Genomic DNA, 60,948 nt, shown 5'->3' on the forward strand with positions numbered 1-60,948 from the left:
TTTCATCCGGTACTTAAACACCTGGACTAAAAACGCTCACTCATTTGAAATGAATTGCTGCGTTAAATTACATCTCACGAGCTCACGCACACATGGCCCTCGACCCATAAAACGTGGCTGCTCGCCATGTGACATCAGCCCCAATGACAGCGAGACCATCGAGAGAGCGGCGGTTTTGGACAGGAAACCGTGACGATGACCCCGTTGGCATCCCCGCTCTCTGCTTGTGTCTCTGCCCAACGACGTGGAGGGTATCTCCCGAGCGTATTAAAGCTAATGGTCAGGCGGTAACGCGCGGCACACCGGCCCTCCGCTGCAATGCCGAATGCAGCTCCTGGGCGGGTAGTTGCCATGGCAATGGAGACCCAGTGTGTGATAGGAAGGTAATTGACTCGAGCGGCAACCTGCGGATAAGATAGACAGCGGTCAACAGAAGGACGCTTGGGGAATGAGCGTCGCCGATGTGCGGCTGTTAATTTATTTCCCCTCCGACAATGGAGCTGGAGAGAGTCTGCACTCGCTTCCAGATAATCAGGCTGTCGAGGTACAATGTGAACAGTGTTCAGCATCTGGAGAGAGAGAGAGAGAGAGAGAGAGAGAGAGAGAGAGAGAGTCTACGGGGCCGGGCAGGAGCGAAGGATGGACGGGTCAAACAAACACAGGACTTTCACCCAGGAGGCCGATGTCGGGGTCCTTGTGAAACCAAGTCTACGATGATTTATTTGACCTTAGTTTTGTTAAGTAAACCTACGCTGGAAGGTTCATTTATAAAGACACTTACAACCCTGACGTGTCCAAAACTGACGCTCGAGGGACGCTTGGCTGGTTTTAGGAGTTGAATTTGTGCCGACTGCGGCAACTTTGACTCCTCGGCCTGTTCCTGGAAGCTCAACAATAACACACGTCCATTGGGGAACCGTAAATGAACCGACGCCGTGCTTAATCGGGTTCGAATGTGCCGCGTTCGCAATCCCCTGGATGTTTGGCGCACGCCGGCCGTACAGCATTAATGACCGGCTTCCTTTCCGAGGAGAGAAAGCTCCCCGCGCGGGCTAACGAGCATCCGACTGCCCCAGATCCAGGAAGTGACTCAGCGGCGGCAGCAGCTGTTGCCACGGGTTACCATGACTCCACCGCATCTGCCTGCTCCAGCTCAAATCCCTCCGTCACTTTCTTCGCGGTGCGCAGCCTGCAGAGGGCCGCGCTAATCCCATCGGAGGCTTCAGCTCCCTGCACCAACCCTCTAACCTCCCGGCTGCTGCTCCTCCGCCACGCACATTAGTGCCTTATTAAGAGCAACCGACTGAGCAACAATCCACTTACGCTCACATTCGGTGAGGCGCTCGACTACTTTGTGGCCTGACATCAATCTGGCCATCGGCCCAAGAAACTCCCGATGATCACGAAACCACGCCCGCAAGACAGAAGTTGAACGCTGACGTGCTTAAAAGTGCCGATTCATGCCGAGCGTGGTTATAGCGGGGGGGGGTGGGGGCGAGTCGCATCTCAATTGAATACAAATACCATGACATCAAGGTGTACATGTCCGCTGATGACTTTCAGGCTTTGCAGGCAGCGGCTAATTTAAGACAAATGGTTGTGTGAATCTCCCCCTGAGGCTGAACTCTGGCTCCAGGCCCCATGAGCCACTTCCCTTCTCACCAGCGCATCACACCACGTAATAAATGTGCGATGTGACCGATGAACTTTTTGAGTCTTAGTTCCTGGTTTCTCTGCAACAACCAGTGGCTTTACAGTGAGCTCTGTGGTCTCAAGCGGCCGTCATTTCTCCGCCTCGCAGGGCGTGAGACGTTTAAGCCTTTTAATAGCCCCCTGAGTAACGCTAAAGGAGTGTTTTGGCATGTGAAGAGTACGTTGGTGGAGCTTAAGACGAGCAGTTTGGCTGGACTACATTTACAACGGGGCTGTGAATGTGCTTGGATACGTGTGCGAGGACGCCAGAAGAAGCACTCTGCGGTACAAGTCTTTAGTAACAAATTCTTTTTATTACAACATTTCACGGTTTTCCATGTTCTGGTAATGGTTTGTGGCGGAGTAACATGAAAGCGAACAAATGGAATCAATTGCCTGGAATAATTTTTGCTTTCCCAGTTCCTCCTTTGAGACAATTCAGAGACGGATTGCAACACGGAAGCCATCGTGAAACTGACCGGAAGGCCGTTAAAATGAAACCGTTAACGAGGTCCCATTTGAGCGCCTCCCACATCTAGATGGAATCCATTTTTATCCTCGTGAACGTACAAACAAAAAAAAACACACCGTGAAAGACAACAGTATCAATTCTTTTTTTGGGGGGGGGGGGGGGGGGCATTTACATTTTGGCCAGCGTACAAACAAAAGTTGTGCATTTCCGAAAATTAGAAGACGAAAGAAACAATACCAACAACTTTTTAAAAAAAGAAGAAGCTTGACACCTCAGCTCGGGGCGCAGAAGCAGCCGCGCAGGAAGTTGGGTGTTGGTGGTGGCGTGAGTGTGAGGCGCCGGCGAGCTTCCCGGGACGCGGGCCCCGCCCCCTTGCTGAGACCGTTTTGACGCACACACCTTCCGCGGGTCCCCCCCCCCCCCCCCCTCCTCGGCCTCGCACAAATCCGCCCCATCCTTTAGGAAGACCCGCGTGAAGGCGGTTCACGGTTGGAATCCATTGAGGGGTTGGGGGGACGAGGCCCGGCCGCCACACGGCGAAAGCTGCAGCTCGGTTATTGTCGTCGTTTCATACTTTCGGTTACAAAGTTATACATCTAGGAGAAGTTTCTGAAAACAAGGCAATGCGGGACGAGGAAGAGGGGGTGTACAGTGCATGACGGGAGGGAGGGGCTTCACGCATTGTCGGCCTTCTCCTGTTCGATGGCTGTGGAAGGGGCGAGAGGGAAGGAGGTATGAGATTCCTGAGTCACGCTCTGCTTTTATACACAAGTAAAAAACACAGAAACAGTCAAGAGGAATGTGATGTAGCCCCTCCCCCTCCCCTCACACACACCACCCATGAAGGAATTTGAACATACCTTCTTGTGTAGGTAGGGGATTCTTCTCTTGGGTCTCTGTCTTCTTCAACTTGGACTTGTCGAAGGTGCTCACTTCTGAAATGTCGGGCTTGTCACTCATTGTTGCAGGTAGTCTGAAACAGCAGAGAGAGAGACGGCACTTTAACAGAAGGCACACGATATATATCCACCTAGTGGGTATTTATTAGGCTGTTAAAATAGTGATGGAGAAGCAGAGCCCAGCGGAGCATGAGGTTCACCCCGACTTCTTTTCGTATCAGTCTAAGGGCGTTGCCTGAATTTCAGTGGTCGAAAAAAAGAAAAAAAAACGCTTATTCACTCCAACTGCATGCGCACTCACACCGCGGACTACTTTCTCCCCCCCCCCAGCTAGTGTGCGTCCGCCCCTCCTTTTGTTCGCCCGCGGCTGGACGGACGCGTGATCTGCCTCCCGTTAGCCGACAGGAGGCGGGGGGGTCCAGACAATGAAGCCAGTCCAAAAAGGGTTCAGACCGCCACATTTACATAACAGGAGTCCTGCGATGGCAAAGAACAAAAAATAGGGGGGGGGGGCGTGGTTTGTGTGCAAATCTTCTTCTTAAAAAAGGTAACTATAGAGATAATAAATGACGTAATCTAGCTGTGAAGTATTGATTGAGAAGCGTCCACATGGAGGCTGCGTCTCCCCTGTGGGTTTCTGCTATCAGAGGGAACCAACGCCCAGATTGGCATGTTGCACGTTCACGTCATAGTCTTAAAATCCAAGTTAAAAAATATACCTGGGGGGAAAAAAAATACAAAACAACAAGCAGGCGCGTTGATGGCCGACTAAAAAAAAAGGGCATCCCTTGAATAACGGAACCGTTCAGCACGCGCACAGACGGCAACAAAGGGAATCGGCCGATATGCGTGAACGTGTCCTGACAAAGATACAGCTGATAATTAGCTTTATTAAAAGAGAGAAAACGAGCTGCATGCCCTCAGAACTAAAGGAACTCGTTCCTGGTTATGAATGCACGCGAGCGGCATCTCTGCATCACGTGTGTCACACAAAAGAAACGCTTTGTTGGAGGAGGCTTACCGAAGTGTTGGCTGATGGCTGGGTGGTGTCTTGGTCAGTGCGCTGCAGCAGTAGTGGCGCGTCTTTGCGCAAGCTTCTGATATAGTCAGAAATATGCTAATGACATCTGACATCACCAGCTCGCATCCTCCCGTGTCCCCCTGCTGGAGAGACGCGAGCCCTCCATCCTCCTGCGTGCTGCAAGCCAAACACTGAAGTAGACGACGAAGAAACCTAAAAGGAGCCTCGTGTCCTCAGGAGTGAAATGTAAATAAAATGACACTTTAGTTTTTCATCACTGTGTGGACGTTTTACTTGAAGCGGACGGTTATTTCAACTGCATTTGATGTGGAAAGGACTCTTTGATATATGTGGCACATTCCTTCATCAGCCTGCAGCTGCTCTGGCTGCAGTGGAGAAGCAGCGCCCCCTGGTGGCGGGGCGAGGTTCGTCCCCCAAAGCCTCAAGACTGAGGATGACGTTTCTATCGTCTTTCAATTCGGAGATTAGGTCATCTTGCATCAATATTGAGCAACTGATTGTTAGACGGTTCATTAGTGGAAGAAGCATTCAGATGAGTTACCAGTCAAATACAATTATGTAAATACCATCAAGTAAAAGCCCTGCATTCAAACACGTTTCACCTGTGTTTTATTTAAATTAAACTAATGTTTATGTAAAAGGTAACGTGTAATATAAGTATTAGAAAATGAAAAAAATCAAGGACAAGTATCTGAAAATAAGCTTTCAGTGCAGAAACTGCCAGAATTACGTGACATGTCCAAAGGATCCAGTTTTAAAGTGATTACAGCCACACCACTTAGTTTACACTGAAGATAAAACAAAACTATAATTTAATTCAACTTATACCAGAGGGGCATTATTTAGTTGCATATGGGGAAGTTTGGGATACTTGTCACAAGGTAATCCCAGCCATTGCTTTTACAAAAAAAGTACAACTTTTTGAAGACAATATTAAATTAATTTAATGTTGCTTTAGATTAAATGAGGAAAACAAAGATAATACATTGTCAAAAGCTTTATTGTCAAAGAAATGGCTCAAAGTGTTGCATATAAAACAAAATGGAATCACGCTTTTTCCACCAACCTTTTTTTTTTATCCACCTGCAGGCAAACAGTTAAACCTGCCTCATTGGAATTAAGTGACCCATTACAGCCACAATGACAATATATATCATGACACTTTAAGAAGCTTCGGGCTCAATTTGTTTTCATGACCTTTTGGAACAATGGGTGAAACACCCACCTACAACTCGAATCAGACACCCATCAACAGACCTGTCAGGAGTTTATAAAGATGCCTCTAAATCTATTAGTATTATAGCACAATGAACATAAAAAGGGCCGTCATGCAGACGAGCCGCCACTGGGGGCAGCAGAAGTTACACGGCCGAGGTCAGACGCCTCAGCGTCTCACAAAATTAAAAGTTATAATTTTACTCTCGTTTGGTCAGATCAACACACTAGTGGTGCAGCTTTAAACTGACAAATCATGAACTATTACAATCAATATAGCTAGTAAAGGGTTAGGCTATATTATGTTAATACTTGTAGCAGCTGTTACAGCAACACTGAGGGAGGGAAAGGTGCCATTTCATTACCCGTTTATATAATTGTGTAGCAGGCCAACATAATGCTTGTCGAATGACATCATGGAATGCTTCATTTCAAGTGAGTTCATTGTTATGAGGTACAAAAACATGTTTACAAAGTGGAGCCTTTGGTTAAAGTGAAGGCCAAGCCTCGGGGGACCAAGGCCGGCCGGACCGAAACATAGGAAGAAAAAGATACTCATAAATAGAAACTTGGTCTTCTGAGAATGAAATATTTCACGTCGTCTCCTGGGTGACAATGTCAAAGATAATGTGAGGGCGTGACCTTTAAGTAGTCACACGGGGTTGGTAAAAAACCATCAGGCCTTTATTCTGGAGGATATGTGGCAAAGAGGGCCAGCCGAGTGGCCCAACAGGGAGGGGGAGGGACGGAGGATACCCTCGTTCTTTACAAGGGTACGTGGCTGAAGAGGTAGGACACAGACTCGCCGTTGTGGGTTCTCCTGATCGCCTCCGCCAGGATGATGGCGATGTCGATGACCTGGAGGAAACCAGACAAACATGAGTGACATTAAACCGATTGCATGTCTGAGGTTAAAACATCTAAAAAAGGAAAGCACACAAGCCTGAGGTCCTCAAGTGACCTGGCATCTAGCTGTGTTGTAAGACACAACACAAAGGGCCTTGAAAACAAACAGCTATGTTAGAAACTCTGTGTGTGTGTGTGTGCATACCTGTATTTTTGGGCACGCCTTCATCTTCTCTTCCTGTGGGATGGTGTTGGTCACCACCACGGCCTCGAATGGGGCGCTGTTGATGCGCGAGATGGCCGGACCGGAGAAGATGCCGTGTGTGAGGATGGCGTAGACCTTCACCGCGCCAGCGTCGATCAGCCTAGAACAGGCATGAAAACGGGTCAGGGGTGAAAAAGGTGAGAAGGAAAGGCGCGCGGGGGGGGGGGGGGGCTGGTGACTTCCACAAACATCGATGTTGGACGTTGTATGATAATCTATAGGTCCTCCATTCTGACACCTAGTCAGTGATCGGGCCCTATAATAATAGTAATATTGTGTATAATATGGTCATTCATGAACCAACTTCCTTTTTTTTGGCGTGAACAAGTCTTCAAGTCTTGAGCTCTGCTGAGTCACGAGTCTGTTCCTTGAGTCTGTTCCTTGAGTCTGTTCTGCCTCTACCTGGTTGTCACGATCTTCTATACCATACCTGCCATAAATATAATGATACTGATTCAATAAAAACAGTATACCATAAATAAGACACTGGTATATTTATCTATAATAGTAATAAATAAAATATCTGTATGGTTCACTTTTTACCAACTTTTTCAACACTTAACAAATGGCAGTAATATTAGTATTAATACAGCCAGATATGAATGAAACTACATGGTTCCATCATAGCATTGATTATACACTATGAGGCCGTTAGTCTGTATCTGACCAGAGGATACACAGTTCATCAGGATGAGCAGCTCTAGAGTTACAGAACTTTACAGACTGAACTTAAACATTTCACTTCTGGCATCTTTTTTTATTTTTAAAGCCGAAAATTCCGCCACTTAACGGCCCTCTCTGTTAGCGCTGCGCAGTGTGTGCAGACAGCTTGACACGGAGCAGCGCGTGAGCTCTGATCCCGCGCTCTTTTAATGAAGTATCTAAACTAAAAATATGCTAAATCACATCGCTCTTAACGTACGGGTACTTTGTCAGTATCGCTACGTGCAGCGTGACAGCAGCAGATGTAGCGGACTAACATTCAAGCTAACCTGAAGCCCCCAAACGCTGTGGAGATCTTCACGCTGATTGGCCGAGACGCGACACGTCCCATCAAAGATGTTTTATTGCGAAGAGCACCACTCCACACTTACTCCGTGTCCCACTCCAATCTCATAAACGCCGGCCGGCCGATTGACCCACCCCCCCTACCCCAAAACAAAAACTCTTCGGATCTACACGATTCACGTAAGTCACCTATTTTGGTTTCAAAACGGCGAATTTCGCCGAAAGGTATGGGATTCTCATGCCTGCTAGAAGGAGAAACACATTTTTTTAAATCATGAATTAATTTTACTTGCATTGTAATCCATTCAATTATAAAACAGATTGATTGGATTCCTAGTCTTTCAATGCTTTACCACATAAAGTATGATCCAAGTTGAGTCGTCCTTAAGCTGTAGGACGGTGTGTTACAGCCATTTCAGGTAATAAGGCGAGCTAAAGAATCTGAATTTCAGAGAATAAAGTACATTATGAGAGTACAAATAAATAGTTGACTGTGGTATGCCAACGCGGTGTTAAGCGGTATGCCTCCTTTGTTCCCGGGACGCAGGAGAGCCACACACACAGTTGTGAAAAGGCCATGCCGGAGCAACAGAGGATCCCCTCACTGCAAGACATTTAAATGACACTGACTTGTCGGCGGCGTGGCAGATGGTTCCACAGGTGTCGGCCATGTCGTCCACCAGGATGGCAACGCGGTCCTTGACGTCACCGACCAGCACCATGCGGTCCACTTCGTTGGCCTTCTTCCTCTCTTTGTGGATGAGAGCAAAGTCCACGTTCAGCCGGTCGGCGATGGACGTCACGCTGGACGGAGAGACGAGGAGGGAGAGCCATTAGACACTGCTCGTCAAACAAGAGCGGTGTTGACGCTCCATTGGAGCTGCGGGAGGCAATGAGCTGGAGCAGCACGGCGCAACGTCTGCACGGCAACGCGGGTCTGCAGGCGTCTCCTTCAGCGAGCACCAGAGGCTCACAATTTAACGACAGCAACCTCACAGGTTCGTACCGTTTTGCTCCACCGGCATCCGGAGACACGACAATGCAGTTTTTCCATTCTGGGATATTTTCCCGTATCCATTGGAGCACGGCGGGCTCTGCGTAAAGGTTGTCTACGGCAATGTCGAAGAAACCCTGAAAGAGAGATAGAACCGTTACGGGCAACGTCGTGCAGGAATATGTGCATATCTCTATCCAGACCCTTTTAATAACATTTAACAAACCACACAACCATACACATATATCCAGTCTCTTAATTATGTCAATACTTCCTTATCCCAGTCTGTACCGTTATCACAACAGAAGGCCTTTTTATGACACCAAAATATTGTAAAATCAATGCATTCTTTGCCTACACTGTGATGTCTTATTGTCTCTGAAGTCTGACATAAGATAGCACTTTAAGATGGCTCTGCAGCTCCCTTTTGCCTCCAGAATCCAACCATATTACTTCATATAAGGTAACTTTCACTAGGTTTAGCTGTGCGCGACAGTGACGAGATGAAAACATGCAGTAGTTTGAGTGTGTAGGTTGCGTACTGACCTGGATCTGAGACGCGTGTAGATCCATGGTGATGATGTGGTCGGCCCCGGCGACAGACAACATGTTTGCCACCAGCTTGGCTGATATGGGCGCTCGACTCTGGGACAAGCATCAAGACACAGTCGCTTGAGGTAAGTAAGTAAGAAAAGAAATGTTGGAACTTTTACCAAAAAAAATTAAAGATCTGTTGTCAAAATAAAAATGGGACAGCCTTTGTTTGCCGAGGAAGAAGAGCCAAGTCCTGCTGAAAGAGTTTTTTTTGGAACTTTACGGTGCGTCAGTGTACAAATCTAGGCCGTGTCCACGTCAGGCTTCAGGGCCTGTTGACAAAACACTCCACTACCTGCAGATGGTGGCCGAGCTGTGCGAGAAAATATTTGTTTGGAGAGCAAGGTCGACGAGGCGCTTACATTTAAATGTTATCGCACACAGACAGGGGAATGAAATGTGAAGTGGACTTATTCAGGGGGTCAACTCGGTCCTGCAGGAAGCCTGCCGCACATTACTAAAATGTAAGTATGGATGTGGTGAATCTAAGTGTTTGCAGATCGTCGACCCTCGCATGCTGCATCGTCATGTGACTGTATTGAATAACGTTGGGCAGACGTCGGTGCTGACCAGTGGAGCCCTCGCGTTGCTTCATTTGGACCAGACTTGCTGTTGTCGTTGCACACATAACTGAGGCAACACCAGATAATGATTTACAAGATAAGCATGTTGTGTGAAACCGTTTCAGATTTTCAAGACTACACCGTGTACGTTCTCCTGTTAACACTGCAGTGTGAAGAAGAAGAAGGTCACCTGCAGCGCTGCAGTGGAAATACCAACCGTCATTATATCTTTAAAGGGTGCGGAAACAGTGAAGTATATAAACATTTACTAAATGCTTTATAACCAATGTTTGAAGCTGGAAGGACATTGTCATTTTTCTTTCAAGTAGAGTAGTTATAACATCTACGAGGACACATATATTACTATAATTGTACATTATGTGTTTATACAATAGCATCTAATAGTAGGAGGAGTTACAGTTGTTGAAACATTAATAACCACTTGTATCTGCTTCGAGTAAAAGTAAATTATAGTGTTGTAAATGATTTGTTAGGCGTTAATAAATGCTGAGGTGGTGACTTATGAATGTGTGTAATCAATACAAGTATGAGCAGAGGATTAAACAGAACAATGGTTTTGTAGTGATGATGATGAAGCTGCGTTTCTACCTTGTCCTTTTTGTCCTGCCGGGCGTAGGGGAAGCAGGGGATGACGGCCGTGACGCGGGACGAGGAGGCGATCTTACACGCGTTTATCATGATGAGCAGCTCCATCAGGTTGTCGTTGATTTCCCCGCAGCCGCTCTGCACGATGTACACGTCCTCGCCGCGCACGCTCTCCCCGATTTCCACACTGCGTGGACGACAGGAAGGGGAACATGACAGCTTCAAGGTTCTCAGGCAGGGAAATGGAGCCGGGAAACTTCAGCACCACATTTTAAGAGAAACCTTTCCAAATGTAAACGTCATACACTTTCTAATCAAGTGTGTCGAGCCCAGGTGTAAAGTTATGGCCGACAGAACGTCAAGAAACAAGTTTGGGGCCGACACCCTCCGCCTATCTGAGAGCCTGTGGGAAAAACCGTAAGGAGGTAAAAACTGCCAGACAGTCAACCAGCCACAGCATGTGTGAAACATTCCTCTGTGGGGGGATGACCATGTGATCACTGTAAAGGGGAACAGTATATGCGGTCACAAGACCTGCAGTGTCGTTTTAGACCTGCACGTACACAGCATAGCGCCGCTCGTATCGTTTGAACACGCATTACAGCGCGCTCATATGAGACCAAAGTTTAAGCAAACAACTAAAGTCAACGACGTGGCTAATTCAGATTGTTTTGACACAAATAAATATTATTTTACTCAGCTATTATTGCAATTCATAGTTTTGTCGGACGGCAACAACAAGCTAATATTTGGCATTTAATTGAAAAGTTACTCAAACAAGTTAAAAAAATGTTTTAAATAGTTGCCAATGCATTGAGTACATTTGTGTCCATATCAGAGACTCTGCTGAAAGAAACGTTCCCTGTGCCACGGACACATTTTGGTCAGCACCAACAGAGTGTCGTGTTTCAATACTCTGATAGTTTTCTATTCTGCAGCTGAAGTGGGGAAAGAAAACCTGGCCGGACAGCCACCAGTGACCAGAACATTTCCTGCAACAGATGCCGACAGTAAAACCGCAGTGGAACAACACAGGACGCAAAAGGTGACGGCTTCAATACAGAGAAGGGAAAAAATACTCATGAACTCCCTGACATCTGGGATACATTGACAACTCACCGCCCTTTGGTCAGAGTCCTGCTACGTTTCAATATAATGTCTTGATATCTACAATCAATCTGGACCACTGCCTGTCACCAGAGAAAACATTTTTCAGTGTTTTAAGTCTTTCTTTGTACATTCTCCCTGCGCTAACGTACGAAACGGGTTTCCCAGGAATCCACTCCCTCTGCATTGGTCCTTGGCAATACCGGCATCGGCGCTGAGGGGAGAGCTGTTATTAGTGTATCGCTCGCACCTCCTTGTTTGTCTGTGAGAACGAGAAAATAATCTTTGTTTTGCGCAGCGCGTCGCCCAAACAGCTGGGTTCCCAAGAGAGAAACCAGCGCACAGATAATCAGAGTTTCCCCCTGGATTTTTAGAGTTGTGGGTGTAAACATCAACTGCAGAGTCTTTGGAGGCAAAGGGGTCAAGAAAACTTTGCGCACCGCGTTTTAACGGATTAAATTCAAAAGGAACGATTACAAAACAAGGCATCCCATCTGGTGGATGCTTTTACCCAGAGTGCATCACAAAACAGCGAGTGCATCAGTGAGCGACCACGACGACGTTGACGCTGTGCTCACTGAGCCACACCGATGCAGTGCGTGGTCCTGTCAGGCTGAATCAAAGCAAACACAAGCTATGGTGGCGTGCAGTTAGTAATTATACTCGTGGTGAGCTTGGCTGCTTTGCAAAGGAGCACAAATACAGCGCATGTGACTTCTGCTAACTTCCCCTGCGATACAGGAAGTAATGAGAGCGGCCCACGCACGCGTTTTTCTATATAATAATTATTATTATAATCTATTCTTATAGGATCCTCAGAGACAACTTTTGACTGCAACACCTGTTATGGTTGACGTCAGATGCGTACACTAGTGTTAAATCATGTGTAGCAACGACTATCTATAACAGGTGTCACGATTACATTGAAATAGAATCCATCTATCTAGGAAGAAGGCATGAAAAAAAAGGTGTAACGTCAATTTCTGCATACGCCATCTGTTCTCAATTCAGAACTAGCTCACAGTCGACATGTTAACGCGTGCATTCAACAAAAAGCTTCATTTACTCGTTTAAAAAAAAGTTACTTTACATAACTAGTTAGTTGAGACGGATGATGGGGGGAGGAGGGACACGACTGATACACCAAACCTGGCTTCTTCCACAGTCCCCCATCACACGGGCCGTTAGCGTAGCTAGCATCATACGCACCGAACACAATATAACGCAGTAGGTTTCTTTTGTTTACGGTTTAGAGTATTACAAAAAACTCTCCGGTGCACAATTAAAGTGCGATGAGAGCGGAGAAAGCTGTCCGGGAAAGGAGGCCACATGGTGTGTTTACATGTGGCTAGCTAGTCACGTGTGCACTTTACAGCCCGCTGAATAGTAAACTATTGTTAGCCTCAAGCTAACCAAACCCACATGGAGTAGTAGCTATAGCAACAGAAAACCTCGTTCCTCGCGATTGTCGAAAAGTAGAAAAAAACGAGGTTTCTAAGTCCACTTTGTTGGTATTTCTGGTCTACTTGCCATGTCTCCTGGTTGCTGAATTTTTTCGTGACGACTTTCCCCAGCTCCAGTCCGAGCCGATCGGCCACTTTCTGGGACAGATCGTGGTGCGAGCTCCCGCTAAAAAGCACGATGTTCGGCATGTCGGGGAAGGAAGGAAAACAACAAAAACAACCTCCCGCTTTCAGCACGGTTAAGAAAAAAGGGAAGGAGAGTAAAGAATAACCGACGGGTCGCCCGACTTAAGGCGAATTGTGAAAATGGGTGCGAAATAGCGTGCTAATGCTGCAGCCGTGGCAGCGCAGTGGTGCAGCGCTGGGGCCAGAGTGCTGAGGAACTAGCAGGTCCGCGTTAGCATGGGGAAGGGGCGGTGCCCTGCGCTGATTGGTCGGTGGAGCAGTCCACTGACACGTGCACACTTATTACGTGCTGCGCGTGTTGTTTATCGTTCCTAAACACAGCGAGTCTATTTCTAAGATTAACATTGTAATCTCCTTTTTAAAAATGCATTTATGCGTGGATGTACTTTTTTCTTTCTTTTTTTCACAAGCGTAATTTATATTCCTGATGTTTTATTATTTTATGTTGTATTTTTTTAAATTTGTTGTCTCTTTGTTGCGTGGCTATTTGTATCGTAATAAACACTTTGGAGCTATATAGAGAATTTTAAGGATGTTGATTTGTTTAAAAAAACATCTAATTTATTATTATATATATATATATATATATATATATATATATATATCAAAGCATTTTGTGATATTATAGTATTTTGTATTCATCTGTGATCCTGCACATGTTATACCTATAATATTTTTCTATTTATCCTCCTCCCCTTAGCTTATTCTTATTTCATGGAAGAGGAAGAATGCATTGCTTGTATCTAACTTTCCAGCTTGTTATAATACCATTTGTTGTTTTTCTTAGTCTTCCGTAATCCCAAACTAAACATCTTTGAGTTGTTGGACATTTTAATATTTCAGCTTGAGTTTTTGGAGATAATAATGGGAATTTGATTTACTGTTGTGTGTTGCTTTGGAGATCACCTGATAGCTGCTGCGTTAAACACTTGTGATATTGGCTCTTGTAATTAGATTTTCCACTCAGAGAAGTCAGCTGAGACTTGGAGCCCTTTCGTTTCAGTGGTGACACACTTTCTACCATCATCGCTGTCATGTGCCGGGCAGATAACTGTTCTTCACACTCAGCTCATGTCAGAAAGTGGAAGGTTTGCATCGGAGATATGCACAAGGAGGGTTTCTCACATGAAGCAGCTGTCCCATCTTTCTAAATACTTTCAGGTATTCAACTATTTGCACTTGCATTCGCTCACATGGACTTTGATAAATCATTGACCTGAAGAGACAGATTGCCAAAACTCGGCCATACTGTTACGAATTGAGAGGAGACTCCTAACTGTAAATGTCCTGATGAGTGATTAGAACATCTTTTAATTGTGAGTGTATCTGCTGAACTGGTTTCAACCAGACGGCTTTGGTATTGATGTGAAAAACTCCCTGAAATGGAACACTGAACATTTACAAATCATTTTTTTTAAATAGCTTTTATATGTGACCAGAAAGAAATAACACAACAGCAGATCATTGTATTTTTCAGAAATATATTTTATAGATGTCAGAGATGAAATGTCCAAAGCGTAGGTCCCAAAGAAAGATACAATTTTTCATCAATAGAGACAAACAACAAACAAAAAATAACGGTTTTTTATCCATTTACATGTAAACCAAGAATTGCTCTTGAGCCACAGTGGTTATATATATATTTATATATATATATGTAAATATATAACTGGCCGAGGTGGGTGTGACAATCAAACGACGTTGCCCTTTTCTCCAAACCTTTCCCAAACCGATATTCGCCATCATCTCCACCGTAGTAGTGCCCCTTCAAAGATCTTTGAAAGATGAACATTCTTTGGGAGAGTCTTGTGAAGTTGTGGGTGCATGGCAGAGGTTTGGCTGAGCATGTTTCTCTCTAACACAGTCAATACATGTTGGAAGTGCTGAATCATGTTCAAATCACTTATTGGAAATGATATTCAATAAGAACAATATCAAAATGTTTTCTCAGTGGAGTAGTTTTGGACAAAGTCTCTTGAGTTGTTTTTCGAACCACAGAGGAAGAAAACCGCCCTGCCTGTTGCTCTTGGGAGTTGTCATGTGTTATTTCTTCTTCTTCTCCTCCTCCTCCTCCACCTCCTCCTTCTTCTTCTTCTTTTTCTTCTAAGTCCTCCAGTGTTCTTCTTCTTTTGTGCAAATACATTTTTGTTACATAGACAAGCAGGCATGCTGACTCACAAACCATGCAAAGAGTTAAAGTTGGCGCGAGCAGATGGCAGCAAAATAGAAAGAAAGAGTCGTGTTAAAGTTTCAACAAAAAAAAGACATTAAAATTAAAAAAGTTAAGCCAAATTAAACGAGTAACAAGTGGAATGTTTTGTTAGAGATGACAAAAATCAGTCTAAAATTTTACAAGTTTCTAAAATGATAATTTAAACATGAGAGTTGTCTTTAAATCAGGTGGAACAAAGCAGTTGACTGATGGGGATAATTTCAACGTCGTACTGGTGTCAGATCAGTTGAATTGAAGCGGGGAAATGGGAAGAAGGAGACACCGATGCCATGGACACCTAAACATTATAGTGTAACACACTCTCAGGAAGAGACATCTAAATCACCGGCTGATGTTTCTTCCTCCTCGTACTCGTTCAAAACTCCACTTCCTTTGACACCCGTGTCTCCTCCTCCTCTTTTTCCCGCCGAGAAAAACTCAGCTAGCTACATAAAACGGCCTCGAAACCCTCTCTTTGGGATGCGTGATGTTGTCACAGTCGAAAGGTAAGTGCATTATCGCCCGACGCACGAGAGGAAAAATGTATCAGTTAGGCAACGAAGTGATCAAACGTTTTACTCTGAAGGCATTCAAAAGTCAATCGCAGTGGCGCTCGACGACCTCGTCTCACTGGAGGGCGACTTGAAAACCGCAGTCGACGACGAGTGAAATACGCTGCTATCTTTTCCCCTTGCGTTGAAGTTCATGGAGTCATATCGTACACAGTTCTGTTTTTTACACTCACAATATCATAGCTGTCATTTAGTTAGAGTACATTTATAAATTTTCCATATACAAATCTTCTATAAACAGTTACATGTTATAAATACACGATTGATGAAAATGCAGAAGGGCCGAGAGAGCCCGTAGAAAGAAAGAAAGAAATAAAGAGTTGCTCCTTATTTTTGATAAATACAAGAAAGAAAGTGTTGAAGAAGTGACAATAGTACTAAGTTGGTGAATGGCAGCCCTATAACTATCCAGAAAACGGATAAAAACACGGAACAAAATCTATGGATGAAAAGTTAGAAAAATAATCTTATACAATAAAAAATAAAAAGTGGACACGCTTACCAAACAGTTTTTTTTTTATATTGTAAAATCGACAACTTGATGTGGAAATCATACATGTAGATACAAACAGGCAGCACTCGATTGCTGCCCCTCAAAATATATTCAATTCAATATACATGTACCAATGTTGCGCTCACACCGGCAACCAAGGTAGTTGCCAACCGGCCGATCGGCACCAAAACGCTCACTCCGATGCGTGAGGATCAAATCAGTAAACATTGAACTGGGTACTGGGAGCCTTTTTTTCTGAAAGGGCCAATACGAGAAAATGTTTGTGCACTTGCCGGCTAAGTGGAGTGAAAGTATTACTGTAAATGCAAAAACTCATGCTTTGGCTTTTCTTGCTTGGCTTTCCTCTTTTGGATAACATTCACGAAAATCTTGCAAAAAGAAAACGTCCGGTGTCTCCGCTCCTCCAACGCCGTGCTTCATGTCTACAAAGCAACGGCTTCAGTTAAAGGGAAGCTACATCAAAGGCTGAACCTTTTTTTGGACAGTTTTCAATCCGATTTCCATTGTTTGTTTGAAGGTCTCCGTGTCCTGCGCCAGCTTTCTACTGAAGCTGGCAACTACCTTTTTTCTTTTTTTTACAAAGCGGGTTATCTTTTGTCAATTTTGTGTTTTACAGAAAAATAGATCCATCCAAAAGTAAAGTAACTCTTCACGAGAGAGGCTGTGAGACGCATAAAGGTTGTCGTCGTCACGTTCGTAAACATGCTGAAAGATTGTTTGCTTTATTTTTGTCATTCTCGCCCCCCCCCCCACCCCCACCCTACCCCTCCTCGCACCTCGATTCCTCGGCGAGAGAAATCTCTTCTTTTTTTTGTTTTTTTACTTAAGGCAATCTTTTCCTGAACAATCCTGAAATCCAGCGGACCCTCACCAAGGCACTCCTCTCACTCGTCGACCCCGCCGACAGCAGGCCGGTCCGGCGAGGTGACGGTCTCGTAATCAAATCTTTGCAAAGGCCGACTCAAACTTCGGGCTTACCAAAGTCCACAGTGAACGCATCGTATCATATAATAGTATCTCGGTCGGGAAAAGAGAAAAAAAGAAACTCCCGAGCTGCGATTGGCGGCTGGGAACGTCTGCCGTCCCATCGGCGTCCTCGGGGGCCAGAGGTCAGCCGTGTAAAGCGCCGCATGTTTCTGCGGTTCATCGCGCCGGTCCGCGGTCGAGACCGGATCTCGGCCCCCGACTCCAAATACGCTCGCCCTCTCCCCGCTGCCTCGGTCACTTGGTTAGCCGCCGTGGGCCGACGGTGGGGGCAACGGCGGCTAACAGAGAGAAAGAAAAGAGTGTCTCTGAGCGAGTGCCGCCAAGCAGCGCTGTTATGTCTAATTTTTTTTTTCAATTCAGTCCTCTTGTCTCCTGATTGGCTCCCTACTCTGAGGCTGAGCCCACCCCCTCTCCCTCGTTTTTTCTTTGGCCGAGGGGCCGCCAATCAATGCGACTGACGTGGTGAGTGGGGTTCGGGGGAACTAAATGAAGGGAAGCAGTCGAGACTCTTCTCCGGAGAGGTCAATGGTAACAGTGTGACACCCTCGTGTTTCCCTCGGTTACAGCGGTTCCTCCTCTTCCATGGGTTCCTCCTCTGGCCTGCTGGACACAAAGACATGAGATGAGACCTCAAGCTGCTGCTCCTCCCTCTGTTTGTAGAGCGAGTACAGCAACTCAGAAATGTTCCACTCTTTTTGACCTTTCAAACTTCTTTAGCTACGATGTTTATTTGGCATTTTTGAGAGGATCCTGTGTAGTGTAGGTGTCGGTACAAACCTCTAATAACCAGTGTTGGGCAAGTTACTGAAAATTAGTAATTAGTTACAGTTACTAGTTACTTCTTTTAAAAGTAATTTAATTACTTTACCAGTTACTGTATATCAAAAGTAATTAGTTACTAGGGAAAGTAACTTTTAAGTTACTTTTATGTCTGCTTTTTTAATGTAATGAACAGTACTGAACAGTCAAACACAATAAACATATTTTTTAGACCTATTTATTGCAATCAACAGGGCAACAGGCCTCATCTCAAGTCTCATCTCTCACCTCTGACCAGTAGCCACAACATTGCTAGCTCTCAAACCAGTTATTGTACCTCAAGAGGAGAAGCTTCTCAAACTTTTGATCTAAGAGCCTATTCCTCTTTGGAGAGAGAATCAGGTTCCCAAGGCTAAAGAGTCTTTCCACTGGCGCACTGGATGGAGTGGTTGCATTATATTTAAGTGATACTTTCTTTATAATGGGAAACTGATTCAGAGCATCCATCCCTGTGGCTCCTGATTTAAAGTAATCAGCTACTTCATTTTCAACAGAGACATAGGCATCCTCCTCACTCTCATCAAAGCTAAAGAATTCAATCACACAGTGTGGCACCGTGCATGCTGGTCGAGGGGGCGTGCCTGTGATTGGCGGAGTAGAGGGGAGGCGGGGTTAACCTGTCGGAAAACGGGAGTTAAGGGTGGTTGACGGGAACCGTTGTTGTTGATGTTCGAGCTGCTGAGCTGAGAGGAGCACGCTGTCTGTGTTGGTGGATGCCCAATAAAGTCAGAATTAATAACGTCGTCCCGTCTCCGTGTCATCAGTGCCATAACGTCCGAGACGTTACAATATCATTGCGCCACCAAGGTCCTGCGATGTCGGATCAGAAGCAGCTAAAGTAGGCCTATCTTGTCTTCTTGTCTGCAAGTGTTCATTTTTCACAAAAGAGAGTAACGCGAGTAACAAACTCATTTAAATTTCAGTAATTGTAACTGCGTTAATTGATTAAAAAAAATACTTCGTTACATGCTCGTTACCGCGAAAAGTTACTCCCAACACTGCTAATAACAAAGGCTATGTTTGACTTAATTTAGACTGAACTCTAGAACTTTTTTTTTTACAGTTCTGGAGTTGAGTAATAAATAAACTAGGGCTGTGAAACGATTAAAAATTTTAATCGGGTTAATCACAGGTTTTTGTGGATTAATCATGATTAATCACATATTACCGATATTCTCGGTATATTTTGTGAGAACATAGAGATTTATGACAAAAGACAGATATATACATTTATACATTCTTCTATACAATGGTGCTGCAACTCAGCAGTTATTTAGCAGTTTTCTTCCATATGGAACATTAATACATCTTCATCCTAAACAGAATGTTTAACCCTCCTGTTACCTTTCGGGTCAATTTGACCCCATTCAATGTTTAATGTCGGTGTTCTTTGGGGTCAATTTGACCCCAGGCTGTTTTTCACTGTGTCAAACATATAAGAAATATCAACTTTTTTATTTATTTAAAGGGCTATTTAGGTAGTCAACAAACAAACATAAAGTACCTCACACTTAAACTTGGGAAGCAATATTAATTCTAATAATTTTCTGGAGGTTTTAATTGCTGGGGTCAAATTGACCCCGAGGGTAAAATATGTTAGTAAATGTAAAGGTAACAGGAGGCTTAAACAGAACATTTTCCTCTTGTTTGTCAACCATTAACTCCACCATGATACAATCTAAAGGCCTCTAGTCTTCCTCTAGCAGCTGCTGAGGCAAACTGACTGTGTGGGTTTTCTTCATGAACTGGGCCGTGATGAAAGGGATGGCGGGGACACTGCTGCAAAGCTGAAACCTCACCGACACGGACAGGTGGACAGATTGACAAGTGACTTTTTTTTTGCTCGGTCCCGATGCGCGCGCAGAGCTCTGTGGCGCGCGAGACGGAGATCGATAAGTGTTAACGCAACGCGAAGAGACAGAAATGACATGCTGCTGTGGAGATACGATCAACAACAGACGTTTAGTTTAATAAAAGAACAAAGACGTGCTATAGAGAACATGTCAGGGGGCGGGCCAATCTTTTTAATGTCATGCGATCTACCAACACTACGCCGCGATCGACTGGCAGTTCGCGATCGACGTGTTGAGACCCCTGATCTACAGGAAGTAAAAGTCGTAACAAGGTTTCCGGAGGTGAACCTGCGGAAGGATCATTACCGATGAACAGACCGTCTGCATGAGAGCGGACATAGTTCAGATTGAAGTGGTGTATTGGAAGCTCATTTTGCAAGTGACTTTTTTTTCGTCCCGATGACCAACAACAGACGAATTGGAAGCTCATTCTGCGCATGCGTTAAATGCGTAAAAAACAAAAAACTAGTTAAACCTGTAATTGAATTAACTGAGTTAACGCGTTATTTTTCACAGCACTAAAATAAACATAATAAATCCTGAGTATTATCCTAATACATATTATATATATTTTTTAGATACACAGAGCCAATAATGTCGGTTATTTCTAGTCTTAATCACATGAGGTCTTATAGTGATACCGGTCCTGTGCTAATCGGGCTTAAGTTGGATAATTTGTTGCAATGCGACAAATCAGTGGTCTCGCTTACTCAAAATACAATATCCTGTGTACAGTAGTAGAAATAGGAGTGAGGTAAAGCGAGTTCACCTTAGAGCCATGGCGTTGCTGTTGGCCACAGACAGGGAGGCCATGGCGCTGACGGCTTCGGCCTCCTCCGAGTCTCCTCGTTTGGCCTCCAGCAGAGAAAGCCCCAGCAGCGCCGAGCAGCGATTCACCGAGCACCAGTACTTACCTGATTGGTCATCAAAGTGCATCGTTAGAAACAAGAGGTACTACCGCTACGGATGTGTCGGTGTGTTTCCGCGCTACACTCACTGTGAGTCTCCAGAACCTTCTCCAGAGAGCGGACAGCGTTGGGGTTGGGCCTCTGCTCCAGGACGGACTTCGGCAGCGGGTCCAGCTGGGAAACGAAAACACGAGTGTGGAATAATGAATTAATCCCGCTCCAATCTAGCCCTGAAACATATCGCCACAAAGTACTGGAACTAATCAAATGATCGGGCAAAATATATGTTTGTATCCACGAGAGAAGGAATGCACCGGGCTGACAGGTCCACGTTCCTCCCTGTGATAAAACATCAGGGACATTCATTAGGATGCAGAGGCTGTGTCACGGCGACCTCCTTACCTCCTGGCCGAGCAGCGCGGCCACGCAGGCCTCGGAGGCGTCGCAGATGGCGGTGAGGTCGTGACCCCCCTCCAGAGCCAGGACCACCCGGCTTCCGGCGAGGGTCATCAGCTGCTTGGTCAGATAGCCAAAACCTGAGGAAAAGGTGACCGGCAGCGCGTGAACGCACGCAAATTGAACTCTGTTTTCGCTCTCAGTCCAAAAACGTTGCGCTTCGTGAGGTCAACAAGTGCAGCACGAGATAAGACGCATTCCTCAGATAGTCTCGGAACTCACATTTAGACGTCAAAGTGTAGCCGCCCAGTGGGGGAGGGTGTCCCTCCACAGCGTCGAAGCCAGAGGAGACCAGCACAATGTCCGGGGCAAACTCGTTGGCGATGGGCATCACCACGGACCTGAGAGCGGGAGGGCGGAGTGTTACGGTTCTGCAGAATAACAACCATTTATGAGGGTGATGCTGCTCTCTGTGAGACTCATTGTAATCTGGTACCTGAAGGCTGCCAGGTACTCCACGTCTCCCATGGGTGGATCGAGGCCTCCGGTGAAGGCGACGTTGACGGTGAACCCGACTCCGGGCCCGCTGCCCACCTGCAGACAGAAGCACGCGTGTGACTCACAGTCATACGTACGGGACAAAGATAAAACACTCTATTTGCTGTTCTCATGGTCACATCTATTCGTGAGTTCATTTCATGTTGCTAAACGTTTCCCACAATGCACTGGGAAACATTTAGCTCACATCTAACCGCACGCGCACAAACACACACGCACCTCGTCAGGCGCTCCGCTTCCAGGGAAGAAGTTGCCGTCGTCGTAGCGATGAATGGACAGGTAGAGGACGTTGGGGTCATCGTAGAACGCTTGCTGGGTGCCGTTGCCGTGGTGAACGTCCTGAGGTCAGAGAGCACACACGGTACGATCACAAACTGCGTGCAAAAGACATGCACCGCGTGTCCCTGTTCACGCAAAGACCAACGGGCGTCACATGACCCCTCAGGAGACTGACCCAGTCCACGATGAGGATCTTGGTGATGCTGAGTCTCTGCTGCAGCAGCTTGGCTGCGATGGCCACAGAGTTGAAGTAGCAGAAGCCCCTGAAACAGCAGCAAAGAGATGAAAACCAGCGTTATCCTTCATGTCTTCAAAACATCGTTCTGAGAAGGAAATGAAAAACAAATAAAGCGGCATTGGAACAGCTGGCGGAGTGGAGGCGTTCGGTGCTTTATGTGCAAATAAACTCAATGGGGTGTGAGCCTTCTGCTCCGACGCTGGTGTTTGTATATGCAGAGATGAAGTGTGGTGACGGCTGAGGCCTTACATGGGAGTGCTCTCCTCGGCGTGGTGGCCGGGGGGGCGGACCACGGCGAAACCGTTCTGCAGAGACAGACGGGAGCGACAGGAGTGTGTTAGCGGCACTCATCACCACTCACAGCTCCCTCTGTTTACTAAGCAGCGGTGAACCACAGAAGCTCACTCGAAACACAAAAAGAGGTGGTTGGGGATAGTTTTTGCTATTTTCTAGACCACAATTCGAATTAGTCGCAGTGTAATTATTCACTTGCAATCAAGACGTTACATTGAATCCCACTTGAATTATTTTCCAGGCACGAACCCCCTAATGTCTTGAAAAGAATAATTCACCCACAAGACAACCATTTACATGTCAGTTACTCCGATTTTTCTCTCATGCATTGAAGTGAATGGGAGTTATATTTGTTTAGTTTAAGTTCTCCAATATTCCTTGAAGATGCATTCTGGGTACTGGAAGTATTCCTTTAAGATGACTCAGCTGTGGTCACCAGTATGAGTGTGTTCACGGTTACCTTCAGCTCTCCGGTGGCCACTTTGAAAACCAGTTCCACCACGGAGCCGACGGCGAGCCGCGCCGCGCTGGAGGAGTGCACCTCGTTCCAAATGGTATCGCTGTCCACCTGGAAGCACATCAAACACGTCTTCGATTACAAAGAACACTTTCTCTGAAGACTTTTCCCGACATTGAATTATTGAAATAGAACTGTCACTCACCCCCACCCCTCCACACGGGAGACGAACGAACACGGGAGTGACTGAACCTGATGAACAGGTCATACAGTCATTGACAGTTAGTGGCTGGATGTTAACAGTTGAGTGTGTGTGTGTGTGTGTGTGTGTGTGAGCTTACAATCAAGTTTCTGGCGGAGTGGGTTGGTCCCGTACAGCAGGACGTGGGCTTCAGAGTGAACCGTCTGCAGCTCTTCCAGAGTGGCTTTCCGCCCACGGATACACTACACACACACACACACGCACGCACACACACACGCAGAGGGATACAACTCTCGTCTACAGTTCACTTCTTCGTGAGATGTTCCCCGTGGAGTCTTCTCCTCTTGTACCTCACAGTGCGCTCGCAGTCCGGTCTCCTGCAGCCGGGACCAGATGCTCTGAATCCGGCCCGCGTGCTCCGGGTGGCTGTTGGTGTTTCCACACATACACTGGTGCTTCTGCATTAGAGAGTCGTACACCAGGCCTGGGGGGGACACACACCCGGGAGAAACATACACTCAGTCACTGCGTAATTATTCAGCGATTAGACAGATGGCGGCACGGTAACAATTTTTTTCAATCGACAGTCATTTTCATGAGAAATATTCCCTCGTTTCAGCTTCTCAACGGTGATAATTTACCACTTCTGTGTTTTATGTTTGCTTGAAGTGAGTGCCTCTGTTTTTGTTGTGTTTTCACGACTTCTCTGGTGAGATACGGAAATAATCAGATCCCTGTACGTCACAGTTGCTCTTAAATATAAGAAAAACAGAAATAACTACGTAATGTGTGAATGATGTAATTAATGCACAGTATACAACAACATATATGCAGAGAACACCGTAAACAAGAGGAACATAAATCACTCTTCCACGACAATGTGGCATCCTTTGGTATTTCCATCTGTGTTTTAAAGAGTCAGATGTCTTGGAGGAAGAAAAAGCGACGAGAGAAATAATTTGTTGGCAAGATCAGCTCCTCCACTGTGACCAGATGGAGGCCGGAATTATGACACCGTTTCTTTCTGGCATATTCACCTCCTTTTTTGGGGGGATGGAAATGTCTCCTTTCAGTCCCGAGTTTCTGCGTTTAGAAACGAGTGGAATATAACCTCTCAAATGAGACGAGAGGGGGGGGGGGGGGGCTGCAGCTCGACAGGGACACTTGAACGAGCTCGGTGGAAGGTGATGCCGACCTGTGGTGAAGCGGGGTTTGACGGGCGGCTCGATGGCCGGGACGCTGATCGGGAAGGAGGCCGAGGCCGGAGACGACTGGGCCCTGGACAGGGGGCGGTGTCCCGGGAAGGAGATGGACAGGCCGGCCGCCTCCATGGAGGCCTGATAGTTTCTCAGCTGATGAATCCGCTGCTGCTCCAACAACAGGGCCTGCTGCTCTCACACACACACACACACACACACACACACACACACACACAACCACGCACGCAGGGACAATGAAGAAGATCAATTCTACAATCGTGGGCAAGCTGAAACACCGTAAATGTAAATGTTTCGGGGGAAGAAAAAAACACGACAGCGTACTCTGTGTTGCACATGCAAATTATGGCCAAAAGATGGCAGCCAAAACAAATGATACAGCTTGGATTCTCCCTCAGGGCAAAGAGTCCTCCATACAGTTTCATGCCGTTTTTTGTGTGCGTTTCCACCTCTCAAGGACTCCCCCCAGCCACAATACATCAGTGCCAAGCAAATCAATTCCCCCGAACCTTCATATTGATTGTCTCAAGTCGACGATGCTTTGATGTCTCACTTTGAACTCCCCATCCTCTACCTGTCTGAAGAGCAGCTCCTGCTCGGCCAGCCTCTCCCTGTGCTGCTGCAGCAGCGCCTCCTCCTGCAGCTCCTGCGGGTCGGGGGGCTCCTGCTTGATGGTGACCCCCGGCGGCAGAGCCCCTCCGTCCTGGTGCTCCCTCAGCTCCTCCTCCGTCTCCTCCGGGTGGCTCTGGTGCTGGCGGCCCACGGGCGACTCGCTGGGCTTGGTCATCATCTGCGGAGAAAAAGGGGGGGGGGGGATGACGCTCTGACGTGAAATTAATTTCACAATCGAAACAGCAGGATGTGACAAATCCCGTCTCTCCGACGTGCGTTCAGACAAAACGGGCTTCTCTCCTCTGAATGAACATTCCTGGCAAATCGCTCCTTTCTCGGCAGTATTCTTCTTTTAACAAGCTTAATTTGGATTACTCGGTAAGATTGGTGGCTTGATATTTCAAACCCGGACGCTCCAATTGAATGTGAGCGGGCCTCTCCGCCGCCTGTACTCCGGGGCAAAATGTGTCCGTTGGAACAGAGACATTCCTCACTCCCGCTGCGCTGCTTTTCATCGACACCTTCTGGGGCCTGCTGTTCACCGAGTAGTGATTCAGTTGTCTATTCATTCACTCTCACTGACACGGACCATTCACAAGTGCCATTCAAGGCTGTGGAGTACATTGTGTGTGTGTGTGTGTGTGTGTGTTTGTGTGCGTGTGTGTGTGCGTGAGAGAGTCTATGATGTGAAGACAAAACAGCAGCGAGCAAGAGAAGTGTTTGCTGGAAGTCTCAAGAGTGAGCTACAGGTGTGTGTGTGTGTGTGTGTGTGTGTCCTGGTAGACAGCATTGACGTTAAAGCATTCACCTCCTCCTTCTCCTCCTCTCCTGTTCTTGTCTTCTCTGTATCCAGACAAACTTCTCATTTCCCCCCCTCCATTTTTGTCTTCACCTCCTCCCTCGACCCCCTTTGTCTGCATTGCATCACATATTTAAATTGCTTGTTTGCATTTCTCAGTTTATCACTGGACACAATAACGGACAAAGAGGCAAAGAGAGCTCTGTTTATGGGTCTGTCCTTGATATAAGTTTTTGTATTAGCATCTGTATGGAGAGAAACTAAATTAAGCCCTTTTCCCACCGAAATTAGAACATATCCCAGGTATAAAGTCATTTATCTTGATTGGAACAATTGAAGTAAAAGCCAGGTGTTCATGGGTGAAAGGGGCTCTAAATGCTGTCAGTTAATTTTCTGTCAATCAAATAAGTCATTCATTCACTAAATTGACGGCATTTAGAATAAAACAACGTTTGAAGTGGAGATTTTTCCTTTTTTGTCGCGACAAAACAAAACAAAAACCTGCGGTTGTCGTGCCGGAGGCGGAGATGTTTGTGTGAAGAGCTGCTGGAGAGCGTCGAAACATCTGGAGGGAGCGAGAGCCGAGGAGGAGAGGCGGAGGAGGAGGAGGATGAGGGGGAAGTCCCTCGTTTCATCCGCCCACCTCTCCTCCGGCGAGTCCTCCAACAGGTCGAGCCGTCCAGAGCGGCGGCTGCTGCTGCTCGCTTCCTCCCCGACCTTATAAAGGCAAAAGGCTTCCGCTCTGTTGCCATGGCAGCAGCACACTGTTACCTCGCGGTCCGTGGCAACTGTCTCCCGGGGGCCGCAGCCACACAGACGCGGATGTTTCGCGCCCAGCTTTTAACCCGTTAACCCGTTGACCCGTACCGGCCTCTGAGGACGGGCGACCGTAAACACTCCAGAGGGGAAGCAACCGGCAGAATAAAACCGAAGGCGTCGCAGACGTCCATCGCGAGCGCGTCATTGGCTGAGTTGCTGGCTGCCGCCTACACAAACGACTACAGCTGCTGTGCCGGCCCACGGTGGCTTATCGCAGCCCAATTACTTAGAATTTCATTTGAATGTGATGTCATATATCTGTGGCCCCTTTCATCACCTGTGAGAAACCTGCTCCCCGATAACATGACCGCGTGAGAAAAACAAGTTGGGGATTTGCTATTTTTGATCCCGTTCCATGACAGAAAGCCTCCCTCGGAGATCACCACCCCTCCTCACCTTGTTGAGGTGGAGCTGCTGCTGCTGGAAATGCTGCTTGTGCTTCTCCAAAAACTGCTGGTGCTGCTGCTGGACCACCAGCTGCTGCAGGGCCAGGGCCTGGGCGTGAGCCTGCGCGGCGCTCCCCTGGGGCAAGGGGGCCGACTGGGTCCGCCCCAGGGGCCGGTGCTGCCGCTGCAGCTTGGCCATGGACGCCGCCGGCAACATCGACAGGCCGCTCACACCTGGGGAACGAAGCGAGGAAGAGTCTGGTTAGAAGGGGAGGCGGTGACTCATAGCGGGAGGCCGCTCGCCTCTCAGGAACAGAGGGAGCATTGTTGTCATCACGCAGGCTTCATGGTGGATGTCCGATTAGGTCACAAAGGCTTTCATTTTCTGCTCTTGGTCCGTGCTATTTAGGGACGGCAGCATTTTAACATGAGGGAAGTCATCTCCAAGGGAAACCTGGGATTTCTACAACATTTGCAGTGCCTTAAACTTTGAATGACACTACAACAAGGACTGATTTGGACTGTAAACCTGGAACAGACACGCCTTGTGCTCTTCTACAAAGAAGTCTTGGTCCGTCTGATATGCCCCACATCATATCAGTGAGCTGTAGGAATTCAACTCCATTTTAAGGAATACTTCACCCTCAAAATGACCATGTGTACATCCATTACTCTTGAGTTCTGAAAGAAAACCATTTTTTTTCTCGCATGCCCTGAAAAGTAAATCCTTGGAAATCCAAGTCTCATTTATTTTTTTCCCTAAAATCAAACTATTAGAGAACAATTCAAGGTAACGCGCAAAGGATACATGTTTATTAATTTATTTAATTTAGTTTCGGTGAGGTCGATGTTTCGGTCGCAGAGAAACACGACGGTGAGTGTTTTGATGAAGACCTGCCGCCACTCCAACAGCCCAGAACATTCTGAAGTATTTAGACTGGGTGTCATAATGATGCATGGGCCTCCGTCTGCAACGCCTAATTTGGTGACGCGGGACGTGAGCTATTTTGTCGTCTTTTTTTCTCCTGAGCAAGGGGTCGGCGGACCTTTTGTGCTCAGGTGCATTCATGGGACTTCCTGGGCTGAATTCCTCAAAATAAAAGATGAACATACGACGTGTTCACGGCGACACACGGATTCCTAACTCCGCTCTGACTGGTGTCGGACCTAAGATTAGTCAGCAGATGTATTTCGTGAACCAAATAAATATAACAAACTGCCATCTGTGCTGCCACGATTCTTTCTATTGTGAAAGGGAACAGATTAGTGAATTAAATAAACAGCGTGCCATACCGGTGAGGAACGTGGGGAATAAAACAGACTGGAGCGAGCCCAGGAAAGCATCGGAGGGAATATCAGAGAAGACCACTTTTTTTTTTTCAACTTGTGTGTGAAAGAGCTTCCTCTGAAGCATTTCTTCCTCAGCCGCCTGAATGACGTCGGAGCCGATATGAAGGGCTTCATATCGGAGAGGGGATTTTGTTCTTCTTCCGTGGCTAGATAACGCGACTTTCTCTCCTCGCCCGAGCTGAGAAATAAATGAGCGCATTTGTTAATATTCTCCTGCGGCCGCCGCGCGTGGGCGTCCCCCGTCGGCACGTTAGCGAGCGCGCATACGCACCATGCATGCGTCTGTGCGTGCGTCATTGGGCCATTCAGCGCCGGTGCCCCGCCGAAAATAGCAGCAAAGTGGTAGTCAATGAATGAGCTGATGGGAAAGGGGCGCACAATGCAACCATGTCACACTCTCATAGCGCACGCCAACATATGAAAAGGAGTTCATTAGTCTGAGCTCGTGAATGGTCGGCTGTCAGAGTGAGCGGCCAAACAGTGAATTAAAAAAAAAGAGGACTCCTTTAACTTTTAGTCCGAGTTGTAGTTGGCGATTTGATGTTTTTCAGTACATTTTTACCAAAACCACCACCACCACAAATTAAACACCTTTTATGCCTCATTATTCACCGGCTTCATTCATTCAGCGCCCATTACTACTCCTACCTGTCACCAGGGGGCTCTGTGCCGGGCTCTGCTCCATGAGCACCATGTGTTGAAGCAGTGGACTGTGGGCGCCGTGCCCGCCCGTTCCGGCTACAGCCTCGGCCAGGTAGGCGGTCAAGTGGCCGCCGGAGAGGAAGGGAGGGCTGAGGGAGAGGGCCGGCTGCAGACTTCCATCCTGCTGCGCCGAGGTCACCTTGAAACGAGGGGAGAGCATAACCGGTCACCGACGGCACGCTGCCAAAATCCCCCCCGATAAACAGTCTGCAGCCGTTCCCCTCCCCGCCATTACGTTGGAAGCAGCGGTGGCGGTGGCGGGCAGCCCCAGGGTGATGTTTGGCAAGGATGGCGAAGTGTACAGGGACAGCTGGTTAACGGAGCCCCGCTCGGCGCCGCTGCACAGCCTCTGGGCCAGAGACGCCTGGAAAGCATATTTAAATGATGTATCTGTGTTTGAATCGAGAGGAAAGAAGAACAGCACCGGGGGGGGGGGGGGGAACCTGTAGCCCCGCACCCACACAAAAGAGCAACGCTACGAGAAAATGCAGAATGTGAAGTGAAGCCGTTTTGTGCCACGATGCAGAACATTTAAATATTGTGAACGTTGGAAGAAAGAATGAGATTTCTCTGCCTTAATCTACGATGCACTGAAGAGACTCGCTGTGTGTGTGTGTGTGTGTGTGTGTTACCTCCGTGTTGGAGACTGACACGGTGATGCCGTTCTCATTGGGAATGTTGATGGAGCTGTTATTCGGGGAGCTTGGGCCCGAGCCGGGGGCGCTGCTACACGCAGAGTCTGAAACACACACACACAAGTAAAACACTGGCTCAAGAAAATGCAGGAGCCTGCAGATTACGTTCACATTTGTCTTCTCACCGGCCATGTCGAGCGAGCGCTTCTTGGCGGTGGTGATGGGGCTGTCCCGGCGCCGCAGCAGCGGACTGCTCCTCCGCTCGCTCACCTTCTGCTTCAGCCGCGAGCGCAGCTTCAGGTTGGGCTCCGAGGCTGAGGGGCGGATGGAGAGAGAGAAAGCGGACATTGTGATTGGTCCATTCGTTTGTTCATAGTCCACAAAGAAAGAGGGGGGGACATGGACCCGTGGATCACTTTTAAGCCAGTGTTTCACAATAATCACGACTTTGATGCCATTCATCACAACTCAGTGCAACATTTTAACTGTTTTTGTTTTCTCCCCTCAATTCTGGGATGTCTGTGTGCTCTCCAATAAAGGCTAAATGTATTCTCACCTCATGATCGGCCGCCACGCCTGTGTCTGACTATCTGCTGCACCGGTAACGAGGCGTGTCACCGGTTCTTGTTGCAGCCTGACGGATTATTTTTTAATGCTGCCGTGTTGTTTGTGAGACTCTCTGCCGAAAGCCATCTTTGGTTATTTTTGTAGACGACTCACTTGCATTCAACTCAAACCATTAAATGACACACCGTCGTCGACTTCTGCTCTCAGCTCTTAGCGGGTGGGAGAGTCACCTGAAGTACAGTCTCACGGCTTGAACTGGGAGCACTGGTGTACTGGAGCGCCTTTCCACTGAGCCGCTCTATTATGAAACCTGTTTGCGAGACACTATCCCCCCCCCTCCTTTTAAATGCTTTCTGTACACGCCAATTTCTGAACAATTTTCCCAACGACACTGCGGCTAAAAAGCAATTAGCTGCAATTTGGGAGCCATGTCTGATTGCCCGGAGGCCTTTTGGTCTTTTCTGAGCACTGTCACAGAGACGGGGAGAAGGGAACGGCATGTGACCTTGGACTAACGCTCCGTTTACTCTGCCCCGCCAGTCGACGGCCTCGGATCATTTCACTCTTCATTATCCGAGTTCCCGCCCCGATTGTGACATAACGTGCTGAGACGCTTCTTCACCTGCAGCAAAAGTCCTTCTAGAAATAAATAAATCAATGTTTTTACAGTGTCAGGTAAAAATAAACGTGTGGAAATAAGTGTGCGGGACAAAGTGTGAAGAAGGTGCGACGTGGGCGGGAGCGCTCCGTCCAGATGGAGAGCAACCAAATCAAGTGTGTGAAGCCAATTTACTGCACATTTTACTACGAATGAGAATTTCTGAGGCTCTCTGAATTTGACCCTCAGATCTGAGGAAATGACGAAAATGAAAGTATTGCGCAAAATGAAATTACAAGGGCCACAAACCTCTAGTTCATCGTGGTATAATGGATATTTCTGCCATCTGTGATTCTGGTGAAAAACTATTACGGCAACAACAACAACAACAACAAAGGAGGCGCCGTTTAGATTGTCCGAACATGAAGCGTCTTCCGTCTCACCCTTTTTCATAACCTCAGTTTCTGCCGTCTGCTCTCGTAAAAATCCAAAATCAAAGCTTCAGGTTTGATAGAAGCCTTTTTAATAATTCACCGTCCGTCCACTCGACGTTGACGAGTGCTTCATGCGGTTTATCTCAACCTTCATTCTCCGAATGATTCCTCCGCCTGACGGATTGAATGATTTAAAGAAGAACCTGAGTTATTTATACGTTGCATGATCGAGAGTGAATATCAAAACAACGCTAAACCCATTAGACATACGGCATTTGCTAAGATATATAGTGGTGCTCAGGGAAGAGCATCCCGTGTCTGTCACACTGAAGTGTGTCTTGGAGCCATCTTCTCTAATTGTCTGAGATTTACAGATCATAGAATTGAGTTATTTCCATTTTTTGCTGCCTTAATTAACTCATTCCGAGGCGACTACATGACCGCTTGGATATAATTGGAAATTATACCAAGCACATAGAGCTCGACATGATTCTCTCACTGGTGCTTCTATTCATGCCAAATGAAAGGCCTTGTCGGAGGCTTCACGGAAGCATGAGCACATACAATCTCATATGATATCAATGCACAGACGGGGCATTGTCGCCGTGTTACAGATGGGCCTCATCGCAGAGGTGAAAGGTCGCGTTTGTGAGTGACATCCCCGCATTGAGGCGGCCGCATGTTGCTTTGCATTCATGGCTTTCTTGTGTGCCATGTTCGGTACCGGCCCGCCTGTGTGCTCTTGTGTCCATGTGGACGGCCGGTTTGCCCCAGTTAGGCTACGACATGAGATGCTCTCTCACCCCCTAATGTCCACCGCATAACAGGAGTTATTGATTTTAAAAGGCGCCCGTTTGGCTGAGCGTCTCTTGTCACGCAACTCTTCTCCCACCACACATTCAGACGATCCCACTTCATCACAATGGCAGTCCGGTTTTTAGGATTCACATGAAATCCAACCCCCCCCCCCCTTTTTTTTATGCATAGCCATTCAATGTATTTATACTCTGTAATTACCTCTCCTTAAAGCATTACTGTTAACACCGTATACAATTACTCTCATAATACACGTTTGACATCAATCTGTTGTCGTTACTGTTCTCATTGTGAGGCGGATAAGAGTATCGGCGATGCTGAATGTCTAAAAGGTGAAAGAGGAGCGCGCACAAAAGAGCGCTGTTGCCTCCCTGGGTGCCAGTCCTCTACTTTATGGCCAGCCGGTGATATAAAAGAACCTCTAACCTCCCCCGAGCTGGCATTACCATAAGTAAACCCCGCAAAGCACGTCACTGCTGTGGGCAAATATCAGGGTGGCACAGGTTCTCCCCTCTCCAACACAATGCTCAGCCTTATAGAAAATCAAGGAGACGAACTGACACTCCAGGCACGATCCTTTCACTTCCCGCCATTTTTTCCGAACCCTTTCCGCCCCCCCCCCCCTCCCCCTTTCTCTAAATGAAGAGGTATTTTTGGAAGTGTGGTTATCAATGTGCCACTCAATCCTGCGTGCCAGCTCCCACTCTCCTCTTCCACCAACACTCCCTCCATCCTCCACCTCGAATGTTTTCCTCGATAAAAAAAGCATGGTCAGTGGAGCCACTCTCGTCTTCCTCGATCGATCTCTCTGATTACCACGCTTCTCGCTTCTCGCCCTCCATGCTCCCCTGCTCTCTTCCTCCCCTCTCTTCATCTTCAGCCACTCCGTGGGTGGAATGCGGCTCTGTGGGCCAGTGTCAACTGCGGTCTCTCTGCCGTCGTAGCCAGCGGCCCGAAGGCTCCGAGTCAACAGGGGCTGGCTGCAGCCGCGCTAAGTGAATAATTGCGCTGTAAGACGACCGCTGCATCACGGCTACACCACCGCACACACCACTCACACACACACACAAAACGCTGTACACATACACACATCTCTATAAAACTTTTTTTTTTTTTTAAAGCACCCTGCAAACAGCTGGTTTTACACTGCAAAGGCTTCTGGACTTTGAGCGCGAAAGCCTGGAGACGTGAAGATTGTCGGCCGAGACTCGAGGAAACTTTACTCCACCGGTGCACTCTTCTGACGAGATGTCAGCCAGTTAAAAGAAAACACGGTGCTCTGTGCAGTGGGAGGGTTACTGCAGTAAACAACAGAGTAATTAGAGGCCGATGAAAAATCACATGTTGTAATTACCATGCCCCACTGTGTTTTGGGAGCTGAGGGCGATCCATTAATTGTCTTCGGAAAAACAGCAAATAATTAAAAGGTATGTAGCCGGGCCATAAAAAAAAAAAGCATGAATAATATGTGAAACGATGGAAATGGATAATTCTTACACCAGATTTAACAAATGGCATGTTTTGTTAAATTCCAATCCAGGATTTATGGCCCGCAGTTGCAATAGAAATTGGTTGAAATGCGTTTTTAACAAGCTGAAAGAGATCCGTTCTTCGAAAGTACAACACACACCGAGTTAAATGTACGGACACAAAGACATAAATACAGGTTTGTGTGTGAGCCAAAACAATTAATTTTTATCGCATAAACCCAATGGAAGCAGATCATGTTCTGTATTTCTTTTCCATCAGAAGGTTTTAATATGAAAACATTATTGGATGTGAATGATTGGACATCTCGGAGACAGTGAGTAAACAGAGGACAGGTCTGATGGGTTTACTGTGAGCCCATCATCAGCATAACAGTGAAAATAAATATTGCAGTTGTGAATTACTTGACCCAGAGCAGAAGAAGCATGCAAATGGAAAAACAATAAAGGGCCAAGAATCGAGCCCTGGGGAACCCCAAAAGTAATTGTTGCGCTACACGAGGAGATGTTCCCAACTGAGCCAGCCCTCAAATAGGATCTCATAGAGCCAGTTAGTTCTAATAAGCAATCATGCAACAATTCAAAGGCAGCAGAAAGATCCGGCAACACAAAGTAGTACAGCAGTTCTGCTGAGTGCCTCAAATCTGAATACGAGTTATAAATATATAAAGCTCTTTCTTTAGATGTTGCTGGACAACAGTTGATTTTAAACAACGTCTAAGGAAAAGCAACTATTAAAAAAACTAATAAAACGTGCTTAAATGTTCAAAACCACTCTCACTCCATTGAACTCACTCCATTGAACTCTTGAACCACCTACGATTCTGCTCTCGCTAACCGTCTCATGTGGGGTGTGCTGGGAGACCCTGACAGCCTAATGTGCATGTGATTAATGGTGCAGGGCTCTGATGCCATCTAAATTATGCCAGACGTGAGCTACTGGACGTTACAGATGCGAGTGTGTGTGTGTCTGTGTGTGTGAGATGTACCAGTCTTTCGCAGTGGGAAGTCATCCCGGGGGTTGTAGACACCCAGCACAGGGTGGTTGTAGGTGGACAAACCAGTCTGTGGTGGCTGGTCCAGAGAGCTGTGCTGTGTTTTTCTATTGAACAAAAAACAACAACACAGAGTTAAAAGGTGTCACCTCCAAGATCACAGAACCATGTGAGACGCTCGTGACTCAGCGGACATGCGAGGGACTCCGAGCTCAGTGACTGACTTCGCGGCTGTCAAAGATCTGTATGATTGACGCCTCGTGCCAATCCCCTGGCACGGCCGCAGACCTGCGCCGCCATCTGTTCCCTCGCTGCCGACAGAATAGAGTGGCGTTTGTCGGCAAAGTTAAGCCCGGTTGGCCTCGGACCAAATGCATGTTCCTGACGAGCGGATGTACACACACGCGCACAAACACGCGCACACACACATCTCTTCACAAAGTGAGGGGGCCGATGAGGCCGAGAGAAGAACGGCAACGGAAATAGGAAACAAAGGCGGATATCGAACGCGAGAGTCGGTCTAGTCGACGCTCGTGGGTGTTATGAAACATTGTGTGGTTATGTATTTGCATTGTGTTTTTTTAATTGTATTGTGCCAAATTAAATACATAATGGTGGAGAAAAGGGTGTGGAAATGACGCCCAGCTCTCCACTACAGTGTTATTTCATATTTTAATAGCACTGTGTAGTGTATTGCACAATGTATCGTGTTTTTATTGCCTATACTTTCAAATCTAACTACCATCTCTTTTTTTATTGTTGCCTTTTGTGTTCAGTTCAATGTTCAATTTGTTCAATAAAAGAATGTAAACATATATATATTTCTTTAAAACAGCACAAATACTAAAAGATATATTAAATTCAGGAAACCTGCAAAAAGTAGGAAACAATATATATAAATATAAATGGTTTTGCGTCACCATGTTTCCATGTTACTCAGACAATCGACTGCCAGAGCAAACAAATGAGGAAGCAGCAAAGGGCTGCAGAGCTGCCACCATAAACATTCAAGGCCGAGCCTTCAATGTAAGAGCTCCCATCATCAGGTTTCAATATCCTGCTCTTATGTGTGCACGTGCGTGAGCGTGCACATGTTTCCCCATTATTGTTTCAGAACCGGTCCGTCTCTCCGCCCAGACTCATACAGGTGAGGAACAGGAGAGGCTCGCGGACAGACACCATCCAATACATAATTCAGCTGCAGTTAGGAGAGAGAAACGAAATCCGAACTCCCCCGTCTTCTCCTCCTGCAATCGACAAAGCGCTGAGCGTCCCTCACCGGTACCAGTAGGGAGCGTCGTTGTGGAGGCCTCCCTGGTTGAGGCTGCGCTGGGCCAGGGCCTTCTTCTTGTTCAGGACGAACTCCTGCAGCCGCATCTTCACCTCGGTGCTCGCCACGGCGCCTGCGGAGAGAAGATGAGGAAGAAAGTGAGATCTATATATGCATGTATATTTTTTTAAAGAAGGTTTGTGCTGCTCCGTGAAGAGGAGAGTTGTTATTTATTGGCAGTTGGCACAGTTTAAATGTCTCACCACAAGTCACAGTTTTAACATCCAGTTTTTCACATTTTAATTTGACAGAAATCAAAAGCCAAAAAGAAACTTTTCCTTCAAAGTGTGCCAGCACAGCACGACTGTGCTGGCGATCGCATGCCAACGCCCTGAGTTCTATACGCGGTCAGTTTCGCAGTCCGTCATTGGAAGTGTCAAATATGTCCATAAGCCTCATATGCAGTCATCTTTTTTATATAAAGTACATGCAGCCAAAGACAAAATCCACATCTCTGGGTTCCAGGTTCTCCAGTGTGAGAGACCTTTACTTTTTCTTCCGTTTTTACTTTTTTTATATTATTGAAAAATATTTTCGGGGGTTCTGAACTGTTAGTGGCACAAAACCTAATGAAGGACTTAATAAAAAAACATGTTCCGGTATGTTCTGACCTTTTTCGAAACTGAGCAATTAACTAATCATTGACAAAACCCTGAGCAGATTAACTGACGAAGAGAATAAAGGTCAGCCCTACCCCACCTCATAAGGACTTATATATAATATATTTTTATATATATATATATATATAATATTATATATATATATATATATATATAAATATATATAATATATATATATATTTATATATAGATATATATATATATATATACATATTTTATATACCCTACTAGTATACTTTTTCATATATAAATATATATATTTATATATAGGATATTTGAGTTTTCTTATAGCCATAATCAGCAATATTAAAAGAATAAAAGGCTTGCAAATATATATATATAGCCTTCAAGGAGCACAATTTCTGCCACAAACACACCGACTCTCTCCCACTCGACTTTCGACTTCCACGGATGCAGCCTCGATCCGAGCCGCTTTCCATACCGTGTGTAAACAGCTCTCAAGGACTCCTGTTCCACTCGCTTTCAATGACCTGTTGAAAGACCTCCAGCAGGCAGCGGTAATAAGCCGGCTTAGCCCCCCCACCCCCCCGCCAAGGCCACCGGTAAATGGAAACACACACACTGTGGATCTCAACGGGCCCTTTCCACCGCGGAGCGTTTTGAATCCGATGCCACCAAACTGTCTATCGCCTCCAAAAAAACCCATTCACTAACATACTTGAAATGTGGCGTTTAACACTCACACTGTTTTCTTGATATCTTTAGTGTGGTGAGGTAAGGCCAACAAGCTCCGCTATCCACCGCTCTGCTCGTTAATGTGTGAAATACACATCGAGAGAAAAACTCAAACTATCTGGATTTTTGGGCGTTTCATGTACTTTGGATACGTGCAGTAAGAAAACGGGTTTTGAGTTATTCCCATCAGATGTCTGGTGGACAAACTCCGGCGCTTCCTCAAAGTCTCCCCATGTGCGACTCACTCTCCTGTCCTCTCTCCTTGTTCTTCAGCAGCAGCAGCTTCTGCTCCCTCTGCTGCTTCTCCAGCTCCTGCTCCAGACGGTGGTTCTCCATCTTCCTCTGATGCTCCAGCAGCTCCTGCTGGTGCTTCAAGGCCAGAAGCTCTTGTTGCTGCTGCAGGAGGAAGCGTCAGAACAACAGCTTCAACACATATTCAAACTTTATGCAAACTCGGCACAACAGGAGGACACTTCTCGCTCTTAGGTCTGAGATCCTTCTAGTTTTTCAATCTAAATGTAAATAATTCGTTACTTTCTCCTCTTTAAACATCAATTTACATTCCACTCCCGGTAAGTTGCCATCAGAAATAATTAACTCTGACAGCTGTTGGACGCAATGAAATTTCAAAAAAACGTTGCAATGAAATAAAAACTTGAGGCCACAAGCCTTTTAAATAAACATAAACAATTTAACTGGGGCTGAAGCTTTAGCAAGACACATAATCCAATCTGTTCGTCACTTTTCAATGAACTACAACTAAAAAACTTTTCTGTTGTTCCACGGCTCATCCAGAAAGGTCACATTTAATATCTGCTGTAGAAGCTCAAATGTGTTTAGCAACACCTTGGTCTCACTCGAGTGTCCTTGAATGAGACACTGTGCAGAAAAGCATCAATTAAAGGCCGCTGATGCAAACTGAAAGCTGTTTTCACCATTTTAAGACACTTCCTCGACTTAAGGCAAGAGTCCCAATTACTCTTCAATGCCACTGTGATGTAGAATGAATAGTTCCAGCTATCTGTGCTCCTAAATGACCTCTGTGAGGACCCGTCGCTCTGCCCTCCTCTTCCCCTTATCGCCACACACCCAATGGCAATATTTAATCAGTTCGCCGTAACTGCACGTAATCAACTTCTTCTTTTTTTCCCAAACGCAGTCAACAGACGCTCCTGTGTTTCCAGTGAGGGCAACAACAAAAAAATCAAGTGCTTGGTGACAAGTCTGTGAATAAATCAGTGGCTGAAGGTGAGAGGAGGTGAGGAAGAGGCTCGTGAGAAAAGCACATGGGCTCTCATGGCCGGCGTCCAACGAGGGGCCCTTTCTTTGTGTCTTTTGATCAACGTTGGGGATTGACTCAAAGTAACCTCCACACACACACACACACACACACACACACCAATCCCCTGTGGCTCAGTGGACCAGAGATGTACACACAGATGACTAATACTGCAAAGAGCTTCATGATCGCTCTCAATTCATGAGGGTTACCTGTTGTCAACTTGCGAGAAATGTGTGTGTTAATGTGTGTGTTTGAGACATTTGAGGAGTGAGTGAGTGTGTGTGTGTGTCTCTAAACCGGGCATCGTGTGAGTGTGTGTTTGCTGACATTTGAGAGGAAGTGTATGTTTTAACGCCTGTGTGTTTGTGTGTGTATGTGTGTGTGTGTGTGTGTGTGTGTCCACAGGGGCAGTGAATGGGGCTGATTGAGGCTCAGGCTGTGCGTCATGGCTTCCACCTGAGTGGTCCTGCAGCCCCACCACAGGCCAGGCGGCCCTTCAGACAGCATCACTCGTCCCTCAGTGTCACAGGACGACCCGACAGAGAACAAGAGGAGATGGAAGAGAGGAAGGAGATTGGAGCGTTTAGGAGAGAGGAGATGAAAAGACAAAGAGAGGAACTTAAGAGAAAGCAAAGGGGAGTGGAAAGATGGACAAGAAGGATGAAGGACAGGGAGTAAAGAAACAAGAAAGCAAGGAAGAACAATTCAAGGAAGGAAGAGAGGATGACAGTAAGAAAGATAAGAAGGGTGACTGGAGACAGAAAGGAGACAGGAAAGAAGGGAGAGGCAGAGAGGAGAAAGTCGCTAGGAAGGAAAACAAAAAGGGCATTAAGAAGAGGCAAAAAAAAAGAAGACAGGAAGTAATACAGGGAGATACAGATGTAGAAAATAAGTAGAAGAGGAAAGGAATACAGAAAGACAGTCAGGAAGGAAGAGAGGAAGAAAAGGAAAACAGGAGCAAAGGTAGGACATTAAGGAGGGAAGAAAATGGGGGAATAGAGAATGAGAATGAGAGTGAAAAAATGAGGAAAGGAAGAAAACAGGAAGTGATGAAGGAAGAGAAATGGAAGTGGACAGGAAACAAGAGAGGGAGAAGAAAGAAGGAAAACAGGAAGATAGTAAGGAAGTAAAAACAGGAGGAACGACAAGGCGGTCGAAAGAAGACAATAAGAAATCAAAGAAACATGTCCACTGTGAACCACGTTCCACGGGAGCCATTAAAACCATTACACTCAGACTAATGTCATCCTGCACACTGAAATCCATTTTTAGACATTTTATTCTCAGTCCTGAACCAAAAAAAAAAGTAGTAACAAACACTGGAATATCTTTATGTGACATTTCAGCCCCTCCGGAGCTCCGGGAGCCCCCGATGTATTAGAGCCTCCCCGAGTGGGCGTGCTGATCTAGATTCACTTTGTATTTCCAGGTCACTTGGATAGCGTGAACATGAAGTCTGACTCAAATGCGCTCCAGTGAAGGAGCCAGACAGCTGCTCTGCATATGCAATTATTTGTATTATTTGGAATATTGCATTTTAAAGTAAAGTCGCAGACAGGTGGTGGATCTAAACGCCGTCGTTTCGCCCGCTGTTATCCGTCTCTGAAGGTGAAAAAGAAGCCAGCGCAGCCTTCTCGTCCTCCGCCGCCTCTTCGCTCGGAGCAAAGTGATTTTAGGCTGACGGAGGTCAGTTAATGAAGAAGAAGGCTAAATCAAGAGCTGCCTCTGCTTTGTTTACTCAACTTCTAAATAGGTTTGGTTCCTGCTGCTTACTCTTTACTTTAATTGCATCTGCTGTTGGATGCTGTTGCTCTGCAGCTCCATCGATTGACGCCGCTATCTTCCTTAAAAAGTAAAGGTCGGATGAGCTCGACACTGAACCTTTGAGGGGGCGAATGGAGGGAGAAAGTCGTGTAACAGAAATACTCCAGTAAAGACCTCAGGGTTAGACTGAAGTCCGCTAACTGACGCACCGTGATGTGTTCCTGGATCTGGACCTCGTGCTGGCGGGAGAGCTGTTCGTGCTGCCGCTGGAACTCGGCGATGAGGATCTGCCTCTGGATCTGCTGCTTCTGCTTCAGGGTCAGCAGCTCCTGCTGCAGCTGCTGCTCGCGCACGCCCCCGCCGGCCGGGCACGAGCCCCCCAGCAACCCCGGGCCGGGCGACTGCTGACCGGACGGGGAGAGCGAGGACACCGGCTGCTGCTGCTGCTGCTGCTGGTGGTGGTGGTGGTCCACGCGCAGGTCCATGGGGATGGCGGCCGGAGGGAGACGCAGGGGCAGCGCCGAGTTGATGTCCACTGCGAGGGGGGGGACAGACAGACGTTGGCACATGAATTGCTAAGCTAGAAGGCACCCTGGCATTGTACAGCTGGATAGGATTACATTAAAGCTCATCAGAATGCTCGGGGATGAGCGATATGAAGGAGATACCTGTTGCCGCCGAGCGGCAACGAAGAGTTACGACGCTTCGCATCAATTAGTTTCCTTTCACCAGCTTTAGTGAAGGAAATCACACAGCTGCGTAGAAACTAAAGAATTAAAACTGCCGAGGCTCTGACTGGAACACTCAGACGGGGACACGAGCAGCTTCAGACCGACGTGCAACACGACCAACGTCTCATGTGTCGAGCAGCGACTGTTATTTGAGCAAAAGGTCGAAATCTTTAGTGTCACGACCGTCTAAATTATAAGTGACAGCAGAGTGTTTTTTCTAAAGCTCACCCCCGACCTCTGACCTCTTTGTCGCCGAGGTGACGACATCATCTTCATATGGGAATCAATAAAGCTTCACATCCGCAGCGATGAGAGAGGAAAAAGAAGAACAACCTTTGGCTGAAGCTGCAGCTCCACGCGCCGCCCGGCCGGCACCCGACAAAGATCGCATTGACCCGGCGGCGGCGCGGGGGCCTGGAGCCACCCACACATCACTGCACAGGAAGCCCTCCAATCACGCGGCTTCCTCCCCGTTTTAATCCGAATAAACAGAGAGCCGATCGGCTGATTATTTACCTACATGTTTAGAGAGAGCGCCGGCGGAGAGCCAGAGATACTTGCCCCCCGAAACTTTGTGTTGATAAAAAGAGGCAAACACGCCGCCGCTGGCACACTTGGCGGCATCGGTTGGTTCACAGAGCCGCAAACGACCAAACAGACCGCTCGCATGAGGGGAGCACACGGCGGAGCACACAGCCAGCTCTATCCGCCGGCAAATTGACACTTATGCCTTTAAAAGCCTGGAGGGATTCTCTCAGGATTCTCTTTTTTTTTAAGCGGACGTCGTGCTTGAACTCAAATCGTGTGTGCGGAGGCTTCGGTGACGGTAAACACCCTTTTTTTATTTATTGGAATCTTCCCCTCTCCGCTCACGAGTTTTTTTTTCTTTCCTGCATCCGTTTAGCTCGATTTACGACGACGCGGGGGCCACGTTTGAAAAGGTGAAGCGTTCGTGGAGGATCCTCTGGGTGGAAACAGCTTCCTCTTCTTCCCCTTCTGAACATCGTCTTCACTGCAACCGTGCATCACACCGTGCTTCCTGCCCCCCCCCTCCAGAGTAACAACATGCAACGGGTCCCAGAGGGTCTGCCGGATGACAACAACATGTGAGGCGGGACTCTCTCTCCTTAATGTGTGCACAATCTGTCCAAAGTGAGAATTAGTGTCTGTTTCAACCCGCGGGACATGAGCTTTGACATTTCCCTCGTCATAAGATGACTTCTTTCACTCCCCCCCCAACCCCCCTTTTTTTCTTCTTTCTCCCGAGTCTTCTTCTTTCTATAACAATTAGTCTCCTTTCCACGAAAAAAAAAAAGGAGCCCGCCGTGTTTTTTCTGCCATTTGTGAATCTGACTGACGAGGCGCCCGATCTCTAACGACGTGCAGCGACGCCCTCATCGCCGGTTGCTCTGCGGACCCCTCGCTCGCTTCAGGGGTCGACGACGCCGGTTCGAAGTGTTGCCGGTTGATGAGACCGAGGAGGGCGAGAGGAGAGAGCGCTCGTTCGGAAAGAGTGACTCCTCGAGTCGTGAATCACCATTCCACGACATGAAAAGAGAGTTTTGACAGCGAGAGGGTGGATTCCTGAAAAATATAAATATCTCGAGAAAGTACAGGAAATGTATTTACAGAGGTATATTATAATGTCTGGATCCGTATGAGTCACTCTGCAGTCGCTTCAGGAGGCTGGAGGCTGGAAGGAGCCACGGACTCCGTGTTCAGGCTTCAGGGCTTCAAGCTGACGTCTCAGGTAAACATGCACCACGCCTGGTGACTTCAGGGTGGACAAGGGTTTATATTTCTTTTCTTTTTGTCTCTTTCTTTGTCTCATCTATGAGTCGCTTTAGTAAGAAAAAGAATGATAGAAAAATTTAAAAAAGAAGGGACAGTTGAGATGTGACAAGCTGCACAAACTCACAAAGGCTCCAACCTCGTGCAAATCCATAACTCATGCACACAATCGTATGCACACACACACACACACACACAAACAGACACACACACAAACAGACACGCACAGTCCCCGGACAAAATGTTCCTCTTGGTTATCGAGTCCCTGACACAACACACACACACAGCGATGGTGACGCACACAAACGCGCCGCGTGTCTCTGTCACGCCGGCGAGAGGGAGATGCGGATAGAGACGGGGGAATAGGTGGCGTCGGTGAACGTACCCATCGGTGCTCTCCTCCTCCTCCTCCTCCTCCTCCTCCTCTCTCCTCCTTATCGCTGCACCTCCTTCAGTCTATTGCTGCGAATGACAGCTCGCTCCGTCCGCTGCTCATCTGACTTCTCCTCTTGCTCTTCACCTCCGACGCTTTTTGCTCCTCGTTCATCCCCTCTCATGTTGGGCGTCTCTCTCCTCTCCTCTCCCCTCTCTCCCTCTCTCTCCCCCCTCTCTCTCTCCTCCCCTCGTCCCTCGCTTGCCCAGTGGTGACATCACAGGGCAGTCTCAGGCATGCAGCCTGTTTATTCTGCAGCCCTCTGCTTTTCCAGGAACCAACGTCACACACACACACACACACACACACACAGCACTCTCTCACTCACTCTGTCTCTCGACCTGCTCCCCTAGCTTCCAAAGGCAAAGGAAAACCCTCCACGCCGGTTGTAGTGCATCAAATATCTCCTGCGTCCCATTTAGCTGCATGTGTCCGCCCCCCCCCCTCCCCCTCCCCCTATAATAACCATGTGGTTTTAATACCCAGTGCTCAAATTCCTGGCCTGGAATTTGCCAACATTTCCCAAACAAATAAAACCCCAAGATGGAGGATCATAAAAAACAAAAGAATAATGTGGGATTAGTGTCAGATAATAGTTTGCTACTGTATTTTTGCATCTCATTATTTCAGCGCCGGTCTCGTATTCTGATGTTTCTTTTCACAAATATTGTGTGTGTCCATGCATGCGCGTAGAAAAGTCCTTCATGCAAAACGTTCACATCTTTAGCTGCAAATGAGTCAAGACGACCTTCAGCAAAAGATGGTTCAGCTAGGAGAATAACTGTGAGACAATATTGAAGTTATTCAAGGCCCTGTTTTGATGACCAATTCACCATTTCAGGAGCTTTTCAAGCAACAGTGCAACACATGTGTGGTAGTGAGCCGATTGTTCTTCATAATGGAGTGATTGCCTTTGAGTTTTGGACACATTTAAACAATTTTAATGTGCATTTTTCACTTTCTTATGACGCTTTTTAACCAAACAATTGATAACGTGAGCCAGAATATAATTACGAGACGAATCAATGGTGAAAACAATCACTGGTTGCAGAGCTGTAACAGGTCGCGCTCAATAAAAGGCGCCACGAGAGGTCGAAACACACGCGCGCTAAACTACCCGGTAACACGCACGGCGGAATCTAAAAAGCTCTCACGGCCCATCAGACTAACCTGGCGAAGATAAACTCGGCACATCTCGCCTTCAGACACGCACCTCGGCTCACAGATGTGTGCCGGGTAGCGGGTAGCGGGGGGGGGGGACGCTCCCGTCTCGTCTGGCGGGGGAGCGGAGGAGCTTCACGCGGCTGACAGCTCACCCGGAGCCAACGCTCGGTTGAGAGGAGCAGGTACTTTAGTCTGCGTCTCTTTCTGTTCGCTCCTTTCCTTTCGAGCGCTTCAAAGTTTCCTTCGGTTTTGATATGGAACATATTTGAGGCGTGCGGTTGGATCTCCGCTCCACCGCGTAGAACTCATCGTGATCCGAGTGTTGTTGTTTTTTTTCATTCCCCTCTCTCTGGAATCTTTTTTTTTTTTTTTTACTTCCTCTCTCTGCCCGAAACTTTACTCCTTGACCTCTCTCCCTCCGGGCAGGTAGCTCTCCTCCCTCCTCTCATCCTCCTCCTTCGTGCCCTCTCTTCCTTCAGCGGGTCCCTCCCTCACTCACTTTCCTTCGCTCCATCTCCCCGCAACGGATCACAATCTGTTTACAACCCCTCCGGCGCGCTCCACAACTCTTCTGGCTCCAATTGCCGATCTATTAATACCAGACAATGCCGAGGCTTGGCGTCTCCGGTTTGAGGCCCCGGTTCTCCGAGCGCACATCCCGCGGTCCGACTGCCTCCGCACTCGTCGGGCTTAATAGACGTCACGCTGAGACGAGACAAGCTTTTTTTTTCTTTCCTTATGCTTTTTTAACGCATGCAAAGAGACGACAAAGAAGAGGAGAGATTGTGCACGGGGCTTCGCGGTGAATTTAGAGATGAGAGCCAACAAGTAGCACATCTGTTGACGGGGGGGAAATAGCTGCGGCCGGCGTACTGATTGGTCTCTGAGGGTGGGATGCGTGAACATCCGCCTACGTTATCTCAGAGTTCTGCCTAAATGCAAACGCTCGTTTGGTGTTGTTTTCGACAAGCACATCCTGGTTATGAGCTCGCAGCGGGGGGGGAAAAAGGCCGACTGTGATCGCGGTGACCTCTCGGGGAGCGAAGACTGGAACGCCAACGACAGGGTGGGGGGGCAGGGAGGGCCGCGCTCTGCCCCGAAGGTGAGCTCCGACATGTCGCGGCCCCCGCTGACGTCTGGAGCCTGACGGGTGGAGGTTTGGCGTCGAGGTGCAGGGACGTGCGAGGATGTGTCGAGGCCCGCGAGTGTTTACGCTGCACAGTTCACGCTCGTGTGGGAAGCGTTAATAATAATAATAAAACACCCAAAAAATGACTTTGTCCCCGCTTTGGTGTTGGACTGCTGGTCAGACGACATTTTTAAGACCGTGCCCTAACTTATTCCCAATGCTCTGACATTCTAGTGATCGCCTCCAAAGCTCCTGCGCTCCAGACGAGGCATTTTATGGGCCACTTAAGAACTTCATCGGCTGACCAGTTCATCTGCTGCAGCTCTCCAGCTTTGCGGCGGTGAAAAATGAAGAGAAATTCTATTCGAGCCGTGGGACCTTCGTCTCTCTCTCTCTCTCTCTCTCTCTCGCTCTCTCTCCTACAGTTTGCTTCTACACTTCCCTCTGTCCATTCACCAACAGCCCAAACCCCAAACATGGTTGACTGTGGCTCAGTGGGTAGCAGGTCTGTCTTTCAATCAGGGTGTTGGCGGTTCAATCCCCGCCCTAGTCGATGTCTCCTTGAGCAAGACACTGAACCCTGAGTTGCTCTCTGTAGCATTGTAACATGATGGTTATTCGCTTTGGATAAAAGCGTCAGCGAAACGAAATGTCATTTACAACAGAGGAGACGTTCTGCATATTTGGAGCTCAGCGGTTTGTTTACGTACGGCTGCTGTTTCAGCTCCTCTCTTGTCGAGAGGTCTCCAGGTTCACGGCTCAACGCGTCGTGAGCACACACAGTTATTGCAAGCGACCGGCGCTGGCTGCTTTGCGTGAAACCAAACCCGGGTGAGTTTGCTTTGAGCCGTGATGCTCCCCGACCACCGCTTTGCATCCCCAAAAGAAAAGCGGCGCGCGCTCGACACTTCAATGACGCAGCAATTGCATTTTTTTTAAACAGGTGCGCATCCAAACAGTCGAGGGGGGGGGGGGGGGGTGCCCGTCAGCTCTGTATCCAAGACAACAGATTTTGAGAATATCCGATGAAGTCACTCCAGTCAATTTCAATATTTCATCAGCCTCGCCGGAGACGTTGCAGAAGGAGAAAAAAGAACCAGACAACAAGGTTCTGGGACGAGAGAGAAAACGGGGCTTTGGGTCAAAGCGAGGAAGAAGTTATCGTTCATTTGTTCTTCCAGAGCAACAGAGTGCTGAACCGCAGCTTCCTGCTTCTCTCCGTTGCATCACAGGAGCCAACGAGCAGCATGGGCCGTAAATTATGAATCGCACTTTCACTATTTCCATTATTTTTTCTGACGGGGGACGGGGGGGGAATCAAAAAATGGTTCTCCGCGGTGATAAATGAAAAAGCACGGGGCAATTTAAGCGTCCTCATCGTGGAATCAGATAATGCATTATGCATATATTACCACAGACTTGTTTCTCCTTCAGATTACCTCATCTCCATCTGTGCCCCTTCCATTTGTGTACTCTCGCCTCACAGCTTCGCCTCCTCTCCCCTCCTCCTCCTCCTCCTCCACCCTGCCAGTGTTTGTATGGACTGGAGGTGGAGGAAGCTTCTGTAAATACGGCGCAACACTTTGTGATGTTTGTGACTGTGTTCTTGCAAAAGGAGAAAGAATGATGGCAGCAGATGGGGATTTGGAGAGAGAAGCCTATTTTCTCCTATTTATATCGATATTTTTCACTAAATAAGAGGAAGCTCCGATCTGTTTTGGGACTATCTCCGCTCCTGTCTCGGGGGGGAATTGCAGCAAACGCCTCACCAAGACAGTCTCAATGTACTTGTTTTGTTTTCGCTTCATGCTCCCGGCGGCCGTTCCTCTCGAGTCGTTTCGACAACAGTTTCACGCGAGCTCACGAGCCGAGCGCCAACATTCGGTGCGGCTGCGTTTTCATTCAACAAAATGGCACTGCATAAATCAAAACCGCGCAAGACTCTTCTTTGGACTTATTAAAAATCCACGAGCAACTAGGGGTCGGCCGTGCTCGTGGATGTGAGAACGGACGGCATTCAAAGTGAGGAGGTCGCTCTGATAATTGGAGCTGGATGGAAATCAGAGCCGCTCCAGGAACAACACATATGCATGCAAAGTTGTACAGGATGCGGTTAATAGTGAAATCACGTAGGTGCACACACATACACACACATGCACTGTCTTTGGTTTACAGAAGCTCATGCACACGCACACACACACACACACACACACATGCACACAGAGTCCAACCTGTTGGGATGTGGTTGAGCGCCGACGTCTTCAGAACCTCCAGCGGCTGCTCCTTCCCCAGGATCCCCTCTGCGGGAGAGAGAGCACACTCCGCTTCAAATATGGTCCGCAACATTGAGACGGGCCGCCGGCGACAAAGCGTGCTCTAATTCAGGCGGTCGAGAGCGCGGTCCGGTGCGGGGCGGGCGGGCTTCAGGTCATCCGCGAGGCTGCAGGCGCGCGCCCGCCGCCCGAGCGACCGCCCGCTGCATGACCAGCGGGGAGAAAAAAAGGAGCGAGCTGCTGAACTGTCGGCTGCGGGGGCGCTCTGAGAGAAGCCCGAGAATCGGAGGGACGCCGAAGGGAGCAGCCTTCATCGGCTCCCCTGTGCTTGTGTGCGAGTTCGGTGTGTGTGCGAGGAGAAGGAGGGATGGTGGGGCTCGACTGACACCGCCTGTGCTCAGCATAGCAAATGTGGCTGGCAGCAGCAGCAGGAGAGGGATGAAGGGGGGGGGGGGGGGGGGGGGGGATGGAGACGAGGGGTGGGAGGGAGAGTGGTAAAAATAGCTCACCCTTTTGTGTATAACAGCACATGCGGAGAGCGCACACCCAACGCACACACATGCAGACACAAAGACACACGGCCGTGGCCGCCCTCCTGTGTTTGTATGCACGCGTGTGTGTGTGTGTGTGTGTGTGTGTGTGTGTGTGTGTGTGTGTGTGTGTGTGTGTGTGTGTGTGTGCGCGCGTGGGTGTGCAAGTGTGTAGGCTGTAATTATAGTGGCAACATGAAAAGGCTTTTGTAGCTGCCGAGCCCTGGGAAGACATGGCTATAAAAAGCAGAGCGACAGAGAGAGGGGGTGAAGGAGGAGGAGGAAGAGGAGGAGGCGGAGGACGCATTGGGGAGAGGGGGAAGACAGAGGTAAGGAGGGGAGAGAAAGAGAGAGTGAGAGAGAGAGGTGATGAAGATGAGGCGATGGAGCAAAAAAAAACCCGAAAAAGACCCAAAAAAAGGAGGAGAGAGGAGGGGATGGAATTGACATGCATGGCGGCTGCACACCAATCTGCGACTACCGACACACACATTCTCTATATGTGCATGTCTTTTTTAGTAATCATGGGCACCTGATCCATGCATATAAATATATATATATAAATACAGATATAGATAAATATATATATTCTGAGCACAAGGCTGAGTGACATCTGAGGCGCTCAAACATGCAATTATTCCTTTGGATGGGAGATGGAAACCCATGTCAAATCCCTTTGGGGGAATAAAAGAGGGAAACAGGAGAGTGTCTCACTGTGCATGATCTATTTCTGGAATTCTCCCTGGACCAGACTGGCACATACACACAAACACACTTAATTGGCCATAAAGCTGGAGGACACGTTGTGCGCTGATTATGTATGTGTGTGTGTGTGTGTGTGTGTGTTCGTCTCGCACCACCTTGCATGAATGGCTGCACCCATGATGCACCAATCCCTCGGGACCAGGGCGAGGACTCATCTTTGGTCCCGTTTCTGTTCACCGTGGTCTTCTCACCGGCAGCTGCTGCCAGATATCACTGCCTGCACTCCTGCCCTGCTTTTTGTATTGTAGTACTTATTGTGTTTGTATAGTACTTATTGTGTTTCATGTTTTATGTTCATTTTATGTTCACTGTATGCACCTATACACCAGAACAAATTCCAGGTAGGTGTAAACCTACTTGGCAATAAATACAATTCTGATTCTGATTCTAACGTATCAGAATTAATCGGTTTGTTGTTGTTTTTAACCGTCAAATATGCGGGGGGGGGGGGGGGGGTCAGGCCACCTCGCACGTCCCTGCCTCCCCAAAACAAACACACCCATGACAGCGGATATCTCTGGACGAGGCTATTCAAATGAAAACACTGGTTTTTTTGCGATGTAAATGTGTCATGACACCTGTGGCCCGGAGTCCTCCCGAGCCGGTGTTGCTGTTGCCGGTCTCAGCTTTACATCTCTAACCTGTGAGCGTGGGGAGTCATGGTCCGCGGTTAGTTATGACAAACGGCGGATACGCTTTCGGTCCGGGCCGCGCGGTTGAAACCCGAGACGCATGCGGAGGCCACGCAGGTGTGACACACACGCGTCAAACACAATCGCCACGCGCTTGCAGAGAAGTGCCCCATGTCGTGGTACGGGGGCCATCAATCTTGAATGTAGCCTTGTTACCCAGCAGCCCCCTTTCCTCCCTCCCTCCCTCCCTCCCTCCATTCTCTCTTTCCCTCCATCCTCCTCTTTCCTCTGGGCAGGCATCGGGAGACAGGGAGCTATAAATAGCCTAGGCTCGCCTCAGGCAGAGTCAGTCGGCTCGAGCTAATGCAGCTACCGCTCGTTGAAAAACATGCATGTTATGATCTGCTCTCTGGGGGGGGGGGGGTGCAGGAGGGTGGTGCTAAATGGCGGAGGGCCCCGTCTGCTGCATTGCTGAGCGTAGTGTGTGACGGTGAAAGAGAGACAGGATGGGGCTCCACTCCGGCCTGCATGCTCCGTGTTGACAGAGGTCTTTGTTGTGCGGGAGAGGAACGAGATGTCCGTGCCACAAAGGAGCGACAGAGGAAGGGAGGAAGACGGGAGGAAGAAGGGAGGAAGGATGCTCCAGCCTCATTACATTCAGCGCACTTCCGTTCTGGCTGCTTCGTCCAGGGGTGACTCGTCCAAGGTGAACCCGACAGGAACAATACGATTAATCAAAGACGCCTCTCCTTGAAGAGACCGGGTCGCCAATGTGACGTCACGGATAAAAGAGGTCGGGTGGCCCCTGCGCGAGATTTCCAACGACCGCGTGACCCCCGTTTCATGCCGGGGGAAGCGGCGGTAATGCAGTTTACCCGCGGTGCGTGTGAGCGCTTCTTTGTGCTTTTCCGCGAACGCCGTCGTTTGAATACGCAACTTTGGAGGCTCTATTTCTAACCATGTGCGTCAAGCATGTTTTGCCCCGGTGCATTCTGGGACCCAGTGCAGCAATTATTGTTAGTGTGATAAAAGAAGGATAAAAACAAAAAATGATTGAACTGACCTGCACACGTCACCTTTGACATACGCCACTCAGAACACTTTCCGTATACTTAGCAGGGTTTATCCTGCATAGAGAACATTTGGGCGCGCGCCTACGCCGTTTTCCCGAGCGCCTAAGGCAAAAAAAGTCCGCGATGGAAAAAACAACAAAAAAACCTGTGTTCATCACGTGCATGTCAGCGAATATGTTCTCAATAGTATGTTTCAAGGAGGCTACAGCAGAACCCTCGTTCTGTTTTGATCAATAGTAATCGAGTTGATAAGCGTGTCTTCTTGTCTGATCAATACGCAACTGTGAGGTGAATGGACAGAGCGGCCAGCTGCTGGTCACTCAACAGCCCGACGTGCACGAATACACCTGGACTATTGTCAATAGGGATGCACCGATCTGATCGGCGCCGATCCATATCGGCCGATATTACCATTATCGGTTTTGATCGACGTTCTCAAAACGGCCGATCAGATGACGTAACATCTGCGAGAACTATCAGAGACGTTTCAATCGCGGCGCATCGCAACGGAGACGATGCGCCCGGCGAGGGCCGCAGAGTGAGAGGTCAGAGGGGATCCTCACCACCGAGCGGCGTCCCCGTCCCCCGAGTTGAATCACTGGGTCGACTCAGCCGACTCTCACATGTCTGCCCCTATAGGCTGATGCTCACGGTAAACGCATTCCATCGGGAGCGCGAGGCTTTTGATAAAGTTAGCGGAAGGATTTACGTGACACAACATCCGGTTTTGCAAAGTTAGCGGATAGAACCACGTGAAACAACATCCGTTTTTCAAAATAAGATGTCGACAAATCATACACTAAATAACATACAAGAAAACAATGAACTGATTTTGTATCTTTATAGATCGTTTCTGAGATTTAGCTTAAATTATGCTAACATTAAAACATTTTTACTGCACCAAGGAAGAGTTTATAAAAATAAGTCAGACTTTTGTATGTTAAACAAAGTCCTGTATAAAGATTTCCCCAAGAGTTCCAGGAAATGAATGATGCAGATGTGTTCCATACATATCTGAAATCCCCGATAATAGCAATCAAACAATTGTAATGTTTCAATTTGAACATTTTTCAAAGTAAAAGTCCTAAATGTTTAAAGAAATCTGTAATTTCTTTAATGTTTGAGTTGCTTTATATATGTATTTCCTCATAGTCCTAGGCAATAATGCTACACAATAAATAGAATGCTTCAATCGACACCGTGATCGGTATTATCGGTGATCGGCAGATACTGATTTCAGTGATCGGTGATCGGCACCAAAAAACCTGATCGGTGCATCTCTAATTGTCAATCTATTAGCCGATCTATTTTACGCAAAATGATTTCCTCAAGCATTGCCTCCATTATTTATGGAAAAAGAAGAAAAAAAACATAGATGTCTGCTAATTACGGTGACATGGCAATACAGAGACCGTGCGCGCGCGCCAACAATTTTTTTTGGGGAGCACCGAAGACCCATTTTGACCCAGGAAAAACCCTGCTTCGTGATTATTTTCGCGCGGTCGATTCTTAATGGACGTGTACACGCGGTTGCTAGGCGATCGGTGATGCAACTCTAAAGCCTCGGCGGCCGGGCCTAATGCCTCGGAACAACAAACGCCCACACGGCGTGTGAGATGACAGTCGCTCTGCAGCGACTGTGCAGACAGAGTCACAGGTGCACCGGTTCACATTTGGTGTTTTCGGTGTTGGGCACGGTGGTGTCAGAAGGCAAAGACAGGGCTCCGAGGAGGCGGTGTAAACCGTAATTGCCGCCGACAGCTCGTTGGACAGGTCAGCGTATCCCGTTTCTCAGCCGGGACGCGACAAAAGACGGGGGGGGGTACAAAAGACACGTCCTGTTCCCCCCCCCCCCCTCCCTCTCATGCCGTCTCTGTGCCAATACCAATTAAAAACGGAGCTTTTTCGAATGTAGCCGGGACACAGAAACCCCCGTCTGAAGTCCAGGACTGGGCGTTTGTTATTGGAGGCGGGATGGGATGGGTGCTGCGCTCCATTTGCACAAGGACAAAGCAGGGCTTGTGCATGTAGGGGGGGGGGTCGCTCTATGCACAAGAGACACCCCCCCCCCCACCACCACCACCACCCGAGGGGGGGCGGGTTTGTTCTGGGATGGACTGTTTGTAGTGTTCAGCCAAGTCGGTGGCACATGGGACGGGGGGGGCGAACTGGCTGGCTGGCTCTGCTCACCGGAGGGTTCACCGAGGTTCGACAATTTTGGAAACGACGGGTCGGATTGGAAAACGACACGTCGGATTGGAAAACGACACGTCGGTGGACGGGCCGGACGACCACGGCGACCCGGGGGCTCGAATCAGCCGGCGGCGAGGCATCGTGCTCGTGTCACATGACAGGAGAAGCGACACGGGAGACCACATGTTATGATTCTTTGTTCGCCGTGCGCGCACATGTGATTATCTCGCGTGTGTGCGATTCTATAAATAGACGCGGGGATAAGCCGGGCCCTCTTTATTGCAGCGAAAACTTTTAACCCCTTTCACCCCGGGATTTGAGCAGCGTGATGTGCGATGGCGTGCGTCTGGATTCGAGGATGAACCGAGGGGCTCCCTCTGGGAGAGTGCATGCGATGAGAGAAATGTAAATGTAACGCGTGAACCATCGTGCCCTTTGGCCTCGTGTGCATCTTGAGACTGGCAGCCGCTGCAGAGGGAGTACTTCTACGAGATGTTCGACTTTTGAGAAGATGTGGAAGCTTCTTTCTTCACAGTTTGATGTGCTCTTCTGGACCAGTTCGGAATGATGTGTCTTGCTCAAGGACACCTTCCTCACTTTCTCTGACATGGGGGGGAGGGCTTCTCATTCACATTTCTTCCAGTGCAAGCCAGTGATCTTCCAGTCCCAAGTCTGTTCCTTAAATCTCCGCGCCACCGCTGCTGCCCCCGTTAATAGCATCTGGCAGGTGTAATAAAATGAAAATCCATAATATGGATTTATAGGCGTCCAGAGATCCGTACTGTGCTGCAGTGTTTATCAAATACAGGCGTGAGACCCGACGACGGGCCGTCCAATTACTCCCACGAAGCGAGAGAGAGAAAAAAACACGACCGTACGAGTGAAAGTTAAGCTTTTTTTCTCCTGTCTCTGCCGTGTACGCAAATGCGACACACAGGGTTGAGTGACGGTGTCGGGTTTTTTAACAGAGCCCTCAGTCTGATGAAACTAGCAGGTTTAGTCACACGTAGAAGTGCACTCACAGGTTTTACATGCGGCAGAAGGCGGATTGCGATGCTTAAAGGAATACTGCCACATTTTGAGGGTTGTAGTCTGATGTTGAAGGTCTAATGTTGAAGATGGCCACCAACCGAATTCTCCGTCTGTCTATAACCTTGAAAACGGCAGCGCTCTTATACCTCCGTTACTATCGGTTACAATTGTGTTGTTTGTACAAGAGAGAACAAAAGAGGAATACAAACTATGTCACTATCTATTTCTACAGTGAATGTTTCTCTGCACTTAATATTTCACATTATTGCACACATTGAGGGTTTGTGTTCTCCCACCGCAATGAAAAAAAGGCCATAAAACAATCTTAGAAATATTAAATTATCTGTAACCGGTGATCGTACAGCTGATCCTGAGTGACACGACCCCCCTGGCCTCACACCGTTTACTTCACTCCCCGTCACTGTTGTTGTTTTCCTTCAAGGCCGCGTGAAACAGGAACTGGTTGCGCTTGTAACTTCAGATATCGCCGAGCCGCCGGGGAAGGGAACGCTGTGTGAAGTTTGCCGTTTCAGAGCCGTAAAAAGGCGCTCACACACACCACGCACACGCCCACGCACACGCCCTGCAGAATGAAGCAGGAGATATGTGATCTGAACAGTTTCAATATCCTGATGCTCTTTTTTACAAATTTGCATGAAGATACTGAAAGTTCAAACCTCTCATTTATTGAGAATCACAAGTAGTACCTGCGTGTGTGTGTGTGTGTGTGTGTGTGTGTGTGTGTGTGTGTGTGTGTGTGTGTGTGTGTGTGTGTGTGTGTGTGTGTGTGTGTGTGTGGATGACTCATGTGCACACCCTGTTCCTGCTCCAGTAGTGAAAGCTGCAGAGTTTCCTGGAACGACGATGCACTTCGGAATATAAAAGCAGTGAGTGGCATCGCCCGGCCTCCTTCAACAACTCACTGACCCCCGTGAAGGAGGCCGCCCTGAGAGCTCGTCATCCGGCCCGTAATGGTGCCGACGCGAGCCGCGAATACGGACCGATCTCCCTCGCAGAAAATAAAATGATGTTCAGGTGACCGCAAAACTCCCGAGGCGCCCCGGAGAATTGCGGGAAACACTTGAGGATGAACCCTGAGAGCAAACTGTTTTCCGAGTCAAGGGCGAGGAACAGAAGTGGATCACAAAGACTTCATTGACTCAGCAGCACACTGTTCTGAGTCTCATCGTCTGTTCTATATTCAGCTCAGCCTGCTGATCTGTGGCGAAGCGTTAGCTCCTCGCTAAGACAAACGTCTCCGGCTAATGTGCTAAAGCTCTCGGCACACAAGAGTAATCACTCCTGAGCAAACACTCTGGCCTTTTTGCTGGAATGCCCTCCAAAAAATTTGTAAACATTTTTAAAAAGGAAAAAAGACTGATGTTGACTGATGTTGTGAGGGCTGCATCGACCTGACCCCCCCCCCCCCCCTCTTATTTTGTTCTAGAACAATATAAACCCGACAAAGTGGGTCACTTTTCTTGGAAGAGCATTATGGTAAATGTTTAATCTAAAATCCCGCTGTCGCTGTAATAAAGAAAATGAGTAAATCCTGGATCAAAAACATGCGTGCTGCTAAGCTCATTTGCAGATTACAGAAGTGGCACGCAAGCAGGAACGCACGCCGGAAAACACCCGCCAGAGCTGCTGCTGCGTAGCGCGGGAACATGGCACACACACACACACACACAGGGCTTTACACTTTGAGACCTGGTACCTCAGAAAAATAAAACAAAGAAAAGAGTTGGCACCCGAGAACAAAGCCAAATGTTGTTTGATGACACTCATTTAAAAACTAATTGAACAGTTTGAGCAGACAATTTCCTCCGGGATCAAGTTCCCTCGCATCTTTCCCTTTAAAAGAACAATTACACCAAAGGAAGTGTAACCGACACCTGACCCTGCTCATTCTCACTTCTGAAAATATCACTTCAGTGAGAAAAAAAAGAGAAAAAAGAAGGGACCCTGACGAGCGCCGCCACACGGCGTTGCACATTTCTTTCCCGTCTCAGATCGTACCGACGCCCGGCGAGCGCGTCTCCGAGCTGTCGCTCAAGCAGCAGTAAGAAGCGACACCTCGACTTGACGCCCACACTTGGCGGCGCTCGGAGGACCGGGGACCGATTCCCTCTGAAGGCTTCTCAGAGGCAAACAAGACGGAAACAAACGGCCTCCTGGACTCACAGAAAGATCTCTGCTATTTTTAGGGGGGGGGAGGTGAGAGTTTGCAGGTTTGGCCCGACTGAGGAGATGAGGGGAAGAGGAGGTGCAACGTGGGAAATTAAGATGATGGCGTTTTGACAGGAGCCGCTTTGTTTATCTGCTCCGCGGCTGCTGGAGTCTCCTGGCTCGGCTGTGTTCGGGTCTGGGCGTTGATTCGACATCGATGTGTGTCTTCTTCCAACAGAATCGCCACTGCCATGAAATAATGATGGACCGGTGGGTTCTTTTCTCTGAGTATTGTAGAAAGTAAGAGCGCGTGTTGATACCCCACGAGTGCGTACGACTGGGTACGTACTTTTTGGTGGATTTGACAGTTTTCTCGTGAAGAAAGCTCAGTGGCTGTGAAACGACTCGGGCTCATTCCCAAAAAAAAGAGCAGCACAAAGATAAATAAGATAAATCGGCTATTAGTGCATTTTACAACTTTCAGGATCTATTGATTTAAATAAAGGCTGTTTTAAGTTTTTAGACTTTTCAGAAGTTGATTTATTTCCACAGGCCGGCCACCCTGAAGGCTCAGGTGGGTCGAATGAGAGACGCTATTGAGTTGAATTGTGGGAAGTGTAGTGTATTAGGAGTCAGGGACAAAAAGGCAGGATAACTCTGCCTCCGCTACTTTTATTTTGACCTTTTTAGGATTTAAATCAAATAATAACGCTTTTCTTTTTACTTTCTGATGCAAACAACATCTTTTCTGACTTTTCAAGCCATTTAAATAAAAATAAAACACTCAGAATTTGCATTTAATCAAAGAAAATCCGAATTTTGTTCCACAGTCAAAACACGAAAAATGTCTGAATATCATGTGAATATGTCTTCCTGCTTAAATGTTAATTATCGTATATTTCCGGGCGGTGAACACACCTCTGACACTTTGCACAAAAAAAAGCACACATATCCACCAGAGTACCGAGCGTCTTCTCCGAGCGCCGGCGGTGTGCTCAGATGTGTCCGTGAGGGAGCTGCCGGAGGGCCGAGGGCGCCGGCTGAGGCTCGTTCACGTCCCCCGAGGGGCCCCCGCTACCTCAGCTGTGGTATTTATAGTGCCCACACTCCCAGGTGTACGAGGTAAACACGGTCGACAGCGCCAGGTACCACGGCGACCGGGGCAAGGGGGTTAACCTTTTTTTTTCCTCGTCTGCCAGCTGCTTCCCGAATAATTTATCAGCTCGCTAAAACATGAGCTTCTAAAGCGAGCCTTGATTGGCCGTCGAAGAGGAGAGTCGGCCGGTTATGAACTCGTTCTCTCGTTCTCTCGTCCTCATTCATATTGAATCAAGCCAGTTAACAGTCATACAGACAGATTTTAACTGTTTTTATGAAGTTTTAGCGAGCCGCGGAGCAAAGGCAGAGAAGATGCTGCATAAACGTCCCCTCCTCTCCGTCTCTCTGTCACTTGTGAACAGGATTTTTTTTATTGTGATATTGTTATTTCATCCTTCTAACTGCGAGTTGAACATATTTAATTTCCACCTTGATTCACGCTGACAGATTGGTGAACAAGAAGACGTTACGTAACAACGTGGATCTTACCTTGGTGGCTGTGTGATGTCATCGCTGACAGGTCGGTGGTCAGGCGGGCGGCGGGCCGCGCCGTACGGGGGAGGCGAGCGCCCGGCTCGGTGTGTGTATTTGTAGGAGGAGGTGTGATTTACAAGATGGCAATCAGGGAGCGGCAATCATGCCAACGCTGTGGCTATCCAGAAGTGTGTGTGTGTGTGTGTGTGTGTTTTCAGGTTGATCCAACGTTCTTTCGAAGCTGGAAACAGGAAGCAGACGTCCGGTGGCAGCAGCCAATCCCCATGAGGCTTTTGGTTTGGCTGCTCCAATCAAAGAGCCAGCTCGTTGTCTGGCAACCTATCAAGAGAGGATGAAAAAGGTTCGACGAGGTTAGAAAAAAGTAGAAAGAAAAGACAGCACGAGTTGAGGGATGGGGGGGAAAAGGCTGTCGAGGGGCATCTCTGTTAATGATTGCACACACACAGCTCATTTTCCAAGTTATTCATAGTATTGATCTCTCCGTGACACTAATGATGACCGTTGACCGACGTCTTGGATTCCACTTACAGCATAGAGCTGATATGGCGTGGTCATCTATTAATGTAAATATAACTCTTGGCAGTTGCATCTCCATCAATTCAATTGTGTTTTTGAAATGCTGAATCAGCAACCACAGCCTCTGAAAGTGGTCTTCTGACGACGGTAAGAATGGATACGCGACACTTAAAAACGGTTTTCACCGACACTTTTCCAACATTTATTTCCTGCTTTCTAATTTGGACACTTGTAGAAATCCTGCGCTTGTTTTTGTGTTTTTTAAAGTAAATTACTGCTGCCGTGCAGATCCAAGACCGAAGACTCGACACGACCTCAAGTTTGACGGTAGAAAATGGTGGAACCATGAGGTCGTTAGTCTCATGAACATGCATACTTTACACAGTAAAGCGACCTTTGATTCTTCTATTTGTTTTGGAGATAAACAATATTTTCTTCGTTTCTTGCAAGTAACTATTTGGTCTTTCGGCTGTTCCCGGAATTAAATTATTCTTCTTTTCTTTCTGTTTTTTTCGGAGGGTATCCTGAATGCCTCGTGCCTGGAGCAGCGCTGTCAGATGTAATAACGGCTCAAGACCAAAGCATCAATTCGAGTTTACCGCCGCGGATAGAAGGGGTAAAACCTCTTGAGGCAAAGAGGGTGGGGGGGGGGGGGTGGCGGCACCGTGCATGTCCACGTCCTCTCGTGTGTGTGTGTGTGTGTGTGTGTGTGTGTCTAAAGCAGGATGGATGCATGTGTGTGTGTGTGTGTGTGTGTGTGCGTGCATTTAAGGGGGTCGGGGGTCTTAAGACAAGAGGGCCAGACAGTGCAGCCGCAGGACAAATTGCGCCCCCCCCCCCCCCAAAAAAAAGTCGGTCACTGCAGTGCATGTACACTTGTGCTTTGTGATGGAAAAATGTAAACGGAGAGGGGTGGAGGTGTTGAACGTGTGTCAGAGGGAGTAGCTGACATGCATGGATGGGGGGGGGGGGGGGGGGGGCTTCATGCAACACCATTCTCCGAGGGCATCTCATCTGTCTCGAGTGGGGTATTCATGTGTGTGCGTGCGTGTCCCTGGCCATTGTCCCTAAAAAGAGCTCGCTTGATGCAGGGTGACAGATCTGGGGAGACAAGGCCTGGAGCCCAAAGTGAAGAAATAATTTGTAAAAAAACACTAAAAACCAGACCTGGAAAATGGGTTAAACACACAGTTATGATGGTATATAACGCCACCGTGTGCTGCATCTGACTCCAGAAGTAGCGTTATAAACAAAACCACCACCTCTGACTAATACGTGCTGCTACAAGCCGTTTCCTCTGCTTTACGACACTTTAAACCTGCCGTAATGTGCCGCGTTAGATGTCGCTTTTACGGCTCCAAACAACCCATACGCCCCCATTCACAAAAAAGAAAAAAGATTGACGCATGCAGAGAATTACCACCGCCCATCCCGAACCATTCACACACACTTACGCAGGCCTGCGTCTTCGGTTTTTGCGACTTTTCCCTCTCCAATAACGCGGCCGTGCGGCAATAGTAGCGCGTTAGCACGCCGTGTGTCGCGTTAAAGCCTTGAGGCTCGGCCGCGCACTAAAAATAGCTCGGCAACAATCGGCATAATAAACATCGCCTGTCCTTTCTCCCTCCCTCCCTCCCTCGCTCCCTCGCTCCCTCCCTTCGCTGCCTTCACACTTCCCGCCCCGCAAACAGCGCAAAGAAACCCCTTCTTGGATGAAAAAATGTCGCAAAACGAGAAAAAAAGATGTTGTAAATGCATTCCTACCAGAAGTAGACCCGAGAAGAAGACAAGCCGTGGAGATACACGTATATAAAACACACGCGCGCACGCACCGGTGCGCCGAGGCGGAGCGGAGTGGAAACTTCAGCCGGACATTGTTTTGATGGATCCCGTCTGCGCGTCGCATCCCGGGCCTGAATATCAACATCAAAGCGGCGCGCGGCGGCACACATTCATCCCGCGAGGACGCGCAACGCGCGGAGCAGCTCACCTACACGCACCGCCAGGAAGCCAGTCGTCCCAACATGTGTCCCGCGGGGGCTTTTTTTATTATTATTTCTCTCCCATGTCACACTCTGGGGTGTTTTTTCTTTCTCTCAGCGCAGAGGAGGAGGAGGAGGAGGTGGTGGTGGAGTGGAGGGTGGAGAGGGGAGGGGGGGGGGGACAAGAAAATTCATCTCCTGACAGATTCCGCCATACTGGATTTTTTTTGTTCCAGCAGCGTCACATGGAGCGCCGCTGCGCTCACCAGGGGCGGGCTCAGCCGGACGAAGACGTGATCATCGATCTGTGGCGTTATGGCCATTACCGAGGGGGAAGTCATGGGCGGGTTTATCACAAGAAACGTCTCTGTTCCGCTCCAACGCGGTCATTACTTGTCTTTAATAACTTAAAGATGCATTACATCACCTTTAACTGCTCTATAATATATATATATATATATATAATATATATATATACATATATATATGTATGCATGAGTCAGTTTGTTCGTGGTGCTTAATAAATATATATATATATACAATATATTTATATATACAGGACTGTCTCAGAACATTAGAATATTGTGATGAA

General features: G+C 47.8%; 3 protein-coding genes across 9 annotated transcripts; all 3 read right to left on the minus strand.

The window, feature by feature from the left end:
* Positions 1-1,986: 1,986 nt before the first annotated feature.
* Positions 1,987-4,192, minus strand: LOC130204382 (thymosin beta-12-like). The gene is made up of 3 exons (XM_056431095.1): positions 4,085-4,192; positions 3,025-3,137; positions 1,987-2,870 (listed from the first exon to the last, which is right to left on the minus strand). Exons 2-3 carry the CDS (start codon positions 3,122-3,124, stop codon positions 2,839-2,841), a joined length of 132 nt encoding a protein of 43 aa, XP_056287070.1. The 5' UTR covers positions 3,125-3,137; positions 4,085-4,192; the 3' UTR covers positions 1,987-2,838.
* An 895-nt stretch (positions 4,193-5,087) lies between these two features.
* Positions 5,088-13,135, minus strand: LOC130204381 (ribose-phosphate pyrophosphokinase 2). 3 transcript variants are annotated; one of them, XM_056431092.1, is made up of 7 exons: positions 12,834-13,134; positions 10,200-10,383; positions 8,980-9,078; positions 8,446-8,570; positions 8,070-8,243; positions 6,372-6,531; positions 5,088-6,178 (listed from the first exon to the last, which is right to left on the minus strand). In XM_056431092.1, the coding sequence occupies exons 1-7, from the start codon at positions 12,953-12,955 to the stop codon at positions 6,086-6,088; spliced, it is 957 nt and encodes a 318-aa protein (XP_056287067.1). In that variant the 5' UTR covers positions 12,956-13,134; the 3' UTR covers positions 5,088-6,085. The 3 variants fall into 3 exon arrangements, with proteins under 3 accessions (XP_056287067.1, XP_056287069.1, XP_056287068.1); XM_056431094.1 differs by lacking the exon at positions 12,834-13,134 and having other exon boundaries at positions 8,980-9,104; positions 10,200-10,280; XM_056431093.1 differs by lacking the exons at positions 5,088-6,178; positions 6,372-6,531 and adding an exon at positions 6,573-6,861 and having other exon boundaries at positions 12,834-13,135.
* Positions 13,136-14,416: 1,281 nt separating this feature from the next.
* Positions 14,417-60,530, minus strand: LOC130204241 (histone deacetylase 4-like). 5 transcript variants are annotated; one of them, XM_056430799.1, is made up of 27 exons: positions 60,365-60,530; positions 57,853-58,176; positions 47,830-47,898; positions 40,560-40,885; positions 37,550-37,700; positions 35,938-36,061; positions 34,653-34,765; positions 29,947-30,075; positions 29,759-29,865; positions 29,362-29,490; positions 29,073-29,265; positions 27,085-27,308; positions 25,033-25,248; positions 24,437-24,629; positions 23,592-23,725; positions 23,381-23,483; positions 23,245-23,291; positions 23,043-23,150; positions 22,538-22,593; positions 22,226-22,313; positions 21,991-22,110; positions 21,710-21,807; positions 21,496-21,614; positions 21,220-21,353; positions 20,907-20,991; positions 20,679-20,823; positions 14,417-17,840 (listed from the first exon to the last, which is right to left on the minus strand). In XM_056430799.1, exons 2-27 carry the CDS (start codon positions 57,872-57,874, stop codon positions 17,798-17,800), a joined length of 3,276 nt encoding a protein of 1,091 aa, XP_056286774.1. In that variant the 5' UTR covers positions 57,875-58,176; positions 60,365-60,530; the 3' UTR covers positions 14,417-17,797. The 5 variants fall into 5 exon arrangements, with proteins under 5 accessions (XP_056286774.1, XP_056286776.1, XP_056286773.1 ...); XM_056430801.1 differs by having other exon boundaries at positions 60,207-60,530; XM_056430798.1 differs by having other exon boundaries at positions 60,139-60,530.
* Between the last annotated feature and the right edge of the window lie 418 nt (positions 60,531-60,948).

The sequence above is a fragment of the Pseudoliparis swirei genome, chromosome 14, assembly GCF_029220125.1.
Source record: "Pseudoliparis swirei isolate HS2019 ecotype Mariana Trench chromosome 14, NWPU_hadal_v1, whole genome shotgun sequence".
In the NCBI taxonomy this organism is placed as follows: Eukaryota; Metazoa; Chordata; class Actinopteri; order Perciformes; family Liparidae; genus Pseudoliparis; species Pseudoliparis swirei.

Bases quoted from the DNA above. Each gene is read 5' to 3' on its own strand.
- LOC130204382 (XM_056431095.1), bottom strand. From the start codon at position 3,124: ATGAGTGACAAGCCCGACATTTCAGAAGTGAGCACCTTCGACAAGTCC. The intron at 2,871-3,024 runs GTATGTTCAAAT...CCCCTTCCACAG, and splicing joins TCCCCTACCTACACAAGAAG to CCATCGAACAGGAGAAGGCC.
- LOC130204381 (XM_056431092.1), bottom strand. From the start codon at position 12,955: ATGCCGAACATCGTGCTTTTTAGCGGGAGCTCGCACCACGATCTGTCC. The intron at 8,244-8,445 runs GTACGAACCTGT...CTCTCCGTCCAG, and splicing joins GATGCCGGTGGAGCAAAACG to CGTGACGTCCATCGCCGACC. The intron at 6,179-6,371 runs GTATGCACACAC...GGTTTCCTCCAG, and splicing joins AGGCGTGCCCAAAAATACAG to GTCATCGACATCGCCATCAT.
- LOC130204241 (XM_056430799.1), bottom strand. From the start codon at position 57,874: ATGACATCACACAGCCACCAAG. The intron at 29,491-29,758 runs GTAACACACACA...TATGCTTTCCAG, and splicing joins TGTCAGTCTCCAACACGGAG to GCGTCTCTGGCCCAGAGGCT. The intron at 20,824-20,906 runs GTGAGTGTAGCG...ATGACCAATCAG, and splicing joins GAAGGTTCTGGAGACTCACA to GTAAGTACTGGTGCTCGGTG.